We start from the raw sequence: 72,089 nt of genomic DNA, 5'->3' as shown, positions 1-72,089 counted from the left end.
TTGGAAATGGGGAAATACGAATATATATATATATATTAGGACATTTAAGAAATATGTGCAATCATAAAGCATATATGATACATTCTAATTTATTACATTATGATAAAATTGTCAATTGTCAATGCATAAACTATAAGTCTCTAAATTTACATCACATTTGCTCATGAATGATCACATAATGAAAATAGAAATATCCAAAATCAGCCACAAGAAATTTCTAATTTCTTGTCTCGTGCTTGATTGGGAGTCTCCTCCTACATAGTCGAACGACCTTAGTGCTCTTGATTAAATACAAGTTTCATACCCTAGTACCCTACATGCTCTTCATTATTGGGAGTCTCCCCTGCATAGAGGGCTTGGTTCTCTTGATTAAATACAAGTTCCATACCCTAGTACATGATAAAATCCAATGGAAACATTGCAATCCCCCCAATCCTGAAATCCTAAAAAACAGATAAGTCTACTGGATTTTGAGTGAAATCTAAAATTCTACTTTCTCCATATGAAATCCAATGAGGGCGAAACCACTCTCAAACATCCTGAGTCATTTCATGGTAATGTTAAAATTTTAAGTAAAAGGATGAAAATGAATTTAACTTTAAGAATTTAACATTACCATGAACTGCATATGCCTCAAACTTCCTGATGAATTGCATATCAACACTAGGGCAAAAGTTCACTTTTATAACTTTAGACAGGCATCTAGAGGCAACTAGAAGTCACTAGGATAACCTAAAAATAAATTAAAAAAAACACAAGTAAAAAGCTGAAACGTGAGTCGTACGGCCCTGAAACACGTTTCAGGCCATACTGGCCACATTTCAATTCGTGAAACGTGGCAGTACGGCCTGAAACGCGTTTCAAGGCTGTACCACACGCATTTCAGCGTTTCGTACTCGTTTCCGTACGGAAACGCCCTCTTGCCCTACGTTTCCTGCAACATAGATCCAAAAAGTATTGATTTGGAGCTCTCTCTTGCTGCCCGGAACATTGAGGACTAGGAGCCTAGAAGTGGAATTGGCCAATCATCTTCTTCAGCACCACCATCCACTATTGAGCATATTTTTGCTTCTATTTTTTATGACGATTATGATGATGAGGATTAGTCTTTTGTCTTTATAGTACTTGCAGCCTCATATATATAATAAAGGTTGATTTTGGATATTCCGATATTGCTATTTTCATTATGTGATCATTCATGAGTAAATTTGATGTAAATTTAGAGACTTGTAGTTTATGCGTTGACATTGGACAGTTTAATCATAATGTTTAAACTTTAAATGTAATAAATTATAATGTATCATGTATGCTTTATGATTGCACATAACATTTCTTAAATGTCCTAACGCACACACACACACATATATATATCGCGTTTCGCATTTCCAAAATTTGGGGCGTAACATTTCGTAGCAGTGCCTGCTTCGGAAACTCGTCCCTGTTCAGAAAACTCGTACCCGTTTCCCCGTGTCATACAACTTAGCTTTTTTTTCCTTCATATATCCTTCTATTTTGAGAGTTTGAGGAGTGGTAATTCCTGCCAATGCATTACAAGATATGGTTGGATTCATTTCTTCTTTCTCTGGGGTTGGTTTCAGGTGTATATCCTCTTCTTATGATGCTTCATGTTCATTTTCTTGCTCCTCTTCACAATCAATGTAAAATAATTTCTTCTCAACACAATTATGACCCTTAGGATATTTGCTATCACAATTGTAACAAAGCCCTTTTTCTCTTTTCTCCTCCAGTTGTTTTGGTGTCAACCTTGTAGGTGGTGGGAGGTTAGGAGAAACAAAATTTCTATTAAAGTTTCTAAGTTTATTTAGTTAGAAACCCTCCATGCACTTTATCTGATTTATTTCTACCTACTTGTTATTTTCCTTAACAAGTTATTTACAATGTAAATACTGAAAATAAACACTAGTGCATGTTCAACATATTACAGATCAGCAACTAAAAAGAAACAGAAACAAACACACCATATGACACCATTATTTTTGGACTAATGTCCCCGGAAAAACCCAATGTGGGAAAACCGGTGCAGCTATCTGAGGGTTTTCTTATTAAGCAATATCAGAGTACAATCTAGGTGCCGAAACTGACCTACCCAACAAAGAATTTCCTTGGCAGTAATACCTCTCAATTTCTAACAAATCTACTGGCTAAAACCCCGGATAATCCTTCCGGCAGCTACTCAGCACCAATCTGCCCCAAAAACCCCAGCGTCTGCCCAATCTGGACTGCGTCAGCCTCTCCTAGCCCAACGTTGGCCCTGCGTCAGCCTATCTTGGCCTGTGTCAGCCCCAGGAGGCCCTATGTCAACTCTCTGACCCTCTGCGTCAGCTACACTGGCCTCTCTGGTGCTCTGCACAGCACTTAGCTGCCTCTGCATGGCCCTGTGTGAGCACTGGTTGCTCCTGCATCACTCTCTCTGGCTGCTCTACTGCTCTCCTGGCACTATCTCTGCCTCTCTGTCTCTCTGTACTCAATGCCCCTCAGCTGCTCTCCGATCACCGATTCTATCTCTCTTAGCAAACCCCGCTCTAGAGAATAGAATGACTGATCACTCTGGTGTGTTCTCCAAGTGACCCTCAAGCCTTCTCTTATACTTTCCCTGTTGACATATCAACGGCCGAGATTAAGTCCCTAATCAACGGCTAATATTAGATCTGGTTTGATCCATGTCTTTTGGACCATTTTGACACAGATTCATATTAATACACATTAATATTTTATTTTCCATAAGTTTAGACTTAGGGACTCCATTAAAAATATTAATTATTTTAATATCTCCTGATTTGTTTAGAATCTGCCCAAACCCTTTCTAGGTATTGGAGATCTCATGTGCCCCAACCTCTCCACCAAATTTTGTGGCTAGAGCACATCCGATGCTACCCCAAATCAACACTCCCTCTTAGCGAGGACTGTGCTCTAGCAATACTCCTCACTGAGTATTACTCTGATCATCCGGCATCGGTACCTGTGCTGATGCTAGGCCTTCCTGCCCAACATCCTCTGCACTGTTGTATCCTGTACTGCTGCCCATGGTTCTGCCACTGCCACTGCTACATATGTACGACAACTCCCTCTACATCCGTGCTGTTGCTGGTCCTTTCTCCCAGCACTGCATCTGCACTGCAAATCCTCTCATCATGTTGCATCGTGCTGCCCACTACTGCACTGCAACTCAGTTATTGAGAAGTAAGTAACTGATCTCCCAATCTGACCTCCCTGTTGGGCTAGAGACTCCCACTGATGTTGAAACTCCCTCTGTCGCTAACAAGTGCTCCCTCTCTAACCTCTGCGCTGCTGCAACGACTCCCTGCATCTCGCACCGTTGCACACCTCTCTGTGCCATCCTGCACTGGTGCAACATTCCTGTGCCTCTCGCACTATTGCAACCTGCTAGCCTCGCATTGTCTCGAGACTCTTGCACTGTAGCTCTCTCTGCCGCTCCATCCGCATTCGTCTCTACCCGACTCAGCCAACCCTGCTACTCCTCTTCAGGGCTCTCATAGTAAGGTCTAATCCAAGAGGTTGGATACCTTGAGGATCCTGCCCCTCATCGCCTGTAGTCCATTTGACTACAGCTCGATGTCTCCCCACTTCCGTTCAAGTGGCACATGTGCACTCATGGCACAGTCATTGTCTGTCAAAACTTCCTTCTCTGCCCTTACTAGCGTTGCCTTAGTCTCGAAGGACTCTCCCTTACTCTTCTTCCTTGGACACTGGGTCGCATAATGACCCAGCTCCCCACAGTGGAAGCACTTGATTTTGGAGAGATCTTTCTTCTTCCGCTTCTCCTACTTTCCCTCAGATGCTAGGGCCATGTCTTCCTCCTCCTGCTTGACCTTGATCCCCTTGTTGCTGCTACCCGTCTTCAATTGCCGTCTGATCTCTTCCTGGTGAAGAGCTACCCACATCTCGTCCCAAGGTGGAAGTGTCCCTCTGCCCAGTATACTCTGGACAAATACTTCCCAGTCTTCTGAGACAGCATTCAGGGCTGTCCTCACCATTAGTTCCTGATCCAGTGTCGCCCCTATAGCAGTCAACTGGTCTCGGATCTCATTCAGTCCTCTGAGGAAGGTGTCAATCGATTGTCCCTTCTTCATCTGATACGACCTCATCTGATTCTCAAGCAGCATTCTTCTCTGCACAAAAGTATGCTGGTACAACTTCTTGAGAGCCTCCCACATCTCAAATGTCGTTTCCTTCTCGGCTATGTGTGGTACTACATGATCCTTGACCCCGTCAAGGATAATGCTCTTGGCCCTCGCCATCGCCTCCTCATACCTGTCATTATCACTGGGGTTGACTGGGACAGCTATTACCTTTAAGGCGAAGTTCTTGACACGATTCCTGTCAAGTACGGATAATATTTTGGCCTTCCAGACTGCGAAGTTCGATGCTTCGTCCAGTCTATCCTGGTCTCTTACTCCGTGTAGTGCCATGATGCTCCTCTACTTCCCTCCTGGAAGTTCTCTGTTCGACTCCTCTGAGTCACTACTTCCCGTCTGGAAGTTCTTTTCTAGACTCCCTCTGAGTCCTGATTTCCCTCCTAGGAATCCTTCTGCCGCTTGTCGAGATGCCCCCTACTCTAATCGTCTTGTGCAACCACACCATTGATACGGGTTCCTCGGCTAGAAACCCTCGGTAACAACTCCTCTGGCCCTGCTCTGTCAGGTATTGTTCTGACTACAGTACCTCACCAGCTCCACTCTGCAATATTCCTGCAGCCTTCTAAACCCCAGCAATTGCCTATCTGTGGATTGCGTCAGCCCCTCTCTACATCATGCTGGCCCTGCGCCACCTTGAATGGGTCTGCGTGAGCCCTGGGAAGCCATGCGTCAGCCCTCTGGCCCTTTGCATCAGCAACGCTGGCCTCTCTGAGGCTTTGCGCAGCTGCCGGTTGCCTCTACGTGACCCTGCGTGAGCCCTGGCAGGCTCTGCATCACTCTTCTTGGCTGCTGCGCTGCTAGAAACAGCTTTTGTCACCTCGGGACAACTGTTTTCTGCTGCTATTGCTCCGCTCGGCTAATGTCCTTTAGTCCTCCTATGATCTGCAATCACGCTCTGATACCATGTTGAAGTTTCTAAGTTTACTTAGTTAGAAACCCTCCATGCACTTTATCTGATTTATTTCTACCTACTTGTTATTTTCCTTAACAAGTTATTTACAATGTAAATACTGAAAATAAACACTAGTGCATGCTCAACATATTACAGATCAGCAACTAAAAAGAAACAAAAAGAAACACACCATATGACACCATTATTTTTGGACTAATGTCCCCGGAAAAACCCAATGTGAGAAAAACGGTGCAGCTATCTGAGGGTTTTCTTATTAAGCAATATCAGAGTACAATCTGGGTGCCAAAACTGACTTATCCAACAGAGAATTTCCTTGGCAGTAATACCTCTCAGTTTTTGACAAATCTACTGGCTGAAACCCCGGATAATCCTTCTGGCAGCTACTCAGCACTAATCTACCCCCATAAACCCCAATGTCTGCCAAATCTGGACTGCGTCAGCCTCTCCTAACCCAGCGATGGCCCTGCGTCAGCCCCAGGAGGCCCTGCGTCAGCTTATCTTGGCCTACGTTAGCCCCAGGAGGCCCTGCGTCAGCTCTCTGACCCTCTGCGTCAGCTACGCTGGCCTCTCTGGTGCTCTGCGCAACACTTAGCTACCTCTACGTGGCCCTGCGTGAGCACTGGTTGCTCCTGTGTCACTCTCTCTGGCTGCTCTGCTGCTCTCCCAGCACTATCTCTGCCTCTCTGTCTCTCTATACTCAATGCCCCTCAGCTGCTCTCTGATCACTGATTCTATCTCTCTTAACAAACCCCGCTCTAGAGAATAGAATGATTGATCACTCTGGTGTGTTCTCCAAGTGACCCTCAAGCCTCCTCTTATACTTTCCCTGTTGACATATCAACGACCGAGATTAAGTTCCTAATCAACGACTAATATTACATCTGGCTTGGTCCATGTATTTTGGACCATTCTAACACAGATTCATATTAATACACATTAATATTTTATTTTCCCTAAGTTTAGACTTAGGGACTCCATTGTAGTGACCACTCTAGTCTCCTGACCTTAATATGACATTATTTTAGACACTTTATTCTTTGAGGACCTCAGGTTGAGGATCCAGACACATGACACTATTATTAGCGATTGAGATAGTCATGGTTGTGATGTTTATGAATGCTTTCCATTGATATTATGATAGCATGAATGGTTATGTATCTTATCTATCAGTATTCTGATGATTGCAACATTAAATAGTTAAGTTGGTCTCTATTTGAATTAATGATGAGGGTAGTAAAGAATATGTATGCGCTCTACTAAAAGCATAATGATGATAAATTGGATGGATAGGTATATTTCTACAATGTTATGATGTTGATAGCTTAATGAATATGTATGTTTCCATTGATGATTATTGATGATAGCCATGAGGGATGTGTCCCCTATGTTACCTACTTTCGTTAGTTCAGACTTACAATGGACAACGATGTGAATGACCAGGAATTGTTAATGATGCTATTATGATAATGACTAACATTGAGAAACCTTGTTATTGATGATTATTGAGTATGGCAGGAAACCATCAGAGGCACTCACATATGACATGTCGATGACACCTGGTTTGATGAAAATTCATATTATTTTATCTTTTAAAGTCTAAGTCGATCTTGAAATCTGCCATATATGTTTAACTATATTCTGATAATATGTTAATGGTTGCAGGCACAGATTAGTTGCTTGACCGAATGACCCACATATGGGTGATGGGGTTGTACAGGTGGATGGAACTACATGGGAGGGGTGGGACAAAGTCCCTGATCTCACCCACTAGCACTCCCATCGTGACTTGGGTTGGAAGGGATGAAACACCTTTGCCTTGAAGATCACGATGCCATGAGGGCAGGTCCCAAAGTTGGGTCGCTCATGAGGACTTTACCGGGGGGCGCGCATCAAGGCGGATTCCTTGATCCCCGACACCGTTAGTCTCACTATAGCAGGCAACATAGGAGATGATAGTAGTCTATGACGTTGCACTATCCTTTCCCCTCGTAGTCACTGGATGCTTGAAGGGCAAGTGATGTGGCACCCTTGGAACTTCAGGGGAATTTATTGAAGGGCACAACCAGCTTGGCACCCTTGGCATCACAAATAAACTAGTAGGTGTGGCACCCTTGGAACTTCTAGGGAAGTTCTTGAAGGGCACAACCAAACTGGCACCCTTGGCATCACAAATAAACTATTAGGTGTGGCACCCTTGGAACTTCTAGGGAAGTTCTTGAAGGGCACAACCAAACTTGGCATCCTTGGAATCATTAAAAATAAATAATAATAAATAAATATAAGCAAGGAATGAAAACTAGGTAAATTTACATCAAGGGTAAATGATGATTAGAAACCAATGTAATTAAATCAAAAATAAAACTTGGAATAAGGAGGATCATAGGAAGAATTAAAATAGAGTACCTTAAAAACTCTACCCTTCCCATTTTGGAAAATACTAGGAAGATTATGTGGTTTAATTAGGAAAAAGGGGAAAGACAAACATAATGGTAAGGATAAAGATTAATCCTAAACTAATTTAAACCTAATTAAGAAAAGAGGAAGGTGAATTAAAATGAGAATAATAAATTAAATTTAGAGAAATGTAGAGAAGCTCCATGTGTCAACAACCAACATAAGAATATCCATCTAGGAGATAACCTGAGTTAAATTAGGGAGTAGATTGGGGATAAAATCTTGACTCATTAATTGACTTCAAGTAATGAACACAAATTAAGGAATAAAAGGGGGGGAATAAAGAGACAACTAGGAGAAGAAATAGGAATCTTGTTGAGGTGAGGAAAATATTAGTTTTCAATAAAAATTTAAGTAAATAATTTTGGGAGACCCTTGATGTGAGAATGACACATGGGTGGGTGAATAATCAAGCTATTGAATTATAAAAAAATAATTAATTATGCATGATATGACAAGTGTCACCTTGAGGACTCCTATAAAAGAAGGGGCAAGCCATGGGAGAAGGGACTTTTGGGAACCCTATTGTTGGATGGATGAGATGATGTCAGAGCAATGATTACGAAGCTATAGTGAGTTTGGTGAGGTAGAGGATTTTAGAGAGGGGATTCTGGAGCCAAGGTGTGCTCTCCTCTACCAGCTAGTGCTTTCCTCCATTGTACAACCCCATTGCAGCTTGGGGGTCCGCGGGGAAGAAGAGTACCCAAGGAGTAGGCTGGGAGGTTAACCGGTGGGTCTTCGCATTCGGATCAAGTGCGTCATCATTCACTCGCGGAGGTGACCAGCTACAAGGGAATACCAGCAACAACAGAGCAAGTGGAGTCTCACCTTCTGGTGAACGGTACATATGTATTTCATTACTATTGATCTTAGTTAAAAGTATGAAAATGTTATGATATGTTTCCTGAAATGAGTGGCAGGAATGTGTGTGTTAAATAAATTTGAATTTCAATGCATTTCTTTTCTGGTTGTATTTGCGGTAAACAGAAAAAAAAAAAAAAAAAAAAATGAAAATGTACACAGTCTGGATATGGTCCTTACATTTGGTATCAGAGCTTAGGTTCAAAATCTGGACCTTGAAGCCTACCTACTAGAAGAAAAAAAAATATTGCAAACAAATTTAATTATATTAGAAACCAAAATAAATTGAATTATTAAATGACATTGACCATAAATTTAAATGAAATAGACCCCGTCTTCTGCTCTATTGATTTTAGAATAGTCTCGTCTATTTCCATTCCAGGAGGAGCTGGATATTCTGCCACATGGGGTCTTTTGTAAGCATAATAGTCTGCAGCCTGAGATGTAGCCATGGCTGCCCCTAAATATCACACTTGTCTGTATCTGTAACGTATTTTACTGAAATCAGTGGGTGGCTCTGTCTGACTGCGATGACCAGATTTACTCGCTCCCTGGGCAATTGTGTCTTCATTAGAGATTCTATTCTTCAGCGTCTATGGCAAAATCACAAAAGATAGCATTTTTTTTTACAGATTCTGCTCTGCGTATTGACAGAAACAAAATTCTTGCATTCTCACACCTTCTTTGGGCAGATTCATATTGTCTACATTTCTGCAACTAGGACTTTATGGGGCGGATTCTTTGTTAGTGTCGACTGTGGTCGGCCCATATCTTTCCTCTCAGCAGTGAATCCATGTCGGTGCTGATTTCATTTCTTGTTTATTGTTGCTTGTTCTCGCGCTCCCCTCAAGTGGGCTTATTGTATCCCTGGTCTAACGTCTCTGTTGTGGCCCCTGTCGGGTGGATTTCTTCACAATGTTCTGTAACTTTTTTGGTACATATCCAAGCCAAATTATTGAAAATGGTTTTAGACCAAAATAGTTTTGCAAATGCTGTTAAGCTTTTCTCAGCTATTAGGTTCTCATTGCAAGCTAGGTCATCTGTCCAGGATATGATTAGTCAGCAAAATTGTTATGTCAGCCTTCAGAGAGGTGTATTGGAATGCAGAGAGGCAATAAGAACCACATATTTTAGTTTCTGTTTCTCTTGTCTGTTACGTGGGTGAAACTTCCCCAAGAAAACATTGCTATATAGTCCGATAAAATTTACTGTGTGCAAGTGAGGCCGTATATCTGGAAAGCTATTTCAATTGAAAGTTGAATTGCAAATAGCCCGACTCTAAGAAACTGGTTTACTGAAGTAGAAGAAATAGAATGCCCATGCACTTACTGATAACATCTCTTCGGGAGCTTTTGGTGCCTGGCTTCAAATTCACGTTATTATTCACTACCATATTTTTAATGTATCCCAGTGTGTCAGTCTTGCTGTGTTCTGTTGTTGTGACGTATTTTTGGGAAATTTCCATGTTTGCCATTTAGGAAAAATGGACTAATAAATTTTTGTTGTGATGTAGTTTTTGTGATATTCCAATGTTTCCTATATAGGAAAATAGGACTAGTATTGTTGCAGAGTTTTTCTTCGAGCAAGGGACACTAAGCGACAGTCTCTCAATAGGGGAATAATAATGTAGTTTTGGTATATGAACATTCTTAAATTCATTGTGTCTTATTCTTATATCTTATTTTTTTTGAAGTGAGCATTGCATCTTCACAATTTATGCATACTGTTCCATTAGTTTAGCTTGGATCTGAAGATGTCACTGGGCTACTATTTGAAGTAAGAGCAGTTAGGAATTAGTAAGCATGGATTTAGCTGCTTGCTGTAGACATGTTTTCTTATGCATTTAAATTTTAAACTTATATGGTGAGCAGTAAAAGTAGGATTCATTTTTAGCTTTCAAATTGTATATCATGATTCTTAACTAAGTCCTGCAAATTTTGTACTTCCTTGAGGGGACTGTAAATATTGAAGTAAGGTCCTAGTGTTTCTATTTGTGGTGAGTTTTACCGGCAAAACTGGTGTCAGCACCCTTATCTTCTTACTTTCAGCAGCTTCCACACTGTAAAGCAAACAATTTACTTGTTAAACTTGTCATTATCAGAGATACTACAAGGGTTTTTGATGTTTTTAATGTGTGGCTACATGTTGGTTGATAAAATGAAAATGGATGGGGAAATCATGAATTATTAGGAAATGGGTTTTGATTTCTGTTTTTCTCTATTTCCGGGGGTGTATTTTGCAGAATTTGGAAATCAAGCTTTATAAGAAGGCTCTCAAGAACTTAGGAGGTTACTCTAGAAAGGTGCTTGCCACATTTGGTCTACATTCCTTTAGGTTCTTAGATTTGGTAATTCACATTTCGTCATCTTGACACCGTAAGGTGCTAATGTTCTCTGGCTATATTAGAGGTTATGGGGGGATTGATGGGCTATAGAAGCACCACTCTAGAGGCGCATTGAATCTGTTGCCATTGAGAGAACAGTGATAATTGTGACACAAGTGCAGCCTTCCAGTGTAACCAACATAGGTTCTTTCCTTTTGGTTGCCACAGCAGAGGAGCTCCAAAGAATTTCTGGTGGGGACTATGATGTTCACTACTATAACATTCACTCTCACTCACACACACTACTTGGAAAGAGATGGGGAATATTCAAGCAATTGATTTAGTTCAAAGAACATTAACTATTTACATGTACGTGCCTCTTACAAAACTAGTAATTATTTATTGGCATGGCAGATCATTCAACATGGTAAAATAAATTATCTGATGAAAATTACAGCACTTAGTTTGGCAAAACAAGTCCTATTTTTGCAAGAGCAGCACTTTTATCAGCCAGTCTTGGCTACAGATTGATTGGTTCTCACATCTACCACTAAATTTCACCCATGGCAATTTTCATCTACTGCTGCATTCCTTGTCTACTGAGACATTCAGTCTGACATGAATGCAACTCTACTAGCTTTCTTGTTAGCGACAGGCCCTCAAGTGACCAGTATACTTTATCTCAGCATTCATTATTTATTGTTGGGAAATTAGTTGTTCTTGATTCAAGGTATCATGTGATTTTATTTACTTCTGATTTGGCTCTTAGATGAATTCTTTACAAGAAACCTCGATCTCAAGTATTTTTGGTAGGAAATTGTATATTCAGTTATGACAGTACATGAGGGACAATGGAGTGACTATATACAGTGCATTACTTTTCAGAAGATATACACGAGCAAATTATTTTCTGACTTCACATGGATGAGTTGAAAACATCCGCAGACAAACAAGATGCAGGTCATAAAATTTGATGTGGCTCGAGATTTCCCATCCGAAGTTGCCAACTTTGCATAGAGGACATTCATACTCTGATAGATCATTGTATATGCAGATGGTCTTCTTCTGAGATCTACAGTTGGAAGTATTTCCACAAAAAGAAAAGCACCTTCTGTTTCTCACTCGCTCTTTCCTACAAATTCCGGTTAATTATTAATTCTCAAATGTCCATATGTTATACACATTCTCTCTGCAGCCAAAGCTGTAAATTTCTACGGCTCCTCTTGGACTTTCTGGGTTCCAAATGTGGAATATATACACCATGAACAAAAGGAAATACTGCAGATTTGGTTGTTCAAGGAATCTTCGTTTAACAATAGAAGCTCCTGATGACACAGCCCTGCATTTATGCCAGGTAAACTTACTGATCTGACTGAATTCTCTGACCACCCATTCTGTCTGAAGTTCTGTTAAGTAGGTTACATTCCTAATATATTCAATTTTCTGATTAGAAATATCTTATATATATTGGGTAAGGAATGCAGCTTTATTCTAGTTTGCTCTCTTCTTCTGGCATGTTGTTTCAAAATTTAAACTTCTATTGAGATGCACATTGGTCTAGATATCTCTTTTATCTTTGAGGATTCAATTATGGATGAATTCTGATTTTTTTAAATGATTGGTGCAAGCCTTGTATTACATTTTTTTGTTTCCATTTGCATAGTTCATTGTAATTGATCATAAAGAATACACCTATGGTTGTAGTAGCAAGACTTGGCTCGGTGAATGACTTGGGGAACCTGGAGAGGAAAGTACAGCTTGGACTGGACAAAACCTCAGAAAAAAAATCTTGCCCCAATTTAGATGACCCTTTTTAGTTTTTTTTTACTTGATAGTGGTGCTTATTGAGTTTTCGGCTCACGCTTGCTTAATTGGGCATTGAAAACTTGTGAGTACTTACTGTTGACTCCCTGTAGCCAAGTTTGACTTCCTTACTTAGAGTATTCTTCTTTATGCCCAATTCAATGCTCAATATATTATTGACTGTATATTTAGATTCTTCCATTGCTAGGTCACGTGCCACATCATCTCTAACTAGTTGAGACACTAACATCATTACTTACTAGGATATTATCTATAAGTAAGTAATGTGGTGATGTTTCAAAGAGTTTCTTGGTTGGATGAACTCCTAGGAACTATTCATAGAACACTACATCTTGACGCACAATCACTTGCTTTGTAATGTATCTAATTATATATTTATTTACAATTGCTAATAAGAATATTTTAAAATTTTAGCACTTTTGACATCAAAGTCCTTCATCTTTTACTAGCTTGTGAGCTTAAGTTCACCATTTGAATTTCTTATTCTTACTTGTCCACCTCTTTCGACATTTTTCCGCCTATGGCCTAAATACAATGCTACAATTATCATTTTAGGGAATATACTGACAAGGGTCCAAAATGACACTTACTGAGATATTGGGGAAAAATATTGCAGAATTATCAGAAGGGATAACTTAGAATTTAAAACTTTTTGAAAAATATCAAGCGTATGGATAATTTATACGATCTTTTCTTCTATGACAATATTATTGCAACATCTATGACAGTGAACTCTACCATATGCAATGATGATCATACAAATCACTTTGTGTACCCGATATTGTCACTTATAGCGTCATGTAGACGTAGTTTGAAATGAACGACTATAATTGGAAGCTATAGGAGTACAGTGAGTGGACTACTTTACTTGGTTGAAAGCATAATATATTAACTGTACCATGAGATGAATTTTGATTGTGATTATCCTACCCTTGTCTTGTTATTGCTTAGTTAAAAAAAAAAAAAAATCATCAGTTAAGAGAGTAGGCTTTAAACTCGAAATATTTAGGGCTAGAAATCCAAATTTTATACTATTAGAAGCATGGTAGCTTCTGGTAAGCAATCTCTGATTGCTTGTAGCAGATGTTGGGGTTAAAAACCCAATGATCTATTGCGTCAAGGTAAGCAATCTCTGAGTGTTTGTAGTAGGTGTTGGGGTTAAAACCCCAATGATTTATTGCGTCAAGGTTGGAGATAGTTGATATAAGGTTTTTCTACATCCAATCTCACACAATGTCAGCATATTCTTGCTCCTTCCTCTGTCCATGGCCTGGCCTGGTATGTTTGTAGGGTTGGCTGTCTTATTTTGTATGGTCTGGTGTTGGCGTTATGGGGAGGAGAAGGCAATTGGATTTCTATCATGTGTTTTTTTGTCAGAGAAAACAACTTCAAGGAAGGCCAGCTGGATTGGTTTATGCCCTGAAATTACTGAAGAGTTTTTAACTTCAGTTCTAACCCTGCTTAATGTGCAACTCAGATACCCAGAGATGGCTCTAGCTCTAGCTCTATTCTATTTGTTGCTGCTTCTGTTGAAACCCAGCTCTAATGTTCAACATAGGTACGCAGAGAGGGCACCGGCTAGCCAAGTTTACTCAATACAGCTTCTCGTTAACTCAGTTTTTACATGTTTAACCTATTTAATTTTTCATTAACCCTGCAGGTTTTCCTTTAACCCAACTATGTTATATAACTCGCCTCTCTTAATAATGACCCTAGCACACTTCCATTAGATCAATTCTAATTTAATCGGTAAGTGTTTCAATTAATTTAATTGATCTGTTTACCCAACGGCTATAAGTTAATCCCTATGGTTCATTAATTTGTTTCCCCTATATTCTGCTTTGCCTAATACGATTGAAAAAAAAAATTATTGCAGATGGTGCACTTGTACTTGGCTGTCTTAGCCATAAGATAATATGCTACATAACAGTGTTCTAATAAGAAATTTTTGGTTAATATGCTTGGATAGGGGTTGGTCTGTAGGCAAAACCATTTATAGATTCATTCTTGGACCACCAGGCACATGCCTCGAAATTGATTTTTGAATAAATTAGTTCACCCAGACCATCTACGCAAAAAAAAAAAAAAAAAAAAAAAAAAGAAAAAGAAAAAGAAAAAGGGAAGAAGAAGAAGAAGAAGAGAGACCTGCATTATGAACATAGTATGAAGGATGATCATAACAAGGACAATTGTTGGGCATTACATCTCAAGCTCATGTTCGAAGGAACTATACTTGAAAGACATTCTTGAATATTCAAGAGGTTAAAGGAATGAAAATGAAAAGCATTAGATTTTATGACAATGTTTCATGAGGGCCTAATAGAACTAATTAGGTAAAAATGATAAAAATAATAATAACAAATAAATAAATAAATTAGTTGAGAAAATTACTTAATCCAAAAGATGAAAACGATTTTGTTAATTGATTTTAATTCATTAGAAAAAGAAATGTGCTTAATTTAAAAATCAGAGATACCTGTTACCAGAAGGTTAGCAAGAGTTTCAGGAAGGATTCCTAGGATATGTGTCGTCGTTTTCCTTTCTGTTTCGAGGACTTCGGGACGAAGTCCATTGTTAAGAGGGGGTGTATGTAGTGCCCACTCTAGTCTCCTAACCTTAATATGACATTATCTTAGACACTTTATTCTTTGAGGACCTCAGGTTGAGGATCCGGACACATGACACTATTATTAGCGATTGAGATAGTCATGGTTGTGATGTTTATGAATGCTTTCCATTGATATTATGATAGCATGAATGGTTATGTATCTTATCTATCAGTATTCTGATGATTGCAACATTAAATAGTTAAGTTGGTCTCTATTTGAATTTATGATGAGGGTAGTAAAGAATATGTATGCGCTCTACTAAAAGCATAATGATGATAAATTGATGGATAGGTATATTTCTACGATGTTATGATGTTGATAGCTTAATGAATATGTATGTTTCCATTGATGATTATTGATGATAGCCATGAGGGATGTGTCCCCTATGTTACCTACTTTCGTTAGTTCAGACTTACAATGGACAATGATGTGAATGACCAAGAATTGTTAATGATGCTATTATGATAATGACTAACATTGAGAAACCTTGTTACTGATGATTATTGAGTATGGCGGGAAACCATCAGAGGCACTCGCATATGACATGTCGATGACACTTGGTTTGATCAAAATTCATATTATTTTATCTTTTAAAGTCTAAGTCGATCTTGAAATCTGCCATATATGTTTAACTATATTCTGATGATATGTTAATGGTTGCAGGCACAGACTAGTTGCTTGACCGAATGACCCACATATGGGTGATGGGGTTGTACAGGTGGATGGAATTACATGGGAGGGGTGGGACAGAGTCCCTGATCTCACCCACTAGCACTCTCGCCATGACTTGGGTTGGAAGGGTTGAAACACCTTTGCCTTGAAGATCATGATGCCATGAGGGCAGGTCCCAAAGTTGGGTCGCTCATGAGGACTTTACCTGGGGGCGCGCATCAAGGCGGATTCCTTGATCCCCGACACCGTTAGTCTCACTATAGCAGGCAACATAGGAGATGATAGTAGTCTATGACGTTGCACTATACTTTCCCCTCGTAGTCACTGGATGCTTGAAGGGCAAGTGGTGTGGCACCCTTGGAACTTCAGGGGAATTTCTTGAAGGGCACGACCAGCTTGGCACCCTTGGCATCACAAATAAACTAGTAGGTGTGGCACCCTTGGAACTTCTAGGGAAGTTCTTGAAGGGCACAACCAAACTAGCACCCTTGGCATCACAAATAAACTATTAGGTGTGGCACCCTTGGAACTTCTAGGGAAGTTCTTGAAGGGCACAACCAAACTTGGCATCCTTGGAATCATTAAAAATAAATAATAATAAATAAATATAAGCAAGGAATGAAAACTAGGTAAATTTACATCAAGGGTAAATGATGATTAGAAACCAATGTAATTAAATCAAAAATAAAACTTGGAATAAGGAGGATCATAGGAAGAATTAAAATAGAGTACCTTAAAAACTCTACCCTTCCCATTTTGGAAAATACTAGGAAGATTATGTGGTTTAATTAGGAAAAAGGGGAAAGACAAACATAATGGTAAGGATAAAGATTAATCCTAAACTAATTTAAACCTAATTAAGAAAAGAGGAAGGTGAATTAAAATGAGAATAATAAATTAAATTTAGAGAAATGTAGAGAAGCTCCATGTGTCAACAACCAACATAAGAATATCCATCTAGGAGATAACCTGAGTTAAATTAGGGAGTAGATTGGGAATAAAATCTTGACTCATTAATTGACTTTAAGTAATGAACACAAATTAAGGAATAAAAGGGGGGGAATAAAGAGACAACTAGGAGAAGAAATAGGAATCTTGTTGAGGTGAGGAAAATATTAGTTTTCAATAAAAATTTAAGTAAATAATTTTGGGAGACCCTTGATGTGAGAATGACACATGGGTGGGTGAATAATCAAGCTATTGAATTATAAAAAAATAATTAATTATGCATGACATGACAAGTGTCACCTTGAGGACTCCTATAAAAGAAGGGGCAAGCCATGGGAGAAGGGACTTTTGGGAACCCTATTGTTGGATGGATGAGATGATGTCAGAGCAATGATTACGAAGCTATAGTGAGTTTGGTGAGGTAGAGGATTTTAGAGAGGGGACTCTGGAGCCAAGGTGTGCTCTCCTCTACCAGCTAGTGCTTTCCTCCATTGTACAACCCCATTGCAGCTCGGGGGTCCGCGGGGAAGAAGAGTACCCAAGGAGTAGGCTGGGAGGTTAACCGGTGGGTCTTCGCATTCGGATCAAGTGCGTCATCATTCACTCGCGGAGGTGACCAGCTACAAGGGAATACCAGCAACAGCAGAGCAAGTGGAGTCTCGCCTTCTGGTGAACGGTACATATGTATTTCATTACTATTGATCTTAGTTAAAAGTATGAAAATGTTATGATATGTTTCCTGAAATGAGTGGCAGGAATGTGTGTGTTAAATAAATTTGAATTTCAATGCATTTCTTTTCTGGTTGTATTTGCTGTAAAAAAAATAAAAAAAATAAATAAAAAATAAATAAAAAAATGAAAATGTATACAGTCTGGATATGGTCCTTACATCCATTAAAAATATTAATTATTTTAATATCTCCTGATCTGTTTAGAATCTGGCCAAACCCTTTTTGGGTATTGGAGATCTCATGTGCCCCAACCTCTCCACCAAATTTTGTGGCTAGAGCACATCCGATGCTACCCCAAATCAACAATTTCCATCTTTATAGTTGTGAGTGGTAGACTTCCTTGTTGCCATAATTTTGCTTTCAATTTTTCTTGCCACCTTGAATGTCGCCTCCAATGAATTAGGTTCCCGCAGGTGAACCTCATGTTGGATGTATGGCACACTTTCTGTCAAAGTTCCAAGGAAGCAAATATGCAAGGATTTTTCAAAGGATCGGATCATCAATCAGTTTTTCATAGAGTCATTGTAAACCCATTCAGCAAATTTATAATGTAAATGATGCTAGTAACACTGTGTATGTATGTAACAACCTAGGTAAGCCTATTATTTTGGCAAAAGTTTCATCCTAGGAAGTTTTTCATCTCACTGACTCATCTGTGTTTCTAAACACAGATGGTTGACAAAGTTTTTCCCTCCAACCTCACCCCAAAGCTAGGTTGGAATTCTCCATCAAAGTCTTAGGTGAGTCTTAGTGTTTTAGTCGAGTCTTATGTAAAAGAGGTTTGGGAATAATTTAAGCTAGTTGGCTATATTATTTTATTACAACTCACTTGTTCTACTATATCATATTGTATCGCAGAATTTGGTGTGTAATTTGAGGGTCTATACCGAACCTTTAAGAGTTGAATTTTAAAAATCTTATGTAAAAAATATTTTAGTGCATGATCCCTCATAGTTAGACACCATGGCTAAAATATTAAAGGGTGGAAAAAAAATTGTTAATCTCCTCGAGTGCGATTAATTAAATTTTCTGGCAAAAATTTAAAATCCTAAGCCAAAAATTTAATTAATTAGAATCAAAATTAAATGTCTAGAGAAATTAAATTCTCCAACTGAAAAAAATTTGTGGGTCTCAAAGGAATTAATTTTTTGAGGTCCTTCAGCAAAGGAATATTGGAAATTTTAAGAAAAATTGAACCCTTGGACCTTGGTGATTAAGTCAAAGTCAATTTTTTGAGGAAATTAGCTCAAAATAATTAATTTTGAGCTAATAAAAAATGGGTTAAATGAAAAATTCGAAAATTCCTCAAAAAGAAATATTTTCGACGGTGGAGATTAAAAGCACTATTCCACCAAGTTTCCGGGACGAGGAGGCGAGGGAGTGGGGATACGCAGGAGAGGCCTATGCAAAAGCTCCCCACCAATTTTTAAGAAACGTGAGGGGATGTCAGGGTCTTAAAAACTTATAAATATAAAATATAAATCAATGAGAAGTTGCATAACACACTGTAAATCACATTTTCCACATTGAATTTCCATCTGGTACTTTCAAACAGTTATATTTTCTTGCTGTTTAGAAATAGACTAAAAAATTGTTTACATGGCAGGATTCCTCTTCCACTGTCACTCGACATCATCACAAGGAGGTTGGAGAACTATTATTATCGTAGTGTAGAGGCTTTTGGACATGATCTCAATCAAATGGTGGTAAATGCTCAATCTTATTTTGGTAAAGATGCTTCAATGACTTTAAAGTTGCAGCAACTAGCAGACAGGTTATCTGAAGTTCTTCTACTTGAGTCTTGACAATTTTGTAGGAATGATGGAGAAGGCAATTTGAGTTGTAATATTTGTAGATATTCTTCTTTCTAGTTGAGAAGCTCAACCTCTGTTCCCATTCTTTGAGTTGCCCTCGAGATGTTGACTTTGGCCTTCTAACGAATGAATCTTCCAATTGGTCGAAGAAAATATCGACCAAAATTCATTGATGTACAGATTCACTTACATCAGGGAAATAAAATGAAAAGAATCCAACTGCCCGTGTTCCATATTTTGTGCCAGCATGTGTCTTTAATGTTGTAGCATAGCACCAGAATTTTTTGACCGATTAAAAGTTCTTGTCTCAATAGACATCCAAAAATGCTTTCTACTTTACATTAGTCTTCATTATGAAGTTTTGTCAAGTGCTTTTACGTTTTAGAAACAAGCGGTTTGCTTTGACCATTGTTGCAATTGTAGAAGCATTGGTAAGGAAAATCAAACTTTGTTGTACAGTTAGGGTGTCACAAGCACATTTAAATAGGAACCCGAAATTTGGTCATTATATTGTTATGCTGGCATGATTTGGACCTATGACCTTTGAAGCATAAAGTAGTCAGAGTGCAGCAGAGATAGAGGTTTCAACGGCGTCCAGCATCCAGCGTCCAAGTTTCGATGGCATCGACGTCCAACAACAACGATGGCGGCATTAGAAAGTTAGAGTGATGGGCGTCGGTCTTCAACAATGAAAAAATAAAACCCTTGTGACCGGAAATAGTCAAAACAATTAAAAAAATTAAAATTATGATTTTAAAAAAAAATCATTAAAAAAATTTGAAATTGGTCAATGGAAACGACCCCCGACAACCCCTTACGACCCCAGACAACCCCCTTTTGCGGAAACGACCCCTGGCAAGTTTCCTTGCGTACCCTGTTTTTTGGGAGCATGGGGAAACAACCCCCTATCGTCCCCGAGTCCCCAAAGCATAGGGGAGCTAGGAAACTCGACCCCCAGGTGAGGGGACGCGACCCCGTGGAACACTGATTAAAAGATGATCAAATATTTTTTGAAGGTTGCGATTATTTTGACGAGAATCAAGCCAACTAACCGTTATTATTTTGAATCATAATAAAGACTTCGGAGTGCTGTTCATAGTGTTTATTATCTAGGTATGTGTTGGGTATGTTCTTTCCTATATTGTGCTTAAAAAAATTTAAAGTTTGCTTTTCATTAGATGGTGACAAGAACCTTTTATTGGTAATATTTTGGGTCTATCGTAGGTGCTTTGATTCGCCATATGTCTAACTAGCTTTCTTGAGGAAAATATATAGTGTTTACAGGTTCCCCAGTCCTTGGACTCCAAGTTCACAAAATGTGGACATAGGCTGACCTTGTTTGAACCCCGAATATTTATATGGTTTATTTAACTTCGCTAAGGTTGTAGCTTGCATCTATTCTTAGAAATACACTTAGCCATTTATCAAAAAAATTCATAAAAAACTATTTCTCAAAATTCTTTTTAAAAGTATTGTATATTTGTACATTTGTAAATAACTTTTGTATAATATATTTTTGTAAATTATTTTTTTTTAACTGGGGTTTTGGGGTTTTGAGAATTTTTGTATATATTGGGGTTTTTGGCATTTGTGAACTTATTTTTGTAGGTGTGATCAAACAAGAAAATTTGGAATAGATCTAGATATAGGCCCTCGAGGGTAAGATCTAGTATCCACATTTTGCAGAGCCAGCCACTGAAGGAAATCTGAAGCAAATAATTTTTTTCAGAGCTGGGGTTCCGAGTTTTGGGGCTCCTAAGCCCATATCTAGACTCGCCAAGCCAAGCATCTTCCTCCTAAGCCTCTGCGTCATCTTTTTGAGGGCCTGCGTCATCATTTTTATCCCTGCTAGGGATGGTCGTAGCCTCTAGGGGTCTCGACCTTCTCTTTTGGGCCCTGCGTCAAGGATTCAAGGCCTTTTCAGGCCTGGCTGTGGGCCTAGGAGGCCTTGAACCCCCTCCTTTATCTTAGACAACAACCTTTCAGGCTTGTCATGGGCTTTCTAAGCCCTTCCCTTACTTCAGCCTCCTCCGTCCCCCTCTTCTGTCCTTCATCCTCCCTCTTGCCCTCATCGTTGACCCTTTTCAGCTTCCTTTAGCCTCAAACCCTAGCCACTAAGCCTTAGATGCCCCTCCTAGCCCAACGCTAGCCCTACTTGGCCTAGCGTTGGCCCTTCTAGCCCTAATTTGACTTATGTCCATCTCTGAGTTTTTTGGGACTGAATACTTGGTGTGTTTTGCAGAGAAATTGGCCCTAAGTTGGCATTTTCAGTTGCCAAGTACATTGGAGAAATTTTGGGCAAATTTGACAAGTGTGCTACAAGGCCTTGGGCCTGGGGTTTGCTCTCTGAACCCTCACTTTATCTCTATTTTGCTTCAGCTGTCATAAATTCTTCGTACCAGTGATATAAGTACCCTAAAATCATATCTAAATGGTCTTAACACCTTAATAATTTCATGATTAAACTTTGTTAGTGTTTTGGCAACTTGGGCATCAAGTATCTAGCCTAGATCTAAACATTTGTTTGCTGGAAAATCACTGCATAACCAAATAATCAGATCTAATATTTTCAGAATATTGCATCTTAAAGGGCTTAAGAATCTAATTTTTTCAGTTTGGAAAACTTGTTCTAGCATTTGATAAATTTTGGGCACTTTTTGGCATAAGTCATTGCACTAATAGCTCACTAATTGCATAATTTTCTCGCTGCTGTAATAAGAGTTTTCAGATCTGATATACACTGAATATTACATTATAAGTGAACTAAAATTCATAAATTTACATTGGCAAGTCATTAGGCAGCTCATTGGTCATTTCATGCTTCATATTTCATGTTTGAAATGATATACTTACTGTTGTCCTATACTTCTTCATGAGTGGCTCTTTCATAATTAAATTGGCTCATAGTGGTTTATATTGTTAAGTTCTAATAATTGTTTGTCTTGTGTTAAATTTGAGAATTTGTTAACTTGGCACTTAAACCACTCAAACATCTAAGCTCTAAATCTTCTAATCTTGTTGATGAGCTAATTCACTTTGGCATTAAGATCTAATTGACATTGTGATTGAAGCATTGTTGAATAAGTGCTCTATGTTAAGTTCATAATCTTGTGCTCTTTCATAATCTTAAGAAGCTTTGGTAATTTTATTGTTTATCTTGAGAAATTGGCATCTTAAGTTTTATCTTAATTAAGCATTTTTCATCATTGGCATTGTCTAAGAACATAATCGTGGCATAAGATTGTTGATTGAATATCTTGAGTAATTGGCATCTTGTGGATTTGACATTAGCACTAAGTTATTGGTACATTTTTAGTTGTAAGATTGCATTTTGATTTACAAGTACCCTCGTCTTTAAAGAATCATCATAACTTGAAGTATGCAAATCTTAAACTAAGAATTTCACTCATAATCACTGCATAAGCATTCTAGGCTTGATTTGCATTAATAATTTGCCTCCAAGCATAAACTTGGTTGATAGACTCCTAGGACAACCCTTTCTCATCTAACTTGAGGGATTCATCTCTTTTTAGTTGTTAACACAACGACCTTGAAGTCGTCAAAGCCGCAATCTCTAAAGCGCCAAAGGCACTGGGTGGTTGGAACATAGGGGGAGGTATCGTTAATCAAGTCTTTGCTTGCTTCTCGTTGGCTTTCATCCCACAACCTACTCTAAAGACTGGTCTCAAAACAGTTAAGAGGAACGTTCTATTTAGACTATGCATATAATTTAAAAGTAACCAAGATCCTTGCATTACACCTAGTTTCTAGGACTTGCATCTTGTTGCACACTTTTTGTCTAAGTTCCAAGGAAACAGATATGCCAAAAAAAAATTCAAATGATCGGTGCATCTTTCAACAATTTATCGAGTCTTTGTAAACTCATTCTGCAAATTTATGATGTAAATTATGCTAGTAAGACCGTATATGTATGTAACAACATAGGTAAGCCTATTATTTTGGCGAAAATTTCAACCTAGGAGGTTGTTCGTCTCACTGACTCATTTGTGTTTCTAAGCACGGATGGTCGACAGAGCTTTTCCCTCCAACCTCACTCCAAAGCTAGGGTGGAATTCTTCGTCAAAGTCTTAGGTGAGTCCTAGTGTTTTAATCGAGTTTTATGTAAAAGTGGTTTGGAAATAATTTAAGCTAATTGACTAAATTATTTTATTATCACTTGGTCTACTAAATCATATTGTCTCGCAGATTTGGATATGTAATTTGAGAGTCTAATCGGAACAGGTATCCCCTCTTTAAAGGTTGAATTTGTAGAAAAATCTTATGTAAAAAATATTTTAGTGCATACTCTCTCATACTTAGACACCATGGCTAAAATATTACAGGGTGAAAAAATTAAAAATCCCCTCATGCGTCAATTAACTAATTTTTTTGGCAAAAATAAATTAAAATTCTAAGCCATAAATTTAATTAATTAGAGTCAAAATTAAAAGTCTAGAGAAATTAAATTCTCCAAGTGGAAAAATTCGTGGGTGTCAAAAGAATTAATTTTTGGAGGCCCCCACCAAGGGAATATTGGAAATTTCAAGAAAAATTGTACCCTTGGACCTTGGTGGTTAAGTCAAAATCAAAATTTTGAGGAAATTAGCTCAAAATAATTATTTTTGAGCTAATAAAAAATGGATTTAATGAAAAATTCGAAAATTCCTCAAAATAAATATTTTCAACGGCTAAGATTAAAATATCATCAAAGATTTATGAACAACCAAAATTATTTTGACAATGATCAAGCCAACTAGCCGTTATTTTTCCACTTGGAGGATTTATCTATAAATTATAGAGTCATTTGTCTTAAAAGCCATCTGAGATTTGGGTAAGAAATTGTTGCTAAAGCATTGATGTAACACTATTGTCCTGTTGGAAACATTTATTTGAATCATAATAAAGACTTTGGGGTGAAGTTCAAGGTGTTCAGTGTTCGTTGATTTGTGGTATGTGCTAGGTATGGGTTTTCTTATATTGTGCTAATTAATGCTAAAAATTGTTTTTCATTAGATGAGGATAAATTCATTCTATTGATAGATTTTGGGTTTATCTTAGATGATTTGATTCGCCATATTGTCTAACAAATTTTCTTGAGAAATATATATAGCATTTGCAGGTTCCCAGTCTTTGGTCTCCAAGTTCACAAACTGTGGGCATGAATCGACTTTGTTTGGATTCCAAATATTTATTTGGTTGATTTAAATTTTGGTAAGACTATAGTGTGCATTAATTTTCTAAAGTGTTTTTAGCCATTTATCAAAGAAAAAACTCCATAAAAATTATTTCTCAAAATTTATTTCAAAACCCTTGTACATTTGTAAATTTTGTAAATAGATTTGTAAAATAATTTTGTATATTATTTTTGCTCGCTGAGGTTTTGGGATTTTTTAGATTTTGTATATATTTGGGATTTTGGGTATTTGTAAATCTATTTGTCTAGGTGAAATCAAGTGGAGAAGGTTGGAATAGAGCTAAATCTAGGCCCTTGAGGGTAAGCTATAGTCTCTAAATTTTCTTTTGCAGGGCCAACCATTGAAGAAATTGAGCAAAATTGCAAATCTAAAGGAAATTAATATTTTTGAAGGTGGGGTTTCATGTTTTGGCCCTCCTAGGCCCATATCTAGCCTCTCTAAGGCCAGCATTAGCCATTTGGCCCCTATGTCATCCGTTTAGGCCTCCAAGAGGCCAGTGTCGGCCTTTTGAGGCCTCAACCTCCTCTTCTTGGCCCTGTGTTGAGGGTTTTAGGCCTTTATAGGCCTAGCTGTGGGCCCTAGGCCACTCAGCTCCCCTCCTAAACCCTAGACCGTTGCCCTTAGGGCTAGCCGTGGGCTTTTCATCCCTCTAACCCTAGCCGCAAGCCCTAAGAGGGCTTCCTCCTCCCTGTGTCAAGCCTTTTGGGCTTTCTCCCTCCTCCTTTGGCCTCCTCCTTGAGCCGCTGGCCTTTCTTGGCCTCCTTCCTCTTTCTGTGATCTTCTGTTATATACCTAGGGGGATAATATCGGGTACAAAGGGAGGTACCCAAGGTAATAATGTAATAATGGGATGGGCCATAGTATTAAATAAGGTGGTTAACCCATATCATGTAAGGGACCACAAGTAGTTAGTAATAATGTAATGGGCCCATGGTATTAGTTCGATGGTATGAGGAAACCATGGTAATGATCCATGGTATTGTATGTATGAGGCCTATATAGAGGCTAGAGACTCCATGTGAAGGAATATAGTCAAGGATTATTGTATGAACAGGCATATGGCTTGTGGAGTGTTCTCCTTCCTTAAGGAGTGAATGTATGGTGTTGTCCTACCTTAAGGGTTTGATCAATAAAGAATCATTTCATATTATTTCTGGGTTTATTTGCATTGTCTTATATTTTCAGATTAGATCTACAACAAGTGGTATCAGAGCTATAATATTTCCAGATTAGAGCTATAACAAGTGGTATCATCTTGTTATTCTTGGGTTTATTTATATTATCATATATTTCTGGGTTAGATCTATAACAAGTGGTATCAGAGCACTTTCTTGGGCAAAAAAGTGGAGAATTTTTTTAATTTTTGCAGGATTTCGGGGGCGACGAGTTTGCAGATCAGATCTGTACGTTTTGGTGCAATATCTGCAAAATCTAATTGCAGATCTGGATTCTATGTGAAAAAATACCTGATTTCAAAAAAAAATCGGTCAAATCGGAGTCCGGATGAAGGAGATATCGCTGATTTAAAAATCAGTGGGGTTGCAGATAATATGTCCGGGCAGCGAGTTTGCGGCGCAGATCTGGACGTCCTGGTGCAAGATCTATAAAATCTAATTACAGATCTGGATTCTTTGTGAAAAAATACCCAATTTCAAAAAAAAAACAGTCAAATCGGAGTCTGGATGAGGGAGATATCGCTGATTTAAAACAGCGCTTTTTGCATAAATTTTGGTGACGGCGGGAGAGTTGCAGCGCAGATTTGAAATTCCAGTGCCTGACTCAAGATTTCTATCACATGGGAAGATGCAGAATGATTGTTCCATTTCTGAAAACAGGTTATAATAGGGATTCTGAGCAATATTGACGGAATTGTGACCATTTCAAATTTTCGCCAATTTTTTTGTGATGGTGGGCCTAGATCTGAATTTGAGGGACTTGTATCCATTTGATGGCTCTGATCCAGCCAAATGGCTAGCACAAATGGAGAAATGTTTTAGATTGAATTACATCATGGATGATGAGACTCAGTTGAGTGTGGGAACAATGTACTTGAACAATGAAAGATCGCAATGGTGGCAAGGGCATCAACGTTGCTATCGAAGGCCCTTGACTTGGGACAAATTCACAAAAGCTCTTATGGACCGCTTTGACCATAAATCTAATCTTGTGGATAAGCTCACACAGACAGACACACAGCCTAGAAAAGATTTTATTTTTACAAGAAAGAAGGAAACCAAGGAACCAAAAGAGTTATTTTTTGCTGGTATCTCCGTATTGCAGGTTCAGGGATTGATTCAAAAGGAGAAAATCATTGTGTCTATAAATCCGAGTTGCAAGAAAAATCTCATAAATGTCAACTTGACAAAAAAATTGCAAGTTCCAGCAAAACAAATTGAAAATACACAGGTTGATGATAAGGATGTTCAAATTTATAAGGATTTGAAGCTTTCTATGGATAAGTATGTGTTTCATGGTGATTTTTATGCTTCAGATATGGATAACATGGATGTTGTTTTCGGATACCCTTGGATGGAATCAGTGGGTACTATAAATATTAATGTGCAGAAGAAATTCCTGAAGCTCTGGTATAAAAAGAAGAAAATTACATTACAGGATATTTCCATCAATAAACAGGTAGAGTCCACGGAGGTTGACGCAGAAGATGTTCCAAGGACTGACATATCAGATGATGAGCAAATGATGGTCGACAATCAAACACAAACAGAGGCTGAAGCCGAAAAGGTAACAGGTGCTGACACATCTGATGAGGGTTCAGTGGTTGAAGTCATATTGGAAACAAAGACACCACAATAGGCACCACAGCAGGGTGAATTAAAGAAAAAGACACCGTGGGTTAAAACTTCAACATATCATCACTCACATCACCCCGCAAGAAAACAACCAACAAGATGGCAACCAATTAGCCACAAGGACAATAACCCCCGTATGACGGATAGCGAGGAGCGACGATCCACCTACTACACATCAACACAGAAGAGCTGCCACGGTCAACTTCCATCTCAAGTGAGGGAAGCACAAGCGAGATCGAGGGTTCACCTTTCTCTTGGATGGCTAGATGCACGTTCATGGTACCAGTGGACTACTCTTTTGAGTAGATCTTATTATTTGTGTTCTTCCCATGTTTCGGGGACGAAACATGCTAATGGGGGTGGAATGTTATATACCTAGGGGGATAATATGGGGTACAAAGGGAGGTACCCAAGGTAATAATGTAATAATGGGATGGGCTATAGTAATAAATAAGGTGGTTAACCCATATCATGTAAGGGACCACAAGCAATTAGTAATAATGTAATGGGCCCATGGTATTAGTTCGATGGTATGAGGAAACCATGGTAATGATCCATGGTATTGTATGTATGAGGCCTATATAGAGGCTAGAGACTCCATGTGAAGGAATATAGTCAAGGATTATTGTATGAACAAGCATATGGCTTGTGGAGTGTTCTCCTTCCTTAAGGAGTGAATGTATGGTGTTGCCCTACCTTAAAGGTTTGATCAATAAAGAATCATTTCATATTATTTCTGAGTTTATTTGCATTGTCTTATATTTTCATATTAGATCTACAACATCTTCTTTGGCCACTTTTCCCTTGCCCTTAGCTCCCTTTTAGCCCTAATTTGACTTTTGAATTTTTGGGACTGAATACTTGGTGGTTTTGTAGGAAAAAGTTGCTCAAAATTTTTGTTTTCAGGTTGCAAGAGCATTGGATATTTTTTGGCAGCTTGGGCAAGTTTATCTTCAAGGCCTTGGGCCTAGGGTTTTCTCTCTAAACATTTATCTTTGTTTTGTTACAGTTGTAAATTCATCTTTATAACAGTGATAGAAATGCCCTGAAAACGCATCTAATTGGTCAAAATATTCTAAAATTGCAAAATATTTTTTTCTTAAATTTTTGGCCACTTGAGCATTGAAGATCTAGCTTAGATCTACATTTTTGCTTGCTGGAAATTTTCTGCATAATCACTTAATCAAATCTCTATTTTCTGAATAACACACCTAAAAGGGCTCAAAAATCAATTTTTTTGGTTTGGCAATTTTTGGGCATATTTTGGCACTTGTTGTAGCATAGATATCTCACTGTTTACATCTTTTCCTACTATTGTAATAAACATTTCAGATCTGATATAACTGTGGTAATCTCATCATAAGAAGGTTGAATACATCTAAATTGTTGAGTTGGAAAAGTTGGTTTGATAGTTGGATTTCTCTTTCTTACATTGGGCAAGCATATGCACTTTGAATTTAGCATTTAAGGCAAATTTACTCACTGTTGTCATAAATTATTTACTGTTGTCATAAATTATTAACATAAGATCATAATTGGTGCATCTTGAGGAATTGTGATTGGCATTTCATGTCATTGATTAATTAATAAGTGGATAAGTGCTTCAAGATTCTTAATTGTTGTCATTGTCTAAGAGCATTATCATTGACATCTAGGTTATCTCAAGTAATGGTTATTGGCATCTCATTGGCTAATTATTGAAGAGAGAATCTTTTGTCTATTGTTGGCACTTGTATCATTGAAGTTTGAACACTTGGTCTTGTTTCAGATTCTTTTCCAATAAATTGTTAAAGTACTCTCGTTATAAGATAATCAACTTCAAGTACTTGAATCATATAAATAATATTAAACTAAGAAACTCACTCATGATCATTGCATAAGCATTCTAGGCTTAACTTGCATTAAAAAATTACCTCCAAGCATACACTTGGTTGATAGACTCCTAGGACAACCTCTTCTCATCTAGCTTGAGGGATTCAGCCTGTCTTAGTGGTTAACACAATGACCTTATAGTCGTCAAAACCACAGTCTCTGCAGCGCCAGAGGCATTGGGTGGTTGGAACACAGGGGGACCTCCTCCCTTCTCACTCCCTCAGTCGTTAATCAAGTCTTTGTTTGCTTCTCGTTGGCTTCCATCCTACAATCTACACTGAAGATTGTTCTCAAAACAGTTAAGGGAAAGGTTCTATGTAGACTAGGCATACAATCTAAAATTAACCAAGATCCTTGCATCACACTTAGATCTTAGGTGTTGCATCTCATATAGGTTAGTTGATCATATTAGCAGCAATTGTCCATTCGGTTACTTGGTCATAATCTATATTAAGCAAGAACTTTTGACTCCATAAGGCACTAGTCTCAATTCTAAATCTTACCAAGTAGCTAGGCCACTCAACTGTGTCTCTCGAACAATTTGGTTCCCAACCTGCTTTCCATCATCTTGTTTTTCATAGGGACTACCCCCCATATCCTTCTATTAGGAGACAGCTAGAACAGAGAGGGCGGGGATTAGAGTGAAAATCCTCGCCCTGAGGGGTTGTCGCGGTGCCTGCACAATCTGAGTGACAACACATCTCATATAGGTTATTTGATAATTTAAGCAGCAGTTTTCCATACAGTTACTTGGTCTTTTTGTAATAAGCAAGAATTTTTGACTCCATAAGGCACTAGTCTCATTTATAAATTTAATCGAATCCTTAAGTCTTGCTAAATTAAACCAAGTAGTTGGGCCACTCAACTGTGTCTCCCAGATAAGTTGGTTCCCAACTTGTCTTTCATCCTCCCATTTTCATAGGATCTACCCTCCATAGCCTGTCGTTGAGAGACAACTAGAATGTAGTGGGCGGGGATCAGAGTGACAACTCCCACCCTGAGTCATTGTCGCAGTGCCTTACAATCTAAGCGACAACAGGATGCAATGTTATCAGAACTGAACCGGTGATCGAACCGAAAAACCATGTGGACCAAGAATCGATCGGAACCAAACCATAATAGAAAAAAATATGGTTTACCGAAAACACATAAAATATTCATATTTCAAAGAAAAAACATATATATTCATGTATATCCATATGAATCCAAACCATTTATACACAAATATGCAAAAGTTCTCATTTATATAGCAAGTAATAGTGCATATAACCAAAATAGCACTTAGTGCAAAACATCTTTGAACCAAAAACGTTAAAAACATCAAGAAGCAGGCTCTAAAAGGACCTTATAGTCCAAAATAACATGATAGTATGATATTGCAGTCTACAATACTATCGCTACAACCTACAAGTGCTAATTGTCAATGTCATCAATCATCATCAGAATCATAAAGTGAATTACAAATAGAAAGGACTCAAACGACTTCCCACACATTTGACACAAAACCTGTGCACAAGTTCCTGTCCGAGCTACAAACATCAACATCAGTGGTTTGGCAGCATTGCCATATTCTGTGCTGATCTAACTAGATCTGTTTGCCTTACTGTTATTGTTGTTGTTGAGAGAGTTTTCCATTGTCACATCCTGACCCTCAACTCGATGGTGGAGTCTTTTAAATTCATATAGCTCGAGGAAAAATTGTACCTCTGCAATTGGTCCCTTCGATGAGGAAAATTATCTCTCTGTTGAAACATATGTATTTGAGATTTACAACAAGAGATGATAGTACTGCTTATGGTTTCCTGAATTTTAAACTAAGGATTATAAGCAAATATTCCTGCCAGTTTCTAGCTATATATTTCTATCTCTGCTACTGTATTTTAAGGTTTTCATTTATAAGATTGTATTTGTTGTAAGAAAATACTGCTGCTTTGAGGACTACCCTTCATCTGCATAAGAAAAACACAACTCATTGGAATAGAAATTGTTAAGAGATAATATTGGTGTCCCATTCTTGAGGATAGGGATTGGGCACTTTCAAAATAAACAACTTAAAATTCCCAGTAACAACAATACTGCAAGAAAATAAATTTAAATGGAATAAATCATTTGAAAAAAAAAAAAAACTTTCAATACACCACACATGTTTCTTTATTTATCATTTAGTTACCTTCCCCTAACTGGCTTCATTGTACCTTTGATACAAGATAGGCTATGTTGTATGATTCTAATATTGATATGTGAGTTCTGTACAGGCCCAAAGCCATCGTCTTTATGTTGACTAGTTAAAAATTTTGAAAGGATCACTTACATATATTATATAATACAGATAACTAAAATAGTCTGATAGGAAAGAATCACTCCCACATATCTTTTAATTCCTTTTTATTTTCTTTTTTCTTTCTTTTTATAGAATGCTTCCTTTGACTATCTATATAAACAGTAAATTATGGGCATTTATATCAAAAAGTAAAAAAGAGCCATTTGACAGTTGCCACTAGGGTAGACTAAAACAGGTCACAGGAAAGACCTCACTACCAAAATCATCCAAGCACTTTCAACAAAATTGCCATTTGGGTATACAGTATGACTAATAAAAATTCATGTCGCATTAAAAAGCATAAATCCAGCCTTTCAACGCACACAGAAAGAATCACGAACATAAAGATCCATAAATCAGGGATTCCTGTAATTCTTTATTATTTTATTAAACATTTATTCAAAATAATAAGATAAAGTTCTTATTAGACAAACAGGGAATTGATGCCACAGATCGGCACCTATGAATACATAAGATGATATAACTTATATTGTGAAGCACTGTTCTGTGCCTAGTGTGTGTTCTACTTCTCTGGTTCATTCAACATTTTCTATTCAAACAATGTTTTCATCACCCAAGGGGCTTTTGACATTGTGGTATGACTCAAGAGTCAACATAACAGATGCCTTCAACTAGACAATCAGAATATCTTAAAACACTTACGTACAACAGATAAAAGCTTTCTGTGTACGCTGTACCTTATTGTGAAGTAAAACTGTGCTCAGCAATCTAATCTAGGTTTGACACGAAGATTTAATCCATCTTCAGTCATATGGAGTGTCAGTGAGGGACGATATTTCACTTCCTTACCCTCAACAGCTTCAAATTTGAAGAAACGTACAAGCACAGCAGCAAAAATCTTCATTTGCATGTATGCAAACTCCTTGCCAAGACAAATGCGAGGTCCAGCCTGTAAGTCAAGCACACCTTATCGATTTCAAGGCATGACCATAGGTACTTTTCAAAAGATTAACTATCAGGGTTATGAGACTTACCTGAAATGCAGTGAATTTGAATGGTGACTGAGGCGTAAAAACTCCATTCTGAAGCCACCTCTCTGGCCTAAACTCCTCTGCATCACTGCCCCAGAGGTATTTCATTCTTCCCATTGAGTAAGGGACATAGTTGATGATATCACCTTTCTTGACTTTGAATCCATCGGGAAGGATGTCATCAGAAACTACATACTTTGCATCCTGCAAATTGTGTTTTGTCAATTTATGATGAGCCATACTCTTTGATCTTGAAATCAATACTAAATGGAGAACGATGATGAATATAGGAGGTATTATATTCAAAAGGTACAACTATTTCTGCACTTCTAATTTAAGCATAGGAATCCAAAAATCAAATGAACTTATCCATAATTTTGCAAAAGAAAAGTCATAAAAGAAATTGGTTTGGGCAAACCCACAAATGCAATGAAAATATGAATATAATATTATGCCATATATCCTCTATCCTAACTAATGGAATTCCAGTGCATGCTAACAAGAGGAGAAACAAGACTAACAAGACACAATTATTGATGGACAATGATCAGTCAAAAGAATGTTGGAGACACCCAAATGACCGAAGAAATATATGCGTCTTACCACAGGAACAGCTGGGTGTAAGCGCAAGGCTTCTGATAAAGCTGCTTGAAGATAGTGCATGTTATCCAATACTGTGTGCGTCAGACTTTGAGAAAACATACTTATAGATTCTTCAATTGACATACATTCATTCTCCTTGACCAGGCCACAAATTTCTTGCAGAATTTTTCCTTCAACATCTGGATTTTTGCAAAGCAAATGAACAAACCAACAAAGGGTAACTGCAGTTGTGTCCCGGCCAGCTATCATGAAATTCAGAATAATATCTCGGAGATACTTGTCCGAGTAATTCTCTGGGTGTTTCTCACTCAATGCAATAAAGCGAGACAATATATCTGGTTTTACCTGTAAAAATATTTGAACCCAGTGACAGAGAAACAAGGTCATGAATTCCATCAATAAACTAGTCAGAGAAAATGTGAAAAGAACAATTAGATAGTCTGCTTGTGGCATAAGATACTAAGACAGGTGTGAGAATTCTCTTACATAGTTAGTTTGGACGGAAATCTCATGTCTTCCCTTCTGAATGACCTTGTAGATAAAATCATCCACTGTTTTGATACTTTCCTTCACAGTGACTTCTGACCCAATATTGAAGTATCGTTTTAATTTCCAAGAAAGATCAATATAACGCCACAAAAGCATAGCATTTGCAGTATCAAAAGCCTCTGCAAATGATGCCTCTGCTCCAGAGTTGGCATTCGATAAGCTGTTGATCTCCACCCCAAAGGCCAGTTTGCAGATTGCATCCATTGTTGATTTCAGTAAAAGACCCTATTGGCATTTATCCCTGTCAAATTGTGATTCTGCCCCATACTATTTTGCCATAGAGTATTCACACAAGGATATATAAAGAAATACAGAAAGAAATTAATGTGAAAAGAACTCCCATCCTAGGGATGCCCTCTAGCAATAGCGTGTAATCAATCACATGGATATCAACAGCAATCCCAAGAGGTCCCTAGGGGCTGATATCAATAATCGTTTTCTCACATGGCACATCGCCTTCTTTCTTGGAATTTCAAGAGGCAACCATTAGTAAGTCTTGAAACTGGAATTTCTTATATATAGTTTGAGGCCTCAGGGATCCTTTCTGCATATCTAAATGGAGAGTAGCTCAACCATCAACTACAATCACTATTTTTAACCCTAATGGATTCAATTAAATTTGAACTTGTGACCTAAAACCTCAGCATCAACAACATACTTGGGTGAATGGCAATTAATTGCACTAATCCTTGGGCTAGCCTTTAATAAATGTATGTGTATAGACCCTAGGGATAACTTGGCTAGTTCAACCCTTTCCACTATGGTGTAATTATCCAGGAAGTCATGGAATCCATTCTCACTTTGGCCTACAAGTTTACTAGCTGTTATTGTGGCTGGCAGTGAATACAGCCATCCCTCCAGAAAGCCACGGGGTGCTGGTAAGGTACTAGCTTCCTGGACAATGATCAGTCAAAAGAATGTTTGTGATACCTAAATGACTGTATAAATATACGCGTCTTACCACAGGAACAGCTGGGTGTAAGCGCAAGGCTTCTTATAAAGCGGCTTGAAGATTGTGCATGTTATCCAATACTGCATGCATCAGACTTTGAGAAAACATAATTATAGATTCTTCAATTGACATACATTCATTCTCCTTGACCAGGTCACGAATTTCTTGCAGAATTTTTCCTTCAACATCGGGATTATTGCAAAGAAAATAAAAGAACCCACAAAGGGTAACTGCAGTTGTGTCCCGACCAGCTATCATGAAATTCAAAATAATATGTCGGAGATACTTGTCCGAGTAATTCTCTGGGTATTTCTCACTTAATGCAAGAAAGAAAGACAGTATGTCTGGCTTTACCTGTAAAAATATTTGAAGCCAGTGACAGAGAAACAAGGTCATGAGTACCAGCAATTAACTAGTCCGAGAAAATGTGAAAAGAACAATTAGAACGTCTGCTTGTGACATAAGTTCCAAACCAAGTTCTCTTACATAGTTATTTTGGACAGAAATCTCCCGTCTCCTCTTCTGAATACCTTGTAGACAAAATCATCCACTGTTTTGATGCTTTCTTTCATGGTGACTTCTGACCCAATATTGAAGTATTGTTTTAATCTCCATGCAAGATCAACATAACACCACGAAAGCATAGCATTTGCAGTATCAAAAGCCTTTGCAAAATATGCCTCTGCTCAAGAGTTGATATTTGATAAGCTGTTGATCTCCAACCCAAAGCCCAGTTTGCAGATTGCATCCATTATTGATTTTAGTAAAAGACCCTATTGGCATTTATCGCTGTCAATTTATGACTCTGCACCATACTATTTTTCCATGGAGTATTCACACAAGGATATATAAAGAGATACAGAGAGATTAATGTGAAAAGAGATCCCATCTGAGGGACATGATCTCTAGCAATAGCTTGTAATCCATCACATGGATAACAACCACCATGATTCCTAAAGCATCAGTCGCTTCCTCCTTTCTTGATTTTCAGCCCATTTCACTCTGCAACATCACTTACAAACTTATATCAAAAATTATTGCAGAGCACATCAAAGGAACCCTCTCGATTCACATATCACGGGAACAATCAGGTTTCCTTCACAACAGGCTGATACATGATGCAGTGGCCACCACTCAGGAGATTATTCATTCCATCCACACCAAGAAAACTAAGGCTTTAGTGATGAAAGTGGACCTTTGGAAAGCTTATGATTGTGTTGACTGGGCATTCTTGCGCCTCATCCTATCAAAGATTGGCCTATCTACACCAATCATTGAGTGGATCATGGCTTGTGTTTCTAGTGCACATTTTGCAGTTCTGATCAATGGATACCCTTCAAAATTCTTCAGTGCTGGCAGGGGACTACGACAAGGTTGTTCACTTTCTCCTTTGTTATTCATTTTGATAATGGATTGCCTTAGCCTCAAGATCAAGTTGGCTGTTTTAGGAGGTCAATTCAATGGTATAAGGCTGTGTGCAGTTATTAAGGTCTCACATAATTTTTTTGTGGATGATATTCTAGCATTTGGAATGGTGTCTAGGACACAATGGAGGGTGTTCTATGATATATTGCAACGATTTGGAGCTGCATCAGGTATGCTGGCAAATGAAGGTAAATCTTATATACTATACTCATCGGGAGATCCAGGGGAGATTAATGAGATTGTAAGATTATTCAACTTCCAATCTCGGCCTTTGTGTGATGACCTCACATACCTTGGTTTTAGACTCAAGCTTAATAACTACAAAATTGCAGATTGGCTTTGGATAATTGACAAATATAGGTGCAGACTAAATGGATGGGCACATTGACAGCTGTCCCTAGGGGGTCGATACATATTGGCACAAGTTGTACTTCAACAGCTGATAGTATACTGGGCACATTTATACATCCTCCCCTCGGCCATCATTAACAAAATCAAACACATCATGGCACATTTTATTTGGGCAGGAAGGGAAGAAATTCAGAAATATCATCTCACAAAATGGGAAAGTATTACTATCCCAAAGGACCAAGGTGGCTGGGGTATTTTAGATATAAAATTTTTTGGATGGGCTCTTATTATGAAATCCCTGTGGCGAGGACTATTCAAGGAAGGAATCTGGAGGGACATCATCTCCACAAAATACTTGCAAAAGAAAAGGGCAGAAGACTAGATCAGATCAGGACTACTTGGGAGCAACTCTGGATCCTATATCTGGAGAAGTTTCCAAAAAGTGAGGGATTTGTTTTTGCAGAGAATCTATTGGACTTTTGGCAGGGGAAATCATTATTGGTATTGATAGCATTAAGAAGGTGGTTGTTGCACATGATTTGACTGGGGAACTATTGCAACGACTACAAGCTCGAGGCATATTCCTGTTAGAACAAGCAATTGCTGATTGGAATGGGAGTTTTCCTATTTGGAAACAGGCGGGGCTTGACAGGTACATATGCGGAAGAATGGGATGTTTTTATTTAGTCACTTAGACTTGTAGGACTTTGCAGAACAGAGGAGGAGGGCCTCATCACCTGGGTCGGGAAGCTGCAGGCTAATTTGGTGGAAGTGGCGGACACTTACAGGTATCTTATTCTCACTACCCGTGCTCTACATCATACTTGCTCGTTCTATAAGGTTTGGAAACTTGACATCCCTATCAAGATCATACTATTCATTTGGCTGGTTTGGAGGAACAAGAACCTCACCTGGGAAAATCTATGTAAGAGGGGACTCAATGGGCCAGGGAAATGCCCTCTGTGCAAAAAGTTAAAACTCTTTTGGAAACAATTCTCATCTGTTCTTTGAGTGCCTGACCGCTATCATAGTCTGGAACGACATTTTCTCTTCTTTAAATCTACCTTGCAGAAGATTTGGACACATAGAAGAATGTCTCCAATGGTGGTTGGCACGGAGAGGTAAGGTTAAGGCGGCTTCTTTTCTTACTATTTGGGAAATATGGCGTGCTAGGTATGGACACATATTTAAGGTGTTGACGCAGAGGCTAAGGAGGCCAGCGCTGAGGACGCAAAGGGAAAGAGGCTGACGCAGAGGCCATAAAGGCTGACGCAGTTGACGTAGAAGGCTTCATAGGCTGTGGTGAGGTGATTCAGTGGGACAGACTGAGAGTTGATTGGCTGATGCAGAGCCAGAGAGGGTGACGCAGTCCCTAAGAGGGTGACGCAATTCCAGAGAGTGCGTGGAGTAGGTTTTGTTGTCCAGCACAAGGAATAGTCAGAGTCACTATGGGATCATTCATCCGATTGCTAATCAACCGGAATATCTGTCTCCAGATAGAGGTATTGCTGCCAAGGAAATTCTCTGAAGGATGATCCATTTTTGGCACCCTGGTTGTATTCAACATCTGCTTAATAATAAAATCCTCTATATGCTGCACTGGTTTTCCCGCATTGGGTTTTTCCAGGGACGATTGTCCAAAAAATAACAGTGTCCCTTGTGTTGTTTCAGTTTATCTCAGTTGTTGATCTGTATGTTTGTGAAGGCTACAATTGTGTTTATTTCGATATTTATGCATATAAATAACTTGTTAAATGTAAAGAACAAGTAGGAGATAATAAACCAGATATTGCAGTAGGGGTTTCTGATGTGTTAGAGTCAGGAATTTTCACATGGTATCAGAGGGATTGCAGATCACAGGAGGATTGAAGACACTAGCCGAGAAATCTGAGAGTTTGTAGCAGAGAAGTAGTTGTCTTGAAAGACAGCGTTGTTTCAGAGCTAGAGACGCAGAAGGAGGAGTGACACAGTGCAGAGAAGGTGACGCAGAGGCTCACGCAATGCCTGCGTCAGCATTTTGAGCCAGGAGAGGAAGACGCAGTAGCTGGGAGGAGCCCACGCAGTAGCTGCATCAATTGTCCAGGCTAGCGCAGAGGCAAAGGGGGGCAGATCAGGCCTACGCAGTGCCAAGTCATCTTTCTCAGCCAGGAAGGATTGACGCAGTGGCCAGGAGGAGTTGATCCAGCTCTCACTGTGATTGCGCAGAGCCAGAAGGGCTCAGATTCTTCAAGTTGTCGAGGCTAAGGGAGCTGTGAAGATTTTGATTTGAGGAGCTGGTGGGACGTTGTTTCTGTTAGTGCAGAACAGTGTCTAAGGAGACTGAACCAAGGTAGAGGGAAGCACTACCTTGACAGATTTCTAGCCAAGAAATCTAGATCCGAGTTGTAGCGGCAAAGGAGGATTGGAGAGGAGTGATTCGATAGTTGGCCGAAGGATTTCCGAGAGGGAAATCAGGAGTCAAAGGGAGTCTAGAGAAGAGGAGCAGAGATGGCAATGAACAAATTGAGGGATCAGGACAGATTGGACAAGGCTTCCAATTTTGTCATCTAGAAGGCCAGGATCCTGGCAATCCTAGATAAACATCGCATCAAGGACTATACCTTGAGAACAATAGCTGTCCCAGTTGACCCTGATGCAAATGAGAAGTATGAGGAGGCCCAAGCAAAGGAGAAATGCATGATCCTAGACAGGGTCAAGGATCATGTAATACCACATATTGTTGAGAAGAACACAACAAGGGAAATGTGGCAAACCTTGACCACCTTATACCAGGGCTCTTCCGTGCAGCGGAAGATGTTATTGGAAAATCAACTGAGGTCATATCAGATGCAGAAAGGAGAGGAGATAGATCCCTTCCTTCTCAGGTTGCAAGGGATTCGCGACCAACTTACTTCCGTGGGGTCTACACCAGATCCAAAGTTCATGGTCAAGACTGCCCTAAATGCAGTCTCCGAGGAGTGGGAGACATTTGTCCAAAGCATTTTGGGTAGAGCAACTCTCCCCAATTGGGAGGAGATGTGGGTAGCTCTTCGACAGGAAGAGCTCAGGAGAATGACCAAGGTGGGGAGTAGCGATAAGGGAGTTCGAATCAAGAAAGAGGAGGAGGAGGATGCAGCTCTCGCATCAATGGGACAGTAGGGGGTTCAGAAGAGGAAGAAGAAAGACATCTCCAAGGTCAAGTGCTTCAACTGTGGGGAGCTAGGACATTATGCCTCTCAGTGCCCCAAGAAGAAAGGCAAGGGAGAAGCTTTCGACTCAAAGGCTGCTCCAGCAAAGGCGGAGAAGGATGTCGAGACTAATGATGATTGTTCCATGAGTGCTCATGCGCCTCTAGAGAAGAGGTGGGGAGACATAGAGATGTAGTCGATAGGACTACAGAAGGGGGGCAGGAACCTTGAGGTACCCAAACTCTTGGATCACATCAGGCTACGGGAGCCCTTAACGACAGTAGCATGATGACAGATGTCGGGTGGAGCAAAGTGTGTTGGAGCGGCAAGGCAAGGCTAGAGTGCGGAAGTCTTTGGCAGCGCAATAAGGTTGCAGCAATGCGAGAGGCACAAAGGTGTTTGCAGCAGCGCAATGGCAGCAGAGGGAGCACAGGATAGCAACAATGGTAGCTTTAGCATCACGAGGCCTCCAGACTAACCGGGATGTCAGTATTTGGGGGAATTCAGTTACTTACTTCTTGGTAACTAAGTTGCGGTGCAACAGTTAGCAGTGGTAGTGCTATGGGCAGCATGATGCAAAATTTTGAGAGGGAGCTGCAGTACAGATGTAGCAATGGCAATGGAAGTGTCATGGGCAGCAGTACAGGAAGAAGCAGTGCAGGGGATGTAAGGCAGCAGACCAAGCATCAGCACAGGTACCGATGCGAAGGATCAATGTGATGTTTCTGTGGTGAAGCATTACTAGAGTACATTCCTCGCTAAGAGGGAGTGTTGATTTTTGGTAGCATCGGATGTGATCTAGCCATGAAAATTGGTAGAGAGGCTAAACCACATGAGATCTCCAAGACCCAGAAATCATTTGGGGAAATTCCAACCAGATGGAGAGATATTAAAATAATTAATGTTTTTAATGGGGTTCCTAAGTCTAAACTTAGGAAAATTAAAATATTAATGTGTATTAATATAATATGGGTGGGAAAGTTCTCAATAATGAGGATCAATCCAGATCTAATCTTAGACGTTGATTATGGACTTAATCTCAGTTGTTGAATCGTCAACAAGAAAAGTATAAGGGGAGGCTTGAGGGTCAGTTGGAGACACACCAAGACACCAAGAGAAATCAGTCAGTTCGATTTTCTGGGGCAAGGTTTGCTGAGGAAATCGAACAAGTGATCAGTTGCAGTGAGGGGCATCTCGGCAGTAGGCCAAGGAATACATATGAAAGAGGCATCAAAGTGTCGAAAGAGGCAGAGCAGAGCCTTGGAGGGATGATGCAGAGGCAGCAAGGGTTGACGCAGAGGATGAGGAGGCTAGCGCTGAGGACGCAGAGGGCCAAGAGGTTGACGCAAAGGCCGTAGAGGCTGATGCAGTTGACGCAGAAGGCTTCAGAGGCTGTGGTGAGGTGATTCAGTGGGACAGACTGAGAGCTGATTGGTTGATGCAGAGCCAGAGAGGGTGACGCAGTTCCAGAGAGTGCGTGGAGCAGCTTTTGCTATCCAGCACAAGGAATAGCCAGAGTCACTGTGGGATCGTTCATCCGGTTGTTGATCAGTTGGAATATCTGTCTCCAGATAGAGGTATTGCTGCCAAGGAAATTCTCTGAAGGGTGAGCCATTTCTGGCACCCTAGTTGTATTCAGAATCTGCTTAATAATAAAACCCTCTATATGCTGCACCGGTTTTCCTGCATTGGGTTTTTCCGGGGACGATTGTCCAAAAATAATGGTGTCCCTTGTGTTGTCTCAGTTTATTTCAGTTGTTGATCTGTATGTTTGTGAAGGCTGCAATTGTGTTTATTTCGATATTTATGCATATAAATAACTTGTTAATGTAAAGAACAAGTAGGGGATAATAAACCAGATATTGCAGTAGGGGTTTCTAATGTGTTAGATTCAGGAACTTTCACATAAGGGAGTTCCGATCATTTCTCACCACATCATCCAAAAGATCTTACTTCGGCTGGAAAATGTTACGATTCCCACTTGACCAATTCGGGATCGATCTCACAAATCTCTTTCACATCCCTTGCACTTCCCGGCGGGGTTCTTTGATGGTGTTGCGTATCGATCTCAATGTGCTTGTGGTGTATGGGTTCGTGTAAACCAAAATTATCAATACAGGATACAATGGAATGGTGGACCAGGCACAAATATGAGGGCTGAAGTCTTGGCTCTTTGGGGACTTCTTTGGTTCTCCAGACAACTATCCATTTACACCCTATTTGTATATGGGGACTCGCAGGTACTAATCGAAGGTTTGTCGACAAACACTAAGTTTTCCCCTCCTCATCTTACTACCTAGATTTCACAGATTAATATCCTCAGAGGGACTTTCTCTTCGATCTCTCTCCAGCACATTTCCGTGAGAGAAATTGGGTTGCAGACTCTCTGTCAAAGAAGGGGATCACTGATAATTTTGGATATATGCATTATACGCTCCTAGAGGAAAATTCCATCAGTGTCGAGGGCACAATCCCCCTCCTATAGCAGCAATATATTCCTCTTCATATTTTGATTTGTGATTTTGTCCACTAGTCATGCTCCGCTTTTTGTCTGGCCTTCGGAATGGGACATATATTTTCTTACTTTGTTTCTATACTGTAAGCGTTGGTAGATCTTCTAAAAATTATGGCAGATATGTACCCTCTCTTTCTACCTCTCTTTTTTCTTACTACTTAGCCTTTTGGAAGACCTAGATGTAAGTTTTTGTACAAAGACACTTTTTGCACTTATGCAATGGTACATAATATAAACCAGCATTTTTTCGTCTAAAAAAAAACAACTACCCAAGAGGGCCCTTAGGGATGATATCAGTAATTGTTTTCTCACAGGGCACTTCCCCATGTTCTTGGGAATTTCAGGAGGCAAGCATTAAGACAAGAGTCAGTGGTTATCTCTTTGGCAATACGTTTTGAAACCACAAATTCAAACTTATATATATATATATATATATATATATAGTTTAAAGAAAAGTTTTGGGACCCCCTCATCTTCTATATATCATGATGGGGTAATTCAACCATCAACCATAATCACCATTGTTAACTCCAATGGACTCAATTAGATTTGAACTTGTGACCTAAGACCTTTATATGTGCGTGTCTTCTGCGTCAGCAACATACATAGGTGAATGGCAATGAATTTGTTAGGTCCCTATAATACTAGTGTATTCCCTTATTATTATTGTCATTGTAGCCCCTTATTGTTATTGTTGTGCCCATGTTGTCCCCATATTGTTATTATTGTGCCCCATAGAAGCCTACTATTGTTATTGTTGTGCCCTTACATTATTATTGTTATGTCGGCTCTGATTATATTGTGACCCGTTAGACTCCTATATATAGAAAGGAAGTCTTGTCATTTGTATCATCCAAGAATTGTTCATTTGTGTAATGTGAAAGAGGTTGTCCACTTGAAAAGGCTGATTTTGAAGTCGTTGATCTATCTTTTCTTCTATTTTGTGAGCTGTTGCATAACATTTGGTATCAGAGCTTTGGATTCTAGGATTTCGCTGCTTCAAACAGGTCATCGTGGCATTTTCGCTATAATTTTTTGTCTACGAAGTTTCAAAAGCTGAAATTAAAACCCATTTGAGCCAAAATTTTGATGAACCTCGGGTATGAATTTCTGATCTTGTCTCGCTATATTTTCAGCGATATGATCCAAGGAAGTTATAGTTTTTGCAGGCTCCCGAATTATATCTCAAAAAAGTGACCTGGGGAAAATCGTCATAACTTTCTCTCTGAGCATCAGATTGAAATTTGATAAAAAAGACGGACTATAGTTTTCTGTGTATCTTTTCCAGGTCTGAAGGTCAAAACAGTGACACGTGGCACTTCGTACAAGTTCACTCTATTGAACTAGTCTATAATCAGGCCATTGTGGGAGATTTGGAATAAATCTTTCTTGGTGAATCCAATCTTGATCAGACTTGCGAGGTTGGAAAGCGGACTCAGAGGGCTACCTCAGGACGAAATTTTAGACCTTGGAGATCCGAAATTATAGAGATACAACAGATTCAATATCAAGCTCCTATAAAGCAAAAAAAGGTGTGTAGTCTTTTTAAAATTTTGCATAAGTTTGATTTGAAAAATAAGTTTGAAGGAATTCAAAGGGCATAGTGAAGCATAATTATCATCAATTGATGCCCCGAAGAAAGAAAATGGAAAAACCTAGTAAGAAACCTGAAAGCTCTAGCATGACTCATGAAGAAAATGAAGAAATGCAACATGATATATCAAAATTACGAGACCAAGTGCAACAAATTTCACTCTCACAAAAAGTAACAGAAGCTAAGATGGATGGTTTAAAGAAAGGCATAGAAGCTAAGATGAATGGCATGGAAGCTAAGATGGATGGTGTGAAAGCTAAGATGGATGGTTTAGAAGTAAACATTGAATATTTGAAGAAAGACATGGAAGGTTTGAAAGGAGGTTTGGCAAAGTTGTTACAAGAAATGCTTCCTAATGGTGAAAAGGTAGTAGAGGAAACTCATAATGAAAACAAAAGAAATGTTAGTCATGATTTCATAGACTCTAATGTTGAATTGAAGACCCGCCATGTTCCAAAGATCGATATGAGGAAGTTTGATGGCAAGGATCCCGTAACATGGATACTACAGATGGAGCAGTATTCGATCTCCATAATGTGCAAAACACACAAAAGGTACGCATTACGACTTTATATTTGGAACCCAATCAGTTTGTATGGTATCAATGGCTTTGCTCTCGTAAACAAATTGTCACTTGGGAAATTTTTATGGAAGAAATGATAGCACATTATGAGGATAATAAAAGCAACACCTTTTTTAGCCAATTGATAAATCTCAAACAAAAGGGTTCAATGGTGGAGCACATTGAGGACTTCCAAAAATTGAATATAAGGGTAAAAGATATTCCAGAGGAGCATAGGATTGATGTGTCCATAAGGACTTTAAAGGATAGTATCCAACATGATGTTCGTCTTTGGGAACCTGATTCATTGGAGAAGGCATTCAGGTTGGCAAGAAAAATTGAAAGCAAAATTATGGCAACAAGGAAGCCTACCAATCACAACTATAAAGATGGAAGTGTTGTTGGCCCTAGCCTTCCACAACCTACAAGGTTGACACCACAACAATTTGAAGAAAAAAGAACAAAAGGGCTTTGTTACAGTTGTGATAGCAAATACACTAAAGGTCATAAGTGTGTTGAGAAGAAATTATTTTACATAGATTGTAAAGAGGAAGAAGAAAAGGAACAAGAAACATCAAAAGAAGAGAATACACACTAGGAACAAACCCTAGAATCCAACCATATCTTGTAATGCATTGGTCGGAATTACCACTCCTCAAACTATCAAGATAGAAGGACATATCAAGAAGAAAAAGGTAATAGTGTTGATTGATTCGGGCAGTACCCATAATTTTATTCATTGTAACATAGCGAAGGAATTGAATTGCTTCCTATATCCAACACCAGAATGCCAAGTGATGGTTGCAAATGGAGAAACCATAAATTGCTCTGGAAAGTGCCATAATATCAAGCTATCCATGGGAGAATATGTGTTGAATAGTCCAATGCTTTCCATGTTGAAGTTTCTAAGTTTACTTAGTTTAGAAACCCTTCTGCACTTTTTCTGATTTATTCCTACCTACTTGTTAATTTTCCTTTAACAAGTTATTTACAAAGTAAATACTGATAATAAACACCAGTGCATGCTCAACATATTACAGATTAGAAACTAAAAGAAACAAGAGCAAACACACCACATGACACCATTATTTTTGGACCAATGTCCCCGGAAAAACCCAATGCGGGAAAACCGGTGCAACTATCTAAAGGTTTTCTTATTAAGCAATATCAGTGTACAATCTGGGTGCCGAAACTGGCCTACCCAACAGAGAATTTCCATAGCATCTACACCTCACAGTTTGAGAGAAATCTCCTGGCTGAAACCCCGGAAAACCCTTCCGGTAGCTCCTCAGCACAAAACTGCTCTACAACCCCAGCGTCTTCCCAAACTGGACTGCGTTAGCCCCTCTCTGTCTCACGCTGGCCCTGCGTCAACCTTTCTAGGCCTGCGTCTGCCCAAACTGGACTAGTCAGCCCCTCTCTGTCTCACGTTGGCCCTGCGTCAACCTATCTAGGCCTGCGTCAGCCCCAGAGACCCTACGTCAGCCCCAGGAGACCCTGCATCAGCTCTGGGAGCCTCTAAGTCAGCTGCGCTGGCCCCTCTGGTGCTCTGCGCAACACTTGACTGCCTCTACGTGGCCCTGCGTGAGCCCTTACTGGCTCTACGTCACACTTCTTGGCTGCTGCACTTCTCTCCTGGCACAATATCTGCCTTCTCTATTTCTCTGTACTCAACGCCCCTCAGTTGCTCTCCCAATCACTCATTCTATCTCTCTTAGCAAACCCCGCTCTAAAGAATAGAATGACTAATCATCTGGTGTATTCTCCAAGTGACCCTCAAGCCTCCTCTTATACTTTTCATGTTGACATCTCAACAGCCGAGATTAAGTCCCTAATCAACAGCTAAGATTAGATCTGACTTGATCCATGTCTTTTGGACCATTCTAACACAAATTCATATTAATACACATTAATATTTTATTTTCCCTAAGTTTAGACTTAGGGACTCCATTAAAAATATTAATTATTTTAATATCTCCTGATCTATTTAAAATCTGCCCAAACCCTTTCTTAGTATTGGAGATCTCATGTGCCCCAACCTCTCCACCAAATTTCATGGCTAGAGCACATCCGATGCTACCCCAAATCAACACTCCCTCTTAGCGAGGATTGTGCTCTAGCAATACTCCTCACTGAGTATTACTCTGATCATCCGACATCGGTACCTGTGCTGATGCTAGGCCTTCCTGCCCAACATCCTTTCCACTGCTACCTCTTGTACTGCTGCCCATGGTTCTGCCACTGCCATTGCTACATTTGTACGACAGCTCCCTCTGCATCTGTGTTGCTGTTGGTCCTTTCTCCCAGCACTGCATCCGCACTGCACCTCCTCTCATCATGCTACATCGTGTTGCCCACTGTTGCACTGCAACTCAGTTACTAAGAAGTAAGTAACTGATCTCCCAACTGACCTCCCTGTTGGGCTAGAAACACCCACTGATGCTGAAGCTCCCTCTGCTGCTAACAAGTGCTCCCTCTCTTTGACCTCTACGCTGCTGCAACAACTCCCTGCATCACGCAATGTTGCACACCTCGTTGTGTCTTCCTGCACTGATGCAACACTCCTGTGCCTCCCGCACTGCTGCAGCCTGCTAGCTCTGCGCTGTCTCGGGACTCCTATATTGTATCTCTCTCTATCGCTCCATCTGCATCCGTCTCTACCCACTTAGCCAGTCCTGCTACTCCTCGTCAAGGCTCCCGTAGCAAGGTCTAATCCAATAGGCTGGGTACCTCGAGGGTCCTACCCCTCATCGCCTATAGTCCGCCTGACTACAGCTCGATGTCTCCCCACTTCCAGTCAAGTGGCGCGTGTGCACTCGTGGCACAATCATCGTCTATCAAAACTTCCTTCTCTGCCCGTGTTGGCACTGCCTTAGTCTCGGAAGACTCTCCCTTACTCTTCTTCCTCGGGCACTGGGTCACATAATGACCCATCTCCCCACAGTGGAAGCACTTGATCTTGGAGAGATATTTCTTCTTCTACTTCTCCTGCTTTCCCTCAAATGCTAGGGCCACATCCTCCTCCTCCTGCTTGACCTTGATCCCTTTGCTGTTGCTACCTGTCTTTGATTATCGTCTGATCTCTTCCAGCGAAGCGCTACCCACATCTCGTCCCAAGGTAGGAGAGTCCCTCTACCCAGGATGCTCTGGAAAAACACTTCCCACTCTTCTGAGACAACATTCAGGGTTGTCCTCACCATAAGCTCCTGATCCAGTGTCGCTCCTATAACAGTCAATTGGTCTCGGATCTCATTCAGTCCTCCGAGGAAGGTTTCAATCGATTGATCCTTCTTCATCTGATATGACCTCATCTGGTTCTCAAGCAGCATTTTTCTCTACACGGGAGTATGCTGGTACAAGTTCTTGAGAGCCTCCCACATCTCAGCTGTCGTTTCCTTCTCGGCTATATGTGGTATGACATGATCCTTGACCCCGTCAAGGATAATGCACTTCAAGGATAATTTTAGGGGCGAATGTTCGCCCTTTGGCGAAATTAAGGGGTTTTAAATGTTTAGTGGGCGAATATTTTGTATCATAGTACATTTTTACAAATCACCTCAAATAGCCCACCTTATTTTAAGGGAGAGGGTAAAAAAGGTAAATTTAGCCCTTGAAATTAGGACTTACAACCTTCCATTCGCCCATTTTCAAGAATAGGTTTTATTTAAGTGAATCCATTCGCCCATTTTCAAGAATAGGTTTTATTTAAGTGAATCCTATGGGCCAAATACCATATTTATAAAAGAGGTATGGTAAATTAATAAAAATATAAATAAATGAGAGGTATGGTAAATAAATAAAACATTTTTTATATTTACTCCATAAGTCACCTTATATACATGTAAGGGTGTAATCAAATAAAAATATAAGTAAAGTGGAGGTATGGTAAATAAATAAAACGTATTTTTATACTTACTCAAAAGGTATGGTAAATAAATAAAAATATAAATAAATTAGACGTATCGTAAATAAATAAAACCTCTTTTTATATTTAGTCCATAACCCTAGTTCTATTTATGAAGGCTCAAGAAAGAGGTTTTATTTAAGTGAATCCTATGGGCCAAATACCATATTTGTAAAAGAGGTATGGTAAATTAATAAAAAAATATAACTAAACGAGAGGCATGGTAAACAAATATTTTTTTTTTTTTATATTTACTCCATAAGTCACCTTATATTTAAGGACACTCAAAAAATGGGTTATATTTAGGTGAAACCTATGGCCAAAATACTATGGGACAAATACCATGGACTAGATTGTTATTAATACCATGCAAAAAACCATTATTAACCCTAATATTAGAATTAATAAAAATAAAAATGGCACATGGTATTGACTCATGGTAATCACCAAAATGGCACATGGTATTGACCCATGGTATTCACCTGGAATGTAGCCTATTTAAATGGAGGAATTAAACCAGCATGTAGCCTATGCTAAGATTCACTAGGACTTTACAAAGTTTTATTATTTAGTGAAAGACTCGCCAATATCTTACAAGATTTTATAATTGAGTAAAATATTCTAATAAAAATAAAAATGGCACATGGTATTGACCCATGGTATTCACCAAAATGGCACATGGTATTGACCCATGGTATTCACCTAGAATGTAGCCTATTTAAATGGGGAATTAAACCAGCATGTAGCCTATGCTAAGATTCACTAGGACTTTACAAAGTTTTATTATTTAGTGAAAGACTCGCCAAGATCTTACAAGATTTTATAATTGAGTAAAATATTCGCCATGCTTGGTGAGAGATTCGCCAAAAAATTATATATACATATTATATTATTGATAAAATCGCCTTCCATTTTTCCTCTATACCATGGAGATTCGCCCATTTATTATATTTATAAATTTAGGGGGGATTCTTAAAATTTTCCCTGATGCACTTGGCCCTCGCCATCGCCTCTTCGTACTTGTCATTATCATTTGGGTCGATTGGGATAGATATAACCTTCAAGGCGAAGTTCTTGACACAATTCCTGTCAAGCATTGATAAGATTCTGGCCTTCCAGACTGCGAAGTTCGATGCTCTGTCCAGTTTATCCTGGTCTCTTACCCTGTGTAGAGCCATGATGCTCCTCTACTTCCCTCCTGGAAGTTCTCTGTTCGACTCCTCTGAGTCTCTACTTCCCGTTTGGAAGTTCTCTTTTGGACTCCCTCTGAGTGTTGATTTCCCTCCTAGAAATCCTCCCGCCACTTGTCGAGATGCCCCCTACTCTGATCGTCTTGTGCAACTGCACTGCTGATCCAAGTTCCTCGGCTAGAAACCCTCAGCAACAACTCCTCTAGCCTTTCTCTGTCAGGTACTGTTCTGACTACAGTACCTCACCAACTCCACTCTGCAATATCTCTGCAGCCTTCTAGACTCTAGCAACTGCCTCTCTGTGAACTGCATCAGCCCCTCTCTACCTCACGCTAGCTCTGCGTCACCCCATATTGGTCTGCGTCAACCCAGATGGGTCTGCATCAGCCCTGGGATGCCCTGCATCAGCCTTCTGGCCTCTGCATCATCAATACTGGCCTCTCTGAGGCTCTGCGCAGCTCCCGGCTGCTTCTGCATGGCTCTGGCTGGCTCTGCGTCACACTTCTTGGCTTCTGCTCTGCTAGAAACAACTTCTGTCACCACGGGATAGCTGTTTTCTGCTGTTATTTCTCTGCTCGGCTGATGTCTCTTAGTCCTCCTGTGATCTGCAATCACGCTCTGATACCATGTTGAAGTTTCTAAGCTTACTTAGTTTAAAAACCCTTCATGCACTTTTTCTGATTTATTCCTACCTACTTGTTAATTTTCCTTTAACAAGTTATTTACAAAGTAAATATTGAAAATAAACACCAGTGCATGCTCAACATATTACAGATCAGCAACTCAAAGAAACAAGAACAAACACACCACATGACACCATTATTTTTGGACCAATGTCCCCAGAAAAACCCAATGCGGGAAAACCGGTGCAGCTATCTGAGGGTTTTCTTATTAAGCAATATCAGAGTACAATCTGGGTGCCGAAACTGGGCTACCCCACAAAGAATTTCCTTAGCAGCTACACCTCACGGTTTGAGAGAAATCTCCTAGCTGAAACCCCGGAAAACCCTTCCGGCAGATCCTAAGCACAAAACTGCTCTGCAACCTCAGCGTTTGCCCAAACTGGACTGCGTCAACCCCTCTCTGTCTCACGCTGGCTTTGCGTCAACCTTTCTAGGCCTATGTCAGCCCCAGGAGGCCCTACGTCAGCTCTGGGAGCCTCTGTGTCAGCTATGCTGGCCCCTCTGGTGCTCTGCGCAACACTTGGTTGCCTCTGCGTGAGCCCTTGCTGGCTCTGCGTCACCCTCCTTGGCCGTTGCGCTGCTCTCCCGACACAATCTCTGCCTTCTCTGTTTCTCTGTACTCAATGCACCTCGGCTGCTCTTCCGATCATTGATTCTATCTCTCTTAGCAAACCCCGCTCTAAAGAATAGAATGACTAATCATCTGGGGTATTCTCCAAGTGACACTCAAGCCTCCTCTTATACTTTTCTTGTTCACATCTCAACGGCCGAGATTAAGTCCCTAATCAACGGCTAAGATTAGATCTGGCTTGATCCATGTCTTTTGGACCATTCTAACACAGATTCATATTAATACACATTAATATTTTATTTTCCCTAAGTTTAGACTTAGGGGCTCCATTAAAAATATTAATTATTTTAATATCTCTTGATCTGTTTAGAATCTGCCCAAACCCTTTCTGTGTATTGGAGATCTCATGTGCCCCAACCTCTCCACCAAATTTCGTGGCTAAAGCACATCCGATGCTATCCCAAATCAACATTCCATTCCAATGGGTGGTGGTGATGTTGTACTAGGAGTCCAATGGCTACAATCTTTGGGTGTGATAGCTTTTAATTTTCAAGAACTTTTCTTGAAATTTTTTTCAGAAGGAAAGTAAATTGAATTAAGGGGTGTCACAAGGAAACCAGGAAAGATAATCAGCTCTAACAGCATGACAAAGATTATAAAGAAATAACAACGTGGCATAATTGCACAATTATGTTCGTTAGAGGTTCCCACATCGAAATCATCTATTTCTCCAGATCTCCAAAAAGTCTTGGAAGGATCATGTTCAACATGTTGATAGAGTGCTCAAACTATTGGAGGAGAAACAATTATATGCAAAAACTTCCAAATGTTTCTTTGGAGTACAAGAGGTGGAATATTTGGGTCATATTGTATCTCATGAAGGTGTTAAGGTAGACCCTAGAAAAATTAAAGCCATTAAGGAATGGAAAATCCCCACGTCCATAAAGCATCTGCGATGATTTCTCAAGTTGACAGGGTATTATCGTAAGTTTGTTAAGAATTATGGGAGAATAGCAGCACCTCTAACAACATTACTGAAAAAAGATGCATTTTCCTAGACTCCAGAAGCAACAAAAGCCTTTAAACATCTTAAAGAGGCAATGTGCCAAGCATCGGTTTTAGCTACGCCAGACTCCACAAAAACCTTTATTGTGGAATGTGATGCCTCAGGAAATGGAATTGGTGTTGTTTTAATGCAATAACAAAGACCCATTGCTTTTGAAAGTCGTCCAATCAAAGGAAAGTATTTACACAAATCTATTTATGAGAAGAAAATGTTGGCAATACTACATGCACTTAAGAAATGGCGACCTTACCTAATGGGAAGACACTTAAAAGTAAAAACGGATCATGGTAGTATTAAATACCTTTTAGAACAATGATTATCTTCAGAACAGTAGCAAAAATGGGTCACAAAGATGTTGGGTTATGACTTTGAAATCATCTACAAAAAAGGGAAGCAAAATGTTGTTGCAGATGCACTCTCAAGAAAGGATGAGGATGTGGAAACATTATTTTGTATCATTTCTATTATCCAACCAGATTGGATAAACGAAGCAAGGAATGAATGGAAGAATGACGAAGAAGCGTGGGAACTCATTCAAAAGTTGCAACAAGATCCCAGTGCATCTGATACATTTTGCTGGAAAAATGATTCGTTATGGTACAAAGATCGCTTATACCTCTGTAAGAATTCCCAACTCAAAGAAAAGATTCTTCTGGAATTGCACACCTGTCCCTTAGGAGGGCATTCAAGATTTTTAAAAACTTACCACAAGGTTAGGAAGGAATTTTTTTGGGATGGCCTTAAATCTGATATTCAAAAGTTTATTGCAGAATGTTTGGTTTGCCAACAAAATAAAGTTGAGACAATTAAGAACCCAGGTCTATTACAACCTTTATCCATTCCAAGTCAACGTTGGGAGGAGGATTCAAAGGATTTTATCATAGGTTTACCGAAGTCCGAAGGAAAGAGTGTCATCATGGTGATAGTTGATAGACTTACCAAGTATGCACACTTTTGTGCATTATCTCATCCATTTAAAGCCAGTACAATTGTTGGATATATCCAGCACCAGAATACCCGGCTCCAGTAATGTAAAAAACACACAAAAGATACGCATTGAAAATTTATATTTGAAACCCAATCAATTTGTATGGTATCGATGACTTTTCTCTCGTAAACAAATTGTCACTTGGGAAATTTTTACAGAAGAAATGATAGCACATTATGAGGATACAAAAAGCAACATCTTTTTTAGCCAATTGATAAATCTCAAACAAAAGGGTTCAATGGTGGAGCACATTGAGGACTTCCAAAAATTGAATATAAGGGTAAAAGATATTCCAGAGGAGCATAGGATTGATGTGTTCATAGGGACTTTAAAGGATAGCATCCAACATGAGGTTTGCCTTTGGGAACCTGATTCATTGGAGAAGGCATTCAGGTTGGCAAGAAAAATTGAAAGCAAAATTATGGCAACAAGGAAGCCTACCAATCACAACTATAAAGATGGAAGTGTTGTTGCCCTTAGCCTTCCACAACCTACAAGGTTGACACCACAACAATCAGAAGAAGAAAGAGCAAAAGGGCTTTGTTACAGTTGTGATAGAAAATACACTAAAGGTCATAAGTGTGCTGAGAAGAAATTATTTTACATAGATTGTGAAGAGGAAGAAGAAAAAGAACAAGAAATATCAAAAGAAGAGGATACACACTAGGAACAAATCCTAGAGAAAGAAGAAATGAATCCGACCATATCTTGTAATGCATTGGCCAGAATTACCACTCTAAAACTATCAAGATAGAAGGACATATTAAGAAGAAAAAAGTAATAGTGTTGATTGATTCGGGCAGTACCCATAATTTTATTCATTGTAACATAGCGAAGGAATTGAATTGCTTCCTATATCAGCAATCTTTCCCTGCACATAGTCCATAACATCATGCTCTTCCAAAGTCAAGTCAAGAGACATCTTCCATGCATGATAATCAGACTTATCATTGAGCTAGTCATCAGATTTGAAGTAAGATGAGGAGGCCATTGAATCTTGTCCTTGTTCAACAAATCTCAGTGATTGCTCTTCTCACTCTTGCTTTGACTTTGTCTTCACCTTAACTCTGATACCATGTTAATTTTAGATAATAATGGTATGTTGTATGCTTAAGAGAAATTTACTTCAATTTTTCTTATTAGCCCAATATCAATTTCCAGATTTTCAATCACATTAACATGATAGTAAATGCAGATAGAACATAAATAATAAGCAGAAGACACACCAATACAACAGGACACAATATTTGGCGGATGCCAGGGGAAAACCCCAATGTGGGGAAAACCCTTTTATCAAATCTTCTTATTATTCTTCAAAAGTTCACCAGAGAGAGAGAGAGTACAATATACAAAATTTACTTGCCCAAACATTGTCAAAATTGTCCAATCAAACTGCAGTCAACAGGATGCCCTAACCAGAAAGCCAACGCTGGTCAAACTAACAGAAATTCTCCTCCAATTCAGTTCGGTCAAACCCAGTCAACTCGGCCTCCAAAGATAGTTCAAATCAGCCCAAAACAGTCTTGAAAAATCTGGTCAAACCTTGTCAACGCACAGTGAACTTCTGCGGTCAAAGGGCTACAATCAACGCTAGTCAAATTGCCCCGAAAATCTTTGTTTCTGTGCCAGAATATGTGGCCTAGATAAACAAAAATTCTCCTACAAAAATCGCAATCAAATGAAGTCAAACACTACCCAGTCAATGCTGGTCAAAGTTGGCTGCAACTCAGTCAACATAGAGAACAAAAATTACCAGTCAACACTTCGCATGTGTGGAAAAGAACAGGTTGTTTGAAATTCGTATGACCCAATCAGATAAAGAGAGAGAAAGATGTGAGATGATGAGTGACCAAATGAGGAAAATGACTCCTCTATATATACACAATGTTGAGGGTGAAGAGACACATCGATTGGGCTTTATGAGCCTACATTTGACTTCTGGTCGACCTTGACAATTTGTCCATAGAAGAAATAAATTCAAAATTATGTTTGTACTTGTCAGAATGAGATGATATTTAGATCAATCCTACACCTCTCAGAAAGAGGAATCCAATAAAAATATCATCTCCATCATATGAGCTGTCCAAGGTGGAGTTTGGCCCTAGTTGCCAATTTTAACACTCCCTCTCAACTAGGGAGAAATCCACCTGCCAAACCATTTGTCAATTTGTACCATCTCTGACATCCCTGCTCTGCTCTGCTGAACCATGAAGAAATAATGAAGAAGAAATGATCGAGAGTGTATCATACCACTCTCCACTGACCCGAAGTCAGTCTCCATTGATCCCAGATCAATATCAAACATCCTAGCATAGGGAGTATGGTAGTACACGATGCATCCATCGGTAGTACTATGGTCCCTATCCTCATTTCCCAACTCATTGGCTAGATGAGAGGTACTTCCCATGAGTCCCGAACTGCATGGGTAGGATGTATCGGCAGGAGAAGGTGAACCACTCATCCTGCTCATATGCCATAGGAGAAGGTGAACCACTCATCCTATGCATATATCAACCATCATGGGGTATCATAGGGGAAGGTGAACCACTCACCCTGTACACAACACACCACTAAGGGAAGGTGAACCACTCATCATATGCATATATCAACCATCATGGGGTATCACAAGGGAAGGTGAACCACTCACCTTGTACACAGCGCACCACTAAGGGAAGGTGAACCACTCACCCTATGGTTGCTCATAGCTCCAAGAAGTACCCCAAGCCCCCCGGAGCTCCCAGAGCTCAATATCTAACTCAAACAGGACCCTCATAAGAGGGTCTCTCCACAACTCCAAGTCGTTCACAAAAGGTTAAGAATTTGACCTTCCCCAGGGGCTTCATAAGAATATCTGCGACCTGTTCATCAGTCCCAATGTGATGGAGCCTTATTGCTCCCCGTTGTACCATATCCCAAATAAAGTGGTACCTGATATCAATATGCTTGGAGCAGTCATGAAACACGGGATTCTCAGAAAGACGAATCCCACTTTGGTTGTCGCAGTAGATCACGGTGGTATCCAGCACATGCCCAAACAACTCACTAAAGAGCTTCCTCAACCAAACAACTTCATAGGAGGCCATACTAGCAGCAATATATTCAGCCTCGACGGTGCTCAAAGCAATCGATTTCTGCTTCCTGCTCATCTAGGATATTGAAGTAGAACCTAGTGAGAAGCAACATTTTGATGTGCTCTTACGATCCACCACACTGCCAACCCAGTCAACATCAAAATAACCATGGAGCCTTAAATTCCCAGCATTGTATCTCAGTCCATAGGTGATTGTGCCCCGAGGATATCTCAAGAGATTATTGGCAGCAATCCAATGTATGTGATGAGGCTCGACCATAAATTGACTCAATGTATTCACTGCAAAGCATATGTGCGGACAGGAGTTCACCAAGAACATCAGGGCCCCCACGAGTTGGCGATACTCATAAGGATTTCCCCAATTGGGCCCAATAGCACTTCCGCATAACTTTTTGATGTTAAGTTCCATCGGAGTAGTCACAGACTTACAATACACCATCCCAAATATTTCAAGTAGCTTCACAATGCATTTTCCTTAGGTAAGGAAAATCTCACCTGGCTTTTGCCAGACCTCCAAGCCTAGGAAGTACTGCATCAATCCTAGGTCCTTCATCTCGAATTCGAAAGCCAACTCCCTCTTGCATTGATAAATAAGAGGGTCTGCACTTGTCAGAAATAAATCATCCACATAAAGTACCAAGGTGAGAGGTCTATCATTTTCAACCTTAAAATAAAGGTTCGAATCAGCTTCACTTCTAGTAAATCCCAGCTTCATCAAATAGTTGTCGATCCTCTCATACCAAGCTCGGGGAGCTTGCTTCAACCCATAGAGGGATTTCTTCAACCTACATACATGTGTCTCCCGATCTTGAACTTCGAACCCCTCGGGTTGTTCAACATAGACTTCCTCCTTAAGTGAACCATGCAAGAAGGCGGTCTTCACATCCATTTGATGGAAATTCCATCCTTGAGAGGCAGCAAGGGCAATGATCGAACGAATGGTGGTATATCGAGCAACTGGTGCAAATATCTCATCATAGTCCACACCTTCCTTTTGAGAGAAGCCTCGAGCAACAAACCTGGCCTTGAACTTTTCAGCACTTCCATCAGCTCCATGCTTGATTTTGTAGAGCCATTTCAAGGTGACAACAAATTTTTCATTGGGTCTAGGGACCACATCCCAGACATCATTCTTTATAATTGACTCATACTCTCCGTTCATAGCATCCTTCCAAACTTGGTGCTTCACGGCTTCTTCAAATGTGCAAGGCTCAATTTTAACAATGGCGCTCATGGCAGCTAAGTACCCTTGGTACCTATTTGGCTTTTTACTTTCATGAAATGTCCCCCGAGGTGCAATATGTCTCTCGAAATCTTCAAGAGTGTCCCTAAGCCATGAGGGTCTCGTTTTTTAGGAGGGCTCGTGAGAAGGTGCATCAATGGGATCCATCAGTTCTTCAACATCGGGCATCGACTCATCCTGCAATTCTCCTTGCTTTCCTATATCTGCTTCTTTGTCCTTCCTTGGAATAGGAAGGTTCCTAATCTTCCCAAGGGCGGCATCTTCATCAAAGGTGACATCATGACTTATTTCCACTTCTCTTTGACCAGGCACATAGATTCTATATGAATTTGAAGTTTAATTGTAACCCATAAATGTTCCTTTCTTCCCAGATGCATCCAATTAGCTTCTCTTTTCTTTCGGCACATGAAAATACACAGGGCTACCAAAAATTCTAAAGTGAGAAACATCACGTTTCTTACTAGTGAAAACTTCTTCAGGAGTTTTGGAGTCCAATGCTTAATGTGGGCATCTATTTTGAACATACACGCAGTGTTGGCAGCGTCTCCCCATAGGAACTTCGGAAGTCCTTGATCATGAAGCATGGCATGAGTGGCTTCTATAATAGAACAATTCTTCCTTTAAGCAACACCATTTTTATCACGAGTATATGCGGTAGTAGTCTCCCTCTTAATGCCAACTTCTCTGAAATAATCATTGAACTCGTTTGATTCATATTCAGTTCCGTTATCGGTCCTCAATATTTTGATCTTCTTCCCTGTTTGATTTTCAACCAAGGCTTTGAAAGAGCGGAACCATGTGAACACTTCGTCCTTCTTCTTCAAGAAATAAATCCAAGTTTTGCGAGAGAAGTCATCCACAAAGATAGCATAATATAAATATCCTCCCAAAGATGTCACAGGCAACATACCAGATAGATCAGAATGAACCAATTGCAAAATATCGGTAGTCTTGCTATCACTTGAGGGGAATGGTCCCCTTGTATGTTTTCCTTCAGCACATCCCTGACAAACACCTTCATGTTCTACTTTAAATTTGGGCATACCTGTCACCATCTTCCTTGCATCGGGTAGGGCTTTATAATGAAGATGAGCAAATCTTCGGTGCCATAATTCGGATTGAAGAGATGTGTCACAAGATATAGATCCCAATGGACTTCCTCCAACTTGATATAGGCTGTCAACCCCGAATCCAAGAGTAAATGCTTCTTTGAATTTTCTTTTCCAAACACGTATCGTTCCATCAATGAATGCCACCTTGAATCCTTTGTCTTCCATCGCCGAGATAGATACCATGTTCTTCTTTAGATCGGGTGCATAGAATACTTCTTGTAGATGAATTGTGTTACCTTGATTCAATTGAAGAGTAACATTCCCAACTCCTTTCACGGGATAGGTGGAATTGTCTCCAAAAAAGATTTCCAAATTTGCATCTTGTTCTATCAGATTTGAAAGAGCTTCCTTATACCCAGTGATCTAGGTGGATGTTGGTGGCCACCCACCTATCGCACTTGGACCCCCACAACTATCTCTTTCAGTTTTTCAGTTTCCTTAATTGTAGCACAATTTACTATTTTTAGCAGTTTCTCGAGCCTTGAACTTCCGAAGCCGTTTTGAGGCCATAAATGACGTTTTTGGGAAATCTAGGAGCAACATGGGGCCATTGACCAATGTTCCTCTTCCTAAAGTTGTAGTCCTCGGATAGATCTTTCTAATGAGCTATTGTGCACATCAAACGAAGATCGTATGCCAAAGTTACGACCCCGGGAAGTTGATGTACCAATTTACCCGAAACAGGGCCCATAGTTTGGCGTTTCATCTCCTAGGGTTAGGTTTTTGAATGTTTATGGTTTTCCATTGTTTCTCAACAATAAATAGGCCTTCAAGCCTCATTGTAACACAATTCAGAGGCATGTATCCGCCACATCTCTTCTCAGAGATAAGCTACCATCGCCCTAGCTGGTTTATTTCCATTTCTATTTGTAAGCATATTTTAGTATTTTACATTAATGAAATGGAGTATTATTTCTGTTGCATCTCTATATTTATTGTTATTTCTGTAATTTGTTGTGTTCCTGTTTAAATCTGGAATAGTAGTATTAGAGCGATCTGCTTTTTCTCTATTTTTCTTTGCATGTCCCCAACGAGGTCGGGATATAAGGAGTTAGGGCTTGAATTGGTCGAACCTTTGCAAGACCAGCCTCGCAAACCCCGATGGCCTCCCATGGCGGATGAAAAGAAAGACGAGGGGGAAGGCGATCCTATCAAAATCTTGCTCGAAGAAGCCCTCAAGCGACAAAGGAACGCGATGATGGACAAGTTTGTCAAATCCTTCAGCGGCTACCCGGGGGCGACACATTGACTTCCACACCCTTTAAGGTACAAGTTAATTTTGAAATCCCCATATTCGACGGTTAGATAGACACAGATGCCGTAGATAAATGGTTAAATCTGCTAGAAGGGTATTTTTCTGTTCATGATTTTTCCAGTCGGGAAAAGATTATTTTCGCTCTTCTCAAAGCATCCCCCCACATCAAGGACTGGTGGGAAACTTACTGCGAGCAGGAGGATGAAAGTACGAGCTCACTATTTTCAGCCGCACCCACTTGGAATTCATTCCGGGATTCCATCAAGGAGCAATACTACCATGTCAAAAGCTATGAGGACAAATACATAAAGTGGACCACGCTGCGGCAGGGAAGGGACCAAGATGTGGCGGAGTTCACGAACATTTTTCATACCCTTCGCACACAGTTGGGTGTCAAGGATTCTGAGCTTCATTTGGTACTCAAATACCGCGACTGCCTACACAGGTACATTCAAGATGAGATGGAGTTCCTAAACAGCTCCTCGCTCGGCATGGTGTACTGATACGCTGTTAAAATTGAACAAAAGTTTAAACAGAAGAAGCGAGACTTTGGATCTGCAAATCCGAAGCAAGGGAAAGGCTTCCCCAAATCGCAAAACCAAGGACAAAGCCAAGACAGGGCAACCCAAGACAACCCGTCGAAGCCACAAGAAAAGAACAATACCATGAAGTCGAAGAAGGACACAGGAAAGTGGTGTGAGTTCCGTAAGAGCCCCACTCACAACACAAGTGAGTGTCAGACCAAGCAGTCACTGGTGGTCGAGTTGAAGGCTTCAGAATCAGATGCATGTTCCGACCCTGAGTCAGAACCCGACAAGGGGAATGGCAAAGGGAAGCAGATCATTGACGCGGAGCCCAACGCCACTGTTGCCACTGCCAAGATCCAGAAGAATGAGCTCGAAGATCCAGAGGAGGGGGAGCGTCTTTTCCACTCACAAATGTGGGTGAAGGGTTCGTCGCTACAATTCATTATCGACAGTGGCAGCCAAAAGAACCTCATTTCAGCAGAGGTCGTGAAGCGGTTGGGCCTACCGACTACACCACACCCGCAACTGTACAGTATTGGGTGGCTTCACCAAGGACGAGATCTCTGAGTCCGCCAACAGTGTCGCCTTCCCTACAGCATCAAGCCCTTCACAAATGAGGTATTGTGTGATGTTGCACCTCTTGATGTTTGTGATGTACTATTAGGCCAACCATACTTATGGAGGCGACATGCTGTGTATGAGTCAAGGCCTCGCACTGTTATTATTACTTTGGGTAATTCATTATACAGGATACCGAAGGTAGCCCCACCTACCGCCACCTCTTTGATCACTGCTAAGAAATGCAGCAAGCTCATCTCCCAGACCAGGAAATTCATTTTCTGTCTGGTTCGCTCCCAAAGTAAGGGGAAGATTATCGCCACATCCATGACCCCCGCAAAGGGTTCCTCCACGCAGCAGCAGCAGCAACAACAGAGGGATACGGTCATCTTCTCCTCACCCACAGGGGTACCGTTGCGCTGTCAGGTCAAGCATTTGGCCGATCTGACTTCCAGAGCACCTCTACCCAACGGGCCGATCTATCGCCACTCCATTCTGGAAAATTCCAAGTACAAGCAGCGACATGATCAACATTAGGTGCCACACAAGTTTCAGGTGGGCGACAAAGTCTGGTTGCATCTACAGAAAGAACGCCTTACAAGAGCCCATCAGAAGCTCAAACCACTCCGATATGGTCCTTACACTAGTACCAAGGCTGTGGGAAACAATGCTTTGGAGCACAACATTCCCCCATTCCTTCGCTTGCACCGAGTGTTCAATGTGGACCGCCCTCGACCATGCTTCCCACCATTACTGGACACATCAGAGGTTGCAGAACAGCTCACCAAGGACCAAGTTCAGCAGAAGTTTCCTCATCTCATGGAGGAACTCAATACAATGGGGACCATTGCTTCTTAAGGGGGGAGGAATGATCCAGGTGGATGTTGGTGGCCACCCACCTATCCCACTTGGACCCCCACAACTGTCTCTTTCAATTTTTTAGTTTCCTTAATTGTAGCACAATTTACTATTTTTAGTAGTTTTTCGGGTCCTGAACTTTCGGAGCCATTTTGAGGCCCTAAACGACATTTTTTGGGAAATCTGGGAGCAACATAGGTCCATGGACCAATGTTTCTCTTCCCAAAGTTGTAGTCCTCGGATAGATCTTTCTAATGAGCTATTGTGCGCGTCAAATGGAGATTGTATGCCAAAGTTACGACCCCGGGAAGTTGATGTACCAATTTACCCGAAACGGGGCCCATAGTTTGGCGTTTCATCTCCTAGGGTTAGGCTTTTGGATGTTTAGGGTTTTCCATTATTTCTCAACAATAAATAGGCCTTCGAGCCTCATTATAACACAGTTCAGAGGCATGTAGCCGCCACATCTCTTCTCAAAGATAAGCTACCATCACCCCAGTTGGTTTATTTCCATTTCTATTTGTAAGCATATTTCAGTATTTTACATTAATGAAATGAAGTATTATTTCTATTGCATCTCTGTTTTTATGGTTATCTCTATAATTTGTTGCGTTCCTGTTTAAATCTGGATCAGTGGTATCAGAGCGGTCTGCTTTTTCTCTATTTTTCTTTGCATGTCCCCAACGAAGTCGGGATATAAGGAGTTAGGGCTTGAACTGGTCGAACCTTTGCAAGACCAGCCCCGCAAACCCCAACGGCCTCCCATGGAGAATGAAAAGAAAGACAAGGGGGCAGGAGATCCTATCAAAATCTTGCTCGAAGAAGCCCTCGAGCGACAAAGGAACACGATGATGGACAACTTTGCCCAAATCCTTCAGCGGCTACGCAGGGGCGATGCATCGGCTTCCAACAACTACTTTGGAAATGCCACACCCTTTAAGGTACAAGTTAATTTTGAAATCCCCATATTCGAGGGTCAGATAGACGCAGATGTCGTAGATAAATGGTTAAATCTGCTAGAAGGGTATTTTTCTGTTCATCATTTTTCTTGTCGGGAAAAGATAATTTTCGCTCTTCTCAAAGCAACCCCCCATGTCAAGGACTGGTGGGAAACCTACTGCGAGCAGAAGGATGAAAGTATAGGCTCACTATTTTCAGCTGCACCCACCTGGAATTCATTCCAAAATAACATCAAGGAGCAGTACTACCCTGTCCCTATGAGGACAAATACATAAAGTGGACCACGCTGCGGTAGGGAAGGGACCAAGATGTGCGGGAATTCACAAACATTTTTCATACCCTTCGCACACAATTGGGTGTCAAGGATTCTGAGCTGCATTTGGTACTCAAATACCGCGGTTGCCTACATAGGTACATCCACGATGAGATGGAGTTCCTGAACATCTCCTCACTCGGCACGGCATACCGATACGCTGTCAAAATCAAGCAAAAGTTTAAACAAAAGAAGCGAGACTTTGGATCTACGAATCCGAAGCAGGGAAAGGCTTCCCCAAATCTGATCCAAGTGGATGTTGGTGACCACCCACCTATCCCACTTGGACCCCTACAACTGTCTCTTTCAGTTTTTCAGTTTCCTTAATTGTAGCACAATTTACTATTTTTAGCAATTTTTTCAGTCTTGAACTTCTGGAGCCGTTTTGAGGCTTTAAACAACGTTTTTTGGGATATATGGGAACAACATGGGTCCATCCCAAAGTTGTAGTCCTCAGATAGATCTTTCTAACGAGATATTGTGTGCATAAAACGGAGATCGTATGCCAAAGTTACGACCGCGGGAATTTGATGTACCAATTTACCCGAAACGGGGCCCATAGTTTGGCATTTCATCTCCTAGGGTTAGGTTTTTGGATGTTTAGGGATTTCCATTGTTTCTCAACAATAAATAGGCCTTCGAGCCTCATTGTAACACAGTTCAGAGGCATGTAGCCGCCACATCTCTTCTCAGAGATAAGCTACCATCGCCCTAGCTGGTTTATTTCTGTTTCTGTTTGTAAGCATATTTCAGTATTTTACATTAATGAAATGAAGTATTATTTCTGTTGCATCTCTGTGTTTATGGTTATCTATGTAATTTGTTGCATTCCTATTTAAATCCGGATCACCCAGTGAAGTGCCTTGAGGCACCACTATCCATCAACCAATTTACCAAGGTATTCGTAGGAGAGGCAGTGGAGAGGGAAGATATAAGATAAAATTCTTTTTGCTTGTTATCTACAACATTAGATTCATCATACCTGGAGTTTCTTGATCTTTTGGGAGGTCGACCATTTCCATGTTGAGTAGCAGGAGCATTCCTTTTTCCTTTGTTGTTGAACCTGCCATTCCTTTGATTGTTGTTGCCCCTGAAATTGTTGTGGTTGTTGTTGTCATCATCCCGAGGTGTATCCCTTCTATTAGGACACTCCCTAGCATAGTGGCCAAACCTATTACAAATGAAGCATCTACCCTTTCTTCCATCTTTGAATCCCAGTCTTCCTTGACATTGCTTATTTGAACCTGCATTGTTCTTCTTTTTAGCATGAGCAGAGAATGCAGTAGGATCATTCCTATTTGAAGGCATGTCTCTCTCTATCATCCTTGTTTCTTCTTGAGTACATCTAGTCAACAATTCATCAAAACCTAGAATCCGGTCATTGTTGAGGATAGTAGTGTTGAACACATCCCACTCACGAGGGAGACCTCCAAGGGCAATGAGAGTGAGCTCCCTGTCAGCAATAACTTCTCCAATTGATAGGGTCATTTTTTATTTCGGTAATCCTCATTAAGTAGGATTGGATATCTTCTCCTCTTCCCTTCTTTATGTCCTTCAACTTGTTCTTGAGAAAAAGGACCTCATTTGCATTGCTAGCTTTGAACATGCTAACCAACTTGTCATACATCTCCTTAGATGTGCCCAAATCGGAGATATAAGCAACTAAAGGGTTATGAATAGAATCCCTAATGATCTTATTAACTTTGACTTCACCTTTCTTGTACTTTGTCTTAGCAGCAGCCGGTGCATTTGAAGGAGGTTCAACAATCTAGCCTTGCACATAGTCCATAACATCATGCTCTTCCAAAGTCAAGTCAAGAGACATCTTCCATGCATGATAATCAGACTTATCATTGACCTTGTCATCAGATTTGAAGTAAGATGAGGAGGCCATTGAACCTTGTCCTTGTTCAACAAATCTCAGTGATTGCTCTTCTCACTCTTGCTTGGGCTTTGTCTTCACCTCAACTCCGATACCATGTTAATTTTAGATAACAATGGTATGTTCTATGCTTAAGAGAAATTTACTTCAATTTTTCTTATTAGCCCTGTTGATCACTACGTGTCAAGTTATCAAGAAGAAATAAGTTCGATTCAGAACAGATTTTCAACTATGGATGAAGAAATGACCATCATGAGATTCGATTATAATAATGAGTTAGGTACCATGCAAGCAAATCATAAGAAAGAGATAAACTATACGCAAAACTGCGTCATGGACTTGAAAGCAAAAAATGATAAAATTATAAAGGACATGGAAGCTGGTCAGATATGTCTTAGCATAGGTTATTGACCATAGAGGTAAACCATGCCAAGGAAGTCAGTGCTATGAAGGTTGAACACTCTAACCAGATGGATGTCATAACAATGGAAAAGATACAGGTATAGAAATTTCAGCATCGGTCAGAGGATGAAAGAAACAAGGAAACATCAACAGATCATAAGCCTCCTTGTATGCTGCGGCAAGCTCCATCTTATTATGAGGAGGTCATTTGTTCCATTGAAAAGTGGCTAATTGAATGTGACCCAGATAAAATGGAAATTAATAAGAATCAGGTTGATGCTTACATGGTTAGTCCACCAGTCATAACAGATCAGGTTCATAAAGAAACGCATGTCACATAAGTCTTGAACATTCCAAATTTTCCATATGAGCGTTTTTCGAATCAAGAAGGAAGTTGTGTGCCGACCACATCATCATCAACATCACAACCTGCCACAAAGAAAAAGCGCAAGAGAAAGAGAATGAGAAAGCGGTTTGATCCATCTGATGGTCGCGAGCAGCTTGACTTTCGGATAGGAAAAAGTCCTACCGTGTGCAGGATTGGACATGGCACATCCGAGAAACAACCAACAGATTTGCCTGAAAGCAGGCAAATGCTCAGTATGCACTATATTGAATGCATCTGATGCCATGGGGCATTTTTGTATTGTATTTATAACCTTATACCCTGTTATTTTAGTATTTCATTTTGTAGTTAGATTTGTGTTTTTCATGTTATTAGGATAGTTAATAAATGAAGAGCTTATATCTTTCCTGTGCTTAACGTTATGTGATGATTTTTGGATGGACGCTACTTATGTTATCTTGTGTGTTGCGTGGATGCAGATTTTGGATTCTCACATTCCTCTGGTGCAACAACATGTCCCCAAGTAGAGCGAGATGTTGACCACTACGTGTCAACGACCCATAGCAGTGCACCCCCTTTTTTTGCAAAAGGGATAACACTTGATCAATGTGTCCTTGTCGTCTAGCTATCATCATCAGCGTGACTTCCAAGATGTTATGTAAACCCTTTCTGCAAGTGTATAATGTAAATAATCTCAGTAGATTCGTGTCATGTATGTAACGACCTAGGTAAACCTACCCAAGTTTGTAGTCAACGCTGGTCAAATTGTGCAAAAAATCTCGGTTTCTGTGCTAGAATATGTGGCCTGCCCAAACAGAAATTCTCCCACAAAAATCGCAATCAAATGAAGTCAAACACTGCCCAGTCAACATTGGTCAAAGTTGGCTGCAACTCGGTCAACGCAGAGAACAAAAATATCTAGTCAACTCTTGGCACGTGTGGAGAAGAACAAGCTACCTGAAATTCGTACGACCCAATCAAATAAAGAGAGAGAAAGATGTAAGATGATGAGTGACAAAATGAGGAAAATGACTCCTCTATATATACACAACGTTGATGCTGAAGAAACACATTGGTTGGGCTTTATGAGCCTACATTTGACTTCTAGCTAACCTTGACAATTTGTCCATAGAAGAAATAAATTCATACTTCCATTTATATTTGTCAGAATGAGATGATCTGTAGATCAATCCTACACCTCTTGGAAAGAGGAATCCAATAAAAATATCATCCCCATCATATGAGTTGTCCAAGGTGGAGTTTGGCCCTAGTTGCCAATTTTAACACAAAATCACCAAAAAAATGAGTGGAACTTTAATTACTGAAGAGAAAAAAAAAAAAAAAAAAAATATATATATATATATATATATATATATAATAAAATAAAAATCACTAGAAATTGAGTTTGTCCACTTATTAACTCACTCCATACACCAGAGGGGAAAAGAACAAATATAATTTTAAATGTAATTTTTCAGCATGCACAGGTGTCAAGGTGGTTAGGTAAACTTGACTCGATCAAGTTATCAGAGGTTTTCAAGCTTCGAGTTTATGGGAATCCATGATTTTGTCCATGAAATTCATATCTAATGTATCCTATTTAAAGGCGGAAACACTCCATTCTAATTGATCATTTGGGGCCACTGGAATCCAAAACAATGGTGTCTTTAGACACCACCACTTCTCCCTGTTTCATAATCCTAACAACTTGTATCAGAGCCTAGTGAATACAAGAGTTGTGGTCGAAATTGCAGTGTGTTGATCAGAGCCTGGAGTTGAAAGTGAAGCATGGATGAACTTGTACAGTACAAGTGTTAGGACCAATGAATTACGTTTTAGAGGTCCTGGAGAAGTTGCTAGGAAAAGATTGTGCATGTGTAGTGAAAGGCTATGGTGGCCATGAGAAAGGAGAATCATGCCCACTAAATTGATTTTAGTTGTGTTAATGAGAGATTGCATAGATTTGGTGAGTGCAAATAATGTTGAAAGACCAGGTCTAGATATGGATCAACAAAGCTAGAGATGTAGCAAGAGAGTGGTCGTATGGAAAAAAAAACAGAAATGGAGTCTATGGCTTGAAGTTTAGTGAAGGAGGTGATGAGAGCCACATTTTTGGTCCAAGTTATGAAATCCTGCCATAGGTAGATCTATTTCCCTAGGAAGTTGTAAGACCTATTGTTCAGGCATACATATTGCGCGGAAGCACAGATTGTTGTAAGACCTTAAGACTTTGATCAGGCCTACATGTAGTGTAGTGGTGCATGGAATCATCAAGTTGTGGAATGGACCACTTGGATAGCTACCGGAGTGGCAGGTGTACTGGTATCCTAGCTTGAGTGAGGGAATATGATATCTCAGTTCTAGGTTTATGGGAACCCATGGTTTTGCGCATGGTATTTATCTCTAATGTTGCCTATTTGAAGGCAGAAAGACTCCATGTTAATTGATCCTTCGGGCTAGTGAGATCCCAAGAAAGACTCCATGTTAATTGAATCTTCGGCTAGTGAGATCCCAAGCAACAACATCTTTAAACACCACCATTTCTCTTGGTTTCATGATCCTAACACAGAAACAAAAAGAAGAAATGCAAATTTTAACTATAAATTTTCAGAGAAAATGAGCTAATAGGTAAAGGATTTATCATGCCTGCATCTCTACTGCTTGCTTTGCTCCACAAGCTTCCAAAAGAATTTTGGAAAGTTTCACTACATTCTCTCGGAAAGCAACACTGCTGAAGTCCTTCAACACTTTGGCAGAGAACTCAAAACTAGCTAATTTTCGCTGTTGTCGCCACTGCTCACCATCAACGCTGAAAATACCATCCCCGAGAAGGTCTTCCATAATATCATGGTTGAACTTTCCCTGTGAATTTTTCAAAATTACATTAATCACAACAACACATATAAAGCTATGACTCGGTATATCTGAAGCAATCGCTTCCATATAACAGAAACTGACCTTGACGTAGTTTGCAAAATTAAATCTAAGGATGTGCTCCACATTTGCAGGATCCGTGGTATAAACGTAGCTGAAAGTAGGATAAGGTATCCTGTAAGTTTTGTAGCGTCTGTGATGATCACAAAGATAGTCATGTAAGCGTTTGAAATTGATGATGTGAGAAACCACGGTTGCAGCAACAGGATGGCACGGGTCACCACTCCATTTCATTTTGAAATATAGTATCGCCAACAAAGCCAACGCTATTGATGCTGTCGCATATTCTACGCTCCAATCCATTGTTTCTTCTGGTAAGATAGACATGAATGTGATGAAATGAAATGGGTGCAAGGAATTGTCTGGATTATGCTACTTTAGGAAAAAAATAGAGACTTTGGTTCAAGGAATTGTATCCCTCTGCATGCCAGACTTACTTGGAAGAGGTAGGAATCTATGTGGAGAACTTCCACGCGCTGAACCAGGTGCCTGTGGTCAGCCAAAAATTATAGATCACTCTCAAATCACATGTTACAGAATATCTGATTTGGAAGAGTGTTCCAGGAGGCTTGAAATTGACTTACCGCCTTGAGGAAATGTGTTTCGTACTCTTGGATGTAGAAAGATGGTGCTCAAGCACCTTTGGAGTTGGTTTTATAAAAGGAGGCGAGGGTAGAGTTATTTGTATAATAAAATAGAGTTTACTATATATTTACTTTTATTTATTTTTTTATTAATATATATATATATATATATATATAAAAAGAGGTTATATTATTTTAATTTTGGATTTATTATGTGTTTAGAAAAATTAAATTTACTGAGATATGTGTAAAAAGAGATTTTGATCTTTTTCTATTGGGTCGATGCATCCAAGCTGATATAATATATATGTAATTGGCATTGAAATATTTTATTTATAATTCATATTCTCCACATTAAAATGTTTAAACATACTTTTCATTTTTTTTTCGTGTATGCATATATTTAATTATTTTTATTATTAATATTTTCTAAAATATCCCATATCATATCTATATTAATCATTGAAGGAATTATCAATATCCAAATACATTGAATTAGAAAACAACTTTTAATGGAATAAGAATTTTCTCAATTTCTTTATATATGTTTCATGTTAAAAAAATTTACTCAATCTACTTATTGAAATATTTTATTTATAATGTACATTTAACTTTTCTTTGTTATTATCAAAGAGATTTAGAACAGTCGGTGAAGGAGTGCGTTGTTAAGGGGCTCTCTAAGCAAAGGTAAGCAAAGGTCACTGGTTCTAGTCTCGTAGATACCAAAAATCCAGCATGGTTTCTGCTCGTGCCGCTCAGGCGGGGTGCGATCCCCGGGTGACTTTGACGGCTTAAATGTAGCCTCTCAGCCTCAGCCATAGGTAAGCATGATTTTCAGGATTCACCCACTTATCAACCAAAAAAAAACTTTTCTTTGTTATTGATATTTTTAAAATCTTATATATCAACTTCATATTAGAAATAAAATAAACTACACATCTCTTTAGTTGTAGAAAGTGAAAATATAAGAAGATTTTTAATTTAAATTGCTTTATTTTACTATGGATGTTGAAATATTTTACTTATGGTTTTTTTTTTACTAATCTCCATATTAAGTAGTGAATAAATTACATTTCTTCTTCATATTAAAAGGTATATTTTTTTTAATTTTTTTTCCCTTATTTTATATCTCTATATAAAGTTATATAAAATTAAGGTGCAAATTGAAGTATTTTAATTTTGGCCAACATTAATTTCTGTTGTTGTTACTTTATTTTACTATTTTTAACATTAATTTCTTTTGTTGTTACTTTATTTTACTATTTTTAAATATAACGTTATGTCACAACATAGCCCTTCTAAACCCAAAAACAATAAAAATATATTAAAATAATAATAAATTTTATTAATAGTTATGAATATAATTTTTCTAATTAAATTGGAAAAAATATATATATTGTTAATAAAATCTTAATCAAATATCTTTACTACTATTAAAAATATTTTGTAAATGTCATATAAAAATTGAATTTTTACTATCCATATTATTAATAATTAAATTAAAATTTTTAAAATTTAAAAATTAACCTTTCTAATAAAATAATAAATAAATAATCTATTTAACATTAAAACTAATCTCAACATAAACTTAACCCAAAAACAACTTATCAAAATTAAATTCCTCTTAAAAATATACACTTAACCCAAAAACAACTTATCAAAATTAAATTCCTCTCAAACTTTTTTGAAAAAAAAAAATTATTTACCAATAAAAAATAATTTATGAGAAAGCAAATAAGTTTATACAACACCAACGCTAAATAAAATAATTTTCCTGATTAGAAAGGGACATGGTTCAATGATATCTTAACATCAAATCAAAACATGAAACCCAAATAGAATATTTTTAGTTCAATGATATCTTAACATCAAATAAAAACATAGGTATATGTGAACATCAAACACAAATAGGTATATGTGAACATCAAACACAAATAGAATAGTTCAATAATATCTTAACATCAAATCAAAACATAAAAAGATAAGTATATGTGAACATCAAACCCAAATAGAATAGTTCAATGATATCTTAACATCCAATCAAAACATAAAAAGATAGGTATATGTGAACATCAAACCTAAATAGAATATTTTTGGTTCAATGATAGCTTAACCTCAAATCAAAACATAAAAAGATAGGTATATGTGAACATCAAACCTAAATAGAATATATTTTTTTAAGGAGGGATTCAGTTTATCTCGAAACCAAATTTATATAAATTAATTTCCCTCAGTAGGAAATGAGAGTTGAAATTTTATGCTCGTTGATTTAATCAATGAGGATATCCAACCTCATTTGGAGATAAATCTATGCGAAGATATGAGAAGAAAAATTCTAAGCGAAAAGTAAAAGGTATCGTGTGGTTTAGTTACCAAAAATATGGTATAAAAGTGTATTATTGAGTGAAAATTCTAAACTGATAGATGTGTTAATAATATTATTTTAAAGTTTTATTAGGTAAATAGTATTATTTAAAAAAAAATTAAGTAAATAATATATTTTAATATGAAAATTATTAGCATAAAATTTAAGAAAAAATTATAGTTTTATAATTTTTTAAATAGGTATAATATTGATTTTATATATAAAAAATAGAAGAGTATTTGTTTATTTATTATTGTTTTATTGTTGTTATACGGAATGAATTTAGTAACATGGAAAAAGGCTCATTAATAAGTAATGTATTGGAAAAATGGTTCTAAATTCCACATAAGAAACATTTACAAATTTTTCAACTTATTGTTGCCTAGAAAGAAATTAAACTATTTTTTAGGGGAAAGTCTTCTCATATTTAAAAGTTGTCATTCAAAGTCCAGTTATAGCATAATTAGTTTTAAAACTACATCTTATAGACCTTATTCTACTCTTTCTGAAATTGTCATACAAATAGATTCATCGTGGGCTTTCTTTGATAGAGCAACACAAGGTTGGTGGGGCAGGTGGCATCATACATTTTTCTCTCACTTTCACTATAGTTTTCTCAGCAAGCATAGGGCTTGCAACCAATAATAATGAGACTTTTCTCTTTCAAAATAGTTCTTCAAATTGCACGAGCTCACAATATCTCAAATTTACATGGCTATGGGGACTCACAAATGGTTATTAAATGCATGAAAGGAACATCTCATATTAGAAACTATCCTCTACCATCTATTTTCCAAAAGACAAAACAAATGCTCTCTCATTTCTCTAAGATCACTTTTGACCATGTATATAAGAACAAGAACACAAAGGCTCATGCACTCTCCAAAGTTTGACTGGACTTAGATAAAGGAACATGCAAGGTCACTCAAAATAAAATAAAAACTAGCTACGATAATATCTTCTTCACCCTTGGATCTAATTAGCACTTTCAGTACATACGACAGTCTCTTTCTGAAACTTTTA

At 39.2% G+C, this 72,089-nt stretch overlaps 1 pseudogene across 1 annotated transcript; it reads right to left on the bottom strand.

Moving 5' to 3' along the window:
- Positions 1–31,893: 31,893 nt before the first annotated feature.
- Positions 31,894–68,695, bottom strand: LOC149195502 (cytochrome P450 704C1-like; annotated as a pseudogene). Its single transcript, XR_016254608.1, has 7 exons — positions 68,555–68,695; positions 68,142–68,428; positions 67,830–68,045; positions 33,606–33,893; positions 33,120–33,464; positions 32,520–32,720; positions 31,894–32,434 (listed from the first exon to the last, which is right to left on the bottom strand). The product of XR_016254608.1 is annotated as a cytochrome P450 704C1-like (transcript).
- Positions 68,696–72,089: the final 3,394 nt, after the last annotated feature.

The sequence above is a fragment of the Pinus tabuliformis genome, chromosome 2_2, assembly GCF_031772625.1.
Source record: "Pinus tabuliformis cultivar Carrire ecotype Pingquan chromosome 2_2, CPIR1, whole genome shotgun sequence".
NCBI classification, from domain to species: domain Eukaryota; kingdom Viridiplantae; phylum Streptophyta; class Pinopsida; order Pinales; family Pinaceae; genus Pinus; species Pinus tabuliformis.
Note: the sequence above shows the minus strand (reverse complement) of the source record. Positions and strands in the feature narration are given on the sequence as shown.